This window comes from Carcharhinus amblyrhynchos, chromosome 19 (assembly GCF_965287045.1).
Source record: "Carcharhinus amblyrhynchos chromosome 19, sCarAmb.v2.hapA, whole genome shotgun sequence".
Taxonomy (NCBI): domain Eukaryota; kingdom Metazoa; phylum Chordata; class Chondrichthyes; order Carcharhiniformes; family Carcharhinidae; genus Carcharhinus; species Carcharhinus amblyrhynchos.
In genome coordinates, this window is record NC_137342.1 from 44,724,695 (window position 1) to 44,796,783 (window position 72,089).

The 72,089-nt window shown below is 44.0% G+C and overlaps 1 pseudogene; it reads left to right on the forward strand.

The window, feature by feature from the left end:
- Window positions 1-5,470: 5,470 nt before the first annotated feature.
- LOC145355629 (ferritin heavy chain B pseudogene) lies at window positions 5,471-43,021 on the forward strand (annotated as a pseudogene).
- Window positions 43,022-72,089: the final 29,068 nt, after the last annotated feature.

Here is a 72,089-nt window from a genome sequence, read left to right on the forward strand (position 1 = left end):
CAATTTTTGCGCAGCATGATCCCAAAAACAGGAACGTGATCATGACCAGATTACCTTTTTCTCGTGATGGTCACTAAGGGATAATTATCAGCTAGGATACCAGGGAGAAATTGCCTCCTCTTCGACTAGCCTCATGAGGCCTTTTACAGCCCCTCAAGAGGGAAGAAAGAGCCTTAGCTTAGTGTCATGGTTGACTGAATGAGCTATGGTTTCTTTTCTCTTTCACCGGAGAGAAGATTGTGTATTACGCTGGCATTACTGTTTGTCAAACCTCCCTCATTAAGAGACCATGGCTATCTCCAATGACAAGGAATGACACAGATTATTATTTTTTTGCCCAGGCAACATATCCCTGAGAGCGATCATTACCAGGAATACCTTCCAATCATGGCCATAGTCCTCGGTGTAGATATCCGTTGACATTTTTCTCTTGTCACAGCAACCTGCCAGCCTAGAAGGACTCCAATTGAGTGAGTCATAAAAAATCAGGAGCAAACTGTTTGGTCCAGCATTAATCTTTGGTCCAGATTAATGGGACTGTGATTTATATACACAAGATAGCAATGCCTTTGGGCACTGGGTGATATATACATCCGACTAATCTAAATTACTCAGGACAGCAGCAAAAACTTAGAATTTACAGTTTATGTTCTGACACATATTAGGAACCAGATGAGAAACTGGTACACTGTAAAATTAGTCTAGGCCCCAACTAGTTTTTATTTTGGCATTAATGTGAGCATAAGGGGTTTCGCTCGAGGTGTGATTCTATTGACCCACTAGGAAGCTTTTATTAAAACAAACTTTATTTTTAACAATACAGTTTGACCAAAACAAAAAGAATTCACATAACCTTTACCTACTGAAATACTTAAACATAACAAGATAAAATTCTTAACTGCTAGTTATCTCTACTAGTTCCAATTTTAGCAATATTCGTCATAGACATAAGCTCTTCTTCAGAATCAATTAGCAAGATTCACAGGCTTATGTGGTTGCTAGGTCTCAAGCCTTATTATCATCTCTGGGCAGAGATATAGAAAGACACCTGTCTTCTGACTCTTAGATAGCCACCTCCGGAGAGAGACCCGTTTTCACACAGCAGAACTCCAAAGGAAGAGAGAAAGAGAGAGAAAAAACACGACTTGTCTTTTGCAGAGCTCTGGAGAGAGATACCTATTCTCTAGCTGGTCCCAGACTTTAATTTCCAGAGAGAGAAAGAGAAAGTGCAAGACGTCTTTCCCTTTTTGGCTCTAACTATATCCTTGTTGCCTGGTAACAGCAGACACAACCGCAAAGTCAAAATGGACATTCCCCCCAGCTCGCTGCCAAGTTGAACAGACATGTGTTCCTGCATCCAGAGTCATTTTTACCCATGTGTCTGGCAGTGAATGCATCTATTCAATCATGTTGCGTAATTTTATGTTAAATAAATTATGTCTTTTGCTCTGTACAAGTTCAAACATGTATGCCCATCCTTAATTTCCCTTAAAAGGTTAATGGTGAGTTGCTGTCTTGAACTGCTACAGTCCCTGAGGTGTAGGCATACCCACACTGCTATTAAGGAGGATGTTAGCAAGAAATCTCTCCAGACGACTGCCAAAGGCAAGAAATGTTTTCTTTTTTGAAAGGAGGACAAGATTGTGTGACTGAGATGTGAAGGTGGATTTGGGAACTGAGGTTGTCAAAACATTGAAAGTTGCACCTCAAGTTGATAAGGTCAGAAACAAACTCATGGTAAAATGGATTTATGGAAAGAAATGTAGAATATAAAACTCTATCTACACAAAACTTTAAGAACATAGACCTATATGTCAGTATGGGCTCTACACAAGAGGAAGAATGTTGAGATCAAAGCATATTTGAAAATAAAGAGGAGATTCATGGGGTTATCAAAAATGTAATGGGCAGAGTAGATGTGTCCAGTACTTGATTGGTCATTGTGGAAGGGAATTTCTAACCAGCTAATAAGATTTCTAGACAGAATGCAGTCTTTCAGAGGACAAAAAATCAGCAGAGTTATATGATTATTGGGCAAACAAACATAACCAGTTTACAGATATGGGAATGCAGTAAGTGAATCAAAACAATTAATCATGATTTAAAATGTGCTATGCTAATATTTTAAATGTACTTTTAATATATTGTACACTTCAGTCAAGCAAAGCTACCGAAAGGCATGGTGGTAAAAGTCAATAGTTTAAAGCCAAAGATCTGAGAACAGGTTGGCCAGCAATCATCTTATTGGGTGGAGTTCCAAAGAGGGGATGTATTATGCAACATGAATGAATGGATGCATTCACTGCCCAGACACAAGGATAGATATGTTCTGGATGCAGAAACACATGCCTACTCAACTTGGCAGTGAGCTGGAGGGAGTGTCCATTTTGACTTTGTGGTAGCATCTGCTGTTACCAGGCAACAGAGGTGTAACTAGGGCCAAAAAGTGAAAGATGTCTGAATTTGAAGGACGAATAGAATATCACCATGCTCTAAAGTATCATATGGTTGGCTAAGGTACTTGACAGAGATTTATATTGTTTGACTGTTAAATGAAATTGATTTTAAGCTAATGAAAGGCAGAATTAATGATTATGAATAAGTATAACTGACCTGTATTTGACTCTGTAATACAGTTCTTTCGGAGGGGTTCTGTCCCTCTGTCCGTAGAACTATTTAACCCCTTGGAAGTCTCCAGTTGGCTGTATGTTTGTATTGTATTATTTTGTATTTTATGTAAAATAAATTTTGTTACATCTTTTGCACAGAGGTATTTGCCTTGCAAGCTTTGAAATGTCTAAGTTTAAAATTCCCCACAACAGTCACAGATACAAGATTAAATATAAATGCTTTCTCTCCCGACAGATGCTGCAGACCTGTTGATTTTTCCGGCATTCTCTGTCCTTGTATTAAATGTAAAAGGTTTGGAACAGAAATTGGGGCAAACGTTCTTTCAGCATAAAGGGCACGTGGAATCTGATTCAAGCAGAGACGTAAGATTAATTTGGAAAGGTGTTTAAAGTCAAGAAGAAGTAAGTAAGATGGAAACACGTGGGACTGAGTGACACAGCTGGCACGCCAGATGAACATCAGTGTTTGAACTGAAAAGTTTTTTTCTCTGTTGTGATTCTCGATCTTCCTGTTACTGTGAAAGAGAGAATATTGGGCCTTGTGAATGAAACTAGAAGCTGCTCCCTGAGCTTTGCCAGAAAACCTGCTCCTAAATACCAAGGTGAGCATTGTCTCGCAGAGATATAGATACCTCTGCACTAACAAAGCAGATATGAGGCTAGTGCCTGAGTGACACTGATTAACACTGCTTCAGCAACAGCTCATCAAAACGGTGGCGCAGTGGTTAGTACTGCTGCCTTACAGCGCCAGGGACCTGAGTTCAATTCCAGTCTGGGGTCACTGCCAGTGCAGAGTTTGCACCTTCTCCCCGTGCCTGCGTGGGTTCCCTCCTGGTGCTCCAGTTTTCTTCCACAGTGCAAAGATGTGCAGGTTAGGGTGATTGGCCATGATGAATTGAACCTAATGTCAGTGGGATTCGCAGGGTTAATACGTGGGGTTATGGGAGTGGGGTCTGGGTGGGATTGTGGACAGTATAGACTCGAAAAGCTTCCTTCTATATTGTAGGGATTCTTGGAAAATCCATACAACTTATATTTATATAGCACCTTTAAATGTAATGATATGCCTCAGTGCTCTTCACAGGACTTACGAAGGTCAATATCACATGGAGCCACATTAGGTCAGATGACCAAAAGCTTGAGCAGGAACTTTCCAGCTCTTCCTGTTGGTGGAACCTTCCGGCCTCACTGATGGTGATCCCCGTTCACCGTGGCAGGTTCCATGGCAGCGGATGCTGTAGAGAGCGCACAAAGCCCCGCAGACCTTGGCAGAATTGGAAGTTCTTGCCGTTGGCCATGGCAGACCACCTTCACCACCGGAGAATACGCCATGGGGGGATGGCCAGAAAATCACGCCTTTGATCAAAGCAGCAGGTTTGAAGGAGCAGCTTAAAGGAGGTAGAGAGGCGGAGAAGTGTAGGCGAGAGGGAACTCCAGAGCTTGGGACCTGAAGGCATGGCCAGCAAATGTAGCAATTGAAATTAGGGTTGCACAAGAGGCCAGAATTGGAGGAGCGCAGAGACCTCGGAGGGTCATGGGGCTGGAGGGGATCACAGAAATTGGGAGGAATGAGGCCACAGAGTGATTTGCAAACCAGGCTGAAAATTTTAAAATGAAGACTGGGGCCCAATATAGGACAGCGAGCATGGGAATGATAGGGGAATGGGGCTTGCTGCGAATTAAGATATGTACAACAGACTTTTACGTGACGTCAATTTCAGGATGTAGAGGGAAAATGGAAGATCAGTCAAGAGTACGTAGGGGAATGGATGGCATGGTGGTATTGTCACTGGACTAGTAATCCAGAGACCCAGGGTAATGCTCTGGGGTTTGAATCCCACCAAAGCAGATGGTGGAATTTGAAAATTCATAAAAACATAAGAACATAAGAAATAGGAGCAGGAATAGGCTATCTAGCCCTTTGAGCCTGCCCCACCATTCAACAAGATCATGGCTGATCTGAAGTGGATCAGTTCCACTTTCCCGCTTTCTCCCCATAACCCTTAATTCCCTTGTCTATCAGAAACCTCTCTCAGCCTATACCTAAATTCAATAAAAATCTAGAACTAAAAGTCGAATGATGACCATGGAACCAATGACGACTGTCGTAAAAACCCATCTGCTTCACTAATGTCCTTTCGGGAAGGAAATCTGCTGTCCTTTCCTGTTCTGGCCTGCATGTGGCTCCAAACCCACAGCAATGTGGTTGACTCTTAAATGCTTTCAGTGCTGGACAACAAATGCTGGCCCAACCAGTGATGCCCACATTCCATGAACAAATTAATAAAGCCAGCCCAGAGATAACAGAGACATGAGTGAGGATTTCTGCAGCAGGTAGGTTGAGATTGTTGGGGTTAATGGGGACTTCCAGGTATTGCAGCTATCTTACCCATTTCAGTCAGAATTGTCCTTTAATAAACACATTAATTGGTTTTCAATCAACATGCAACATTCCATGGAAAATACAATGATATAAACATTGCATAGTACTGGCAATTACTGTGTTACTTTATATTCGGCATAATCTGTATAATTTTTATGGAGATTTATTTTGTGATAATGCTACCTCACATATGAGACATAGTACATTGACAATAAAATTTCACACAAATTAGGGCTTGGTGAGATAACAAGTGCAAATTACAGTGACAATTATGACTTTGAATAGATATTTTCAGGAGCAGAGGCAATGGGTTGCAAAGTGGAATGGCCTGGGATCGCTTTTGTTACCTTGCTCTTTCTAATTTACATTAATGACTTAGATTCAGAGTGTCAATGCAAATTGCTCAGTTTGCGGATACCAGTAAACAGGAAGTCCAGAGTTCTTCCAGATAAATTAGATGAAATGTGTACGTGGGAGGAACAGTGTAGATGAAGTGGTTCATCGACATGTACACCGAGGCATCACAAGAATCCTGCTGCTGGTGTCAAAGGAGCTAAAAGTGAAGGTGAGGGAAGCTATCGAGATATTAGGCAGACTCGGTGTGAACTCTCCACCAACCACTAAGCATAAAGGAAGATTGTTGTTCAAAATCAGTCATCTCAACACCAGGACTTCACTGCAGGAGTTCCTCAGGATAATACCCGAGAGCCCACCATCTTCAACTGCTTCACCAAGGGAGCCCTCCATCATCAGGTCAGAAAAGTGTGGGATATTGACGGATATGGAGGCTTTGGAGGGGGGTACAGAAAAGATTTACCAGGATATTACCTGGTACGGAGGCATTGCTATGAGGAGAGGTTGGAGAAACTTGGTTTGTTCTCACTGAAACAACAGAGGCTGAGGGGCAACCTGATAAAAGTCTACAAGATTATGAGGGGCACAGACAGCGTAGATAGCCAGAAGCTTGTTCCAGGGTGGGAGAGTGAATTACTGGGGGGCATAGGTTTAAGGTGCGAGGAGTGAGGTTTAAAGGGATGTATGAGGCAAGGTTCTTACATAGACAGTGGTGTATGCCTGGAATTCGCTGCTGGGGAGGTAGTGGAAGCAGATACAATAGTGAATTTTAAGGGGCGTCTGGACAAATACATGAATAGGATGGGAATAGAGGGATATGGTCTCCGGAAGGGGAGGGGTTTTAGTTAGGCAGCATGGTCGACGCAAGCTTGGAGGGCCAAAGGGCCTGTTTCTGTGCTGTAATTTTTTTTGTCCTTTGTTCTTTGTATGATTGTATATCGGTCTGCTCCACTGCTCAGATAATGAAGCCGTCTATGCCTTCATCGGGGCAAGTCCTGGGCAACATTTAGGTCTGAGCTGACAAATGACAAGTATCATTGACATCACACAAATGCCAGGCAATGATCATCTCCAAAAGATAAATGGAATCTAACCATAGGGTGGCATGTTGGCACAGTGGTTAGCACTGCTACCTCACAGCACCAGGGGGACCCGGGTTCAATTCCAGCCTCGGGTCACTGTCTGTGTGGAGTTTGCAGGTTTTCCCAGTATGTGCGTGGGATTTGTCCGGGTGCTCCAGTTTCCTCGCACAGTCCAATGATGTGCCAATCAAGTTGATTGGCCATGTTAAATTGACTCCTTTGTCAGGGGGATTAGCAGGGTAAACAAGTGGAATTGTGGGAATAGGGCCTGAGTTGGGATTTTGGTCAGTGCAGACTTGATGGGCTGAATGGCCTCCTTCTCTACTGTATGGATTCAATGGTCTTCCATTGCCATTCACAGTATCAAACTAAGGAAAAAACAACGTAGAGTTAATATCAGGATTCTTTTCTTCATATAAAGAATGTTCAACACATCAGCATGGAACTGCAAAGATGTAAAAATAGCAGGCCCCTGAGCTCAATCCTTATGTTGCACGAGAGCTTCCCACCTTCATCTAAAACTATCACATCAGCATATCCTTTTATTACTTTCTTGTGTGTTTATCTTACTTCCTCTTAATTCCAACTCTGCTCTTCCTCTCAACAGCTCCTTTGTGGTTTTCAGTTTGACATCCTAATCACTCTCTGGATAAAGAAATTTCTCCTGCATTCCCAACTCGATTTATCAGTGATTCTCTTGACACTGTAGCCCCGAGTTTGGGTTTCCCAGTCTCCCATCCCACAAGTGAAAATATCTTCTCCACATCAAGCCTATCAAGCCCCTTCATATCTCACTGACACCTGAGCAGGGCAATGGATATAAACACCATGGAATCATTGGAGTCTGCGCATGCAGTACAATGATGTGAAAATGCTGGCGTTGGACTGGGGTAAACACAGTAAGAAGCCTCACAACACCAGGTTAAAGTCCAACAACTTTATTTGATAGTAAACTTACAAGCTTTCGGAACGTTGTTCCTTCGTCAAGTGAGTGGAAAATTATCCATTTTTTTCCACTCACCTGATGAAGGAACAGCGTTCTGAAAGCTTGTGGGTTTACTATCAAATAAACTTGTTGGGCTTTAACCTGGTGTTGTGAGACTTCTTATGATGTAGTGCAAGGCAGTTCTGTTGTTATGTAAATCCATCAGTGGCATGGTGACACAGTGGTTAGCATTACTGCCTCACAGCATCAGGGACCCCAGTTCAATTCCAGCCTTGGGTGACCATGTGTGTGGAGTCTGCACGTTCTCCTTGTCTCTGTGTGGGTTTCCCCCAGGTGTTCTAGTTTCCTCCCATAGTCCAAAGATGTGCGGGTTAGATTGATTGGCCAAGCTAAATGGCCCCTGAGTGTTAGGGATATTAGCAGGGTTAATGTGTGGGGTTATGGGGTCATGGCTTGGATGGGATTGTCGGTGGTGCAGACTCGATGGGCCAAATGGCTTCTTTCTGCACTGTAGGGATTCTATAATTCTATGATTCATATTCGGGGCACCTTAAATTAGAAGATGTTTATTCTGTGTGCTCCACAAACTGTGTATTTCTGGTGCATATTCTCACAGTGCTCACACTTGGGTCTGGCAGAGAAATATCAGCCCTGCTACACCATAAACTGAAATGTGAATATAAAGAGAACAGCAGAGGTTCAATCCAGAACCTCTCTAAAGCTGAATGCATGTACATTAACTGAGCACTGAACACAAGATGATATTCAATGGTTTGGTGCCTGTGGCTTAGGTAAATGAATCACATAATTCTATAATGGCTGCAGCACAGAAGGAGGCCATTTGGTCCTTATATCCATGCTAGCTGTCTGCAGAAGCAATTTAGCCAGTGCCAATCCACCACCCTATCTATGTAGCCCTGTGAATATTTGCTCAGCATAATCAAGGACCCCATTCACCCTGGACATATGTCAGTATTGCACTGCCTTGCCCGCCCGAGGCTCATAAGATCCCGTCTGAGGCCAACAGAGAATGTCAATCTGCGAACTGCGCCCGCCCCAATTCTGCGGTGGGTGTGCCGGTAAAATTATGGCCATACTCTCTTCCAAATTCTTCCACTGGGAAAAAAATGCAAAAGTCCAAGTGACTCAAGAACAGCTTCTTCCCTGCTGCTATCAGACTTCTGAATGGTCCGACCTCATACTAAGTTGATCTTTCTCTACGCCCTAGCTACGACTACAACACCATATTCTGCACTCTCTCCTTTCCTTCTTTATGAATGGTATATTTTGTCTGTATTGCGTGCAAGAAAAATACTAATACATGTGATAATAACAAATCAAATCAAATCAAAACATCCAATTGCTGTTTCAGAAGGCTGATTGAATCCTCCTTCACCGTACTCTCAGGCACTGCATTCCACATACTAATCACTCACTGAGTAAAAATGTTTTTCCTCATATCACTGTTTCTTTTGTCATTCGCCTTGTATTTGCGTCCTCTGATTCTCAACCCTTCTACCATAAGAACAGTTTTGCTCTGTTCTTTATTTCATTGCTCGTAGGATTTGGACGTTGTTGGCTAAGCCAGTAGTTATTGCCCATCCCTAACTGCCCTTGAGATGTTGGTGCTGAGTCATGTTCTTGAACTGCTGGTGTCCAGATGGCATAGGCACACCCATGGTGCTGTTAGGAAGGAATTGTCAGGTTTTTGACCCAGCGTTAGTAAAGGAACGGCGATATATTTCCAAGTCAGGATGGAGTGTGTGGCTTGGAGGAGAACTTGCAGGTAGTGGTGTTCCCATGTGCCTGCTGCCCTTCTCAGAGGTTGAGAGCTTGGACAGTGCTGTTGAAGAGGCCTTGGGAAGTTGCTGCAGTGCATCTTGGATGGTACACACCGTTTGCAGTAGAGAGAGTGAAACGTTAAGATGATTGAGAGTGCCAATCAAGTGGATTGCTGTCTTGGATGGTATCAAACCTCTTGGATACCATTGGAGATGTACATGCCCAGGCAAGTGTCTGGCCCCCTCATGAACACTTCTATCAAATCTCTTAACTTTTCATGTTCTGGCTAATGTTCTATTTATGTAACTGAACTCCCTCATTCTGGAATTGTTTTCATACATTATTGTCTTGTTAGACCGTTCTGAGTTTCCAGCCATAAATTTAGCTTGGTAATTTCATTTTGGGGTGTTTTTACCCACACGTACTAGTAATTGTTCAGATCACATTGCCAACTAATGGCATCTCTTTGGTAACATTCAAATAGTTAAAACTTAAGGGATTCATTTTACCCTAAAGTCCCCAGTGTGAAGGGATGGACTCAGGTTAAGTAGGTGTATTAGACCCCCCACTCTATTTTTATCTCTATTGAAGTGAGTGCAGATTATAAACAGATGGGGAGTGAAATGGGTGCTGGATGAGAACCTGCCTTGATCCTGTGGGGCAGTTCCATTTAAATGTTCCCCATTTTTCTTGAAAAAGTAAACTCAAAACCAGTAAAAGAAAGAAGTTGCATTTTGATACCACCTTTCAGAGCCTCATTGTAATGTTACCATTGTAATGTAAGAAACAAGCAAGCAATTTTTGCACAGTAAGCATGCCGCTCCAGTGGCCTAATAGACAAGGCACTGGCCTCCAAAGCCAGGGATTGTGAGTTCAAGTCCCAACTGGGGTGAAAACTTTTGTGCGACACAGTAGCACAGTGATTAGCACTGCTGCCTCACAGCGTCAAGAGCCCGGGTTCAATTCCAGCCCTGGATCACTGTCCGTGTGAAATTTGCATATTCTACCCGTGTCTGTGTGGGTTTCCTCTGGGTGCTCTGGTTTCCCCCTCACTGTTGGCCGGCACGGTAGCACAGTGGTTAGCAGTGTTACTTCATCACTCCAGGGACCTGGTTTCGATTCCCGTCTCAGGTCATTGTCTGCACGGGTTTCCTCCCACAGTCCAAAGATGTGTGGGTTATATTGATTGGCTATGTTAAAATTGTCCCTTAGTGTCCTGAGATTTGTAGGTTAGAGGGATTAGTGGGTAAAATATATGGGGATATGGGGTAGGGACTAGGTGAGTTTATGGTCGGTGCAGACTGAATGGGCCAGATGGCCTCTTTCTGCATTATAGGGTTTCTATGAATCTATGAGTCCAAAAATGCATGGAATACGTTGATTGGCCATGCTAAATTGCCTTTTTGTGTAAGGGAATTAGTGGGATAAATATGTGGAGTTCTGGGAATAGGGCCTAGGTGGGATTGTGGTTGGTGCAGACTCAATGGGCCAAATACTTTAGGGATTCTATTCTATGAAGTCACCACAAATAGAATATGATAATGATCTTTAATAATCCTGCACACTGTTGTTCAAGAGAGTAATGTCGGGCAAAACACCGGAAAGAAATTCTTCAGGAAGTGCAACAGGTTCCTTTATGTCTACCGGTTGCAGCAGTGCAGATGTTAATTTTGCAATGCATATTTCGGGGACACGGGTGAAATGAAAATTCCACTGCCGAGGAGGAACTCTTACAATCAGGAGCCTGGACCAAGAAGGAGACTTCTTGAGAGGACTGCATTCAGACTGTCAAAGCATTTCAATCAATTGTGGGGGAGAACAAAGGCCCTGAACACTTAGACCACAAGACCATAAGACATAGGGACAGAATTAGGCCACTCGGCCCATCAAATCTGCTGCTATTCAATCATGGCTGATATTTTTTCTCATCCCTATTGTCCTGTCTTTTCCCCATTATCCCTGATCCCCTTATTAATCACTTGGGGTGGGATTTTCAGGCCGTTCTTGCCTTGAAACCAGGAAATCCCGCCCGAGTTCAACAGACCTTTGTATGGTCTGCTACGATTCTGGAGGTGGTCGGACCCTGGATAATTTCCCCCTTTGTCTATTTGCTCTGAATTCACAGTGGACTTACGCTCCACAGGGAGTGAGACAAAAGTTGGATGTGAGGCTGCAGGCACTGAATCCTGATTTGTGATGCATCTTCAGCACAGCGGAAGCACATTTTAAGAAGTTACTCACGGAGCCACATTGACTGCCTAAATTCAGGATGAGCGATTTTTGCCTCATACATTTAATATCAGTGCAAAGATTCACTGATGAGGAAAAAAAAGCAATTTGACATAAACATAAAAAAAAATAGAATCCTTACCATGCAAAAGGAGGCATTTGGCCCATCAAGCCTGTACCAACCACAATCACACCCAGTCCCTATCGTCATAGCTCCATCCTGTTAGTGCCCCCTGATGCTAAGGATTGATTTAGCATGGCCAGTCAACCTAACGCGTACATCTTTGGAGTGTGGGAGGATACCGGAGGAAACCCACGCAGATACAGGGAGAATGTGCAAACTCCACGCAGACAGTGACCCAAACTGGGAATCAAACCTGGGTCCCTGCTGCTGTGAGGTAGTAGTGCTAACCACTGTGTCACTCAGTTGCCCATCAGCAAAGGCAAGGGATCCAAAGGTAGTGGTTAGCCGGGATTATTCCTAAGCATCTCCGACAGGATGAACCATAGCTCGGAAAAGTTCCCCCACATCCCCCGATTCTTTGCACTCTTCCAGAATTTACGATAGAGCCATCTCGAGATGATGAGCCATTTCCAAAGGAGCTAAATTGGGTCTCACCTGACTAATGTCAACCTTTACAATGCCTGCTTTTCAGTTCTATATGCCCAGGAGGAGGAGAAAACCTAGAGCAAATACAGAGAGCAATTAGTCAGAGGAAACCCAGATCTGTCATAAAGACGAGCAATCAATAAATGAGGTAAAAGCTGCAGTCAGGCGACTAATGTGAACAAGGCCCACATGGGGGTGGGGGGGGGGGTGGACTATAATATACCTTCACTAACTGATAAAATTAAAAAACTCTCCATATCAAATTAAACAACAACCAGCATCATACACTCAATACTGTCAGAAAGGGAAAGTGCTCCATCTTCATATTTAATAAGAAATCATAGACAGAATCCCTACAGCGCTGAAGAGGCCATTGGGCCCATCACATCTGCACTGCCCCTCTGACAAAGTATCATTACACAGGTCCTCTCCCCATCATTATCTCTGTAACCGTGGCAAATGCTTGAGTCTTTAAAACATCAGTATCCATTCCAATGGAGTCCAACTTGGCTGAATATGTGCTGTACAAATTTACTTTTTGTTTCATTCAATTTGTTTGACTTTGTGATGAAGTAATTTAACTTGGGAAACCTTGTCATTTTTCTTTTCGCATGGTGAGTTTATCACTGCATGTTTTTAATTAACAAGGCATATTGCTTTTAATACTGTGAACTCTGGTTCATGGTTAATCCATCTAACCTACACATCTTTAGACTCTAAGGGGCAATTTTAAGAATTCCCCGACTATGAATCATAGATTTATAGAATCTCTACAGTGCAGAAGGAGGCCATTTGGCACATCGATCCTGCACTGACAACAATCCCACCCAGGCCATAACCCTGTAACCCCACACATATACCCTGTTAATCCCCCGATATTAAGGGGCAATTTAGCATGTCCAATCAATCTAACCCACACATCTTTGGACTGCAGGAGGAAACCCATGCAGACATGGGGAGAATGTGCAAACACCACACAGGTAGTCAGAATTGAACCCAGGTCCCTGGTGTTGAGAGGCAGCAGTGCTAACCACTGCGCCACCGCTCCACCCTGCAGAAATCTTCAAGCTGTCACTAAATAATGCAAATATTACACCTCTTTCTGCTGACCAGTTAACTTTTAGTGTGGCTTTGGGCTGTAAACAAAGAAGTCTTAGATTACAAAAGCAGAGAGGTCTTGAGGGAGTTGTATAGAACTTCGGTGAGGCCACAGCTGGAGCTGTGCCGTTCTGGCCGCCATTTTATAGGAAGGACGTGAATGCACTGGAGGGGGTGCGGAGGAGATTCACCAGGATGTTGCCTAATTTGGAACATTTAAGTTAAGAAGAGAGATTGGGTAGACTTGGGTTGTTTTCTCTGGAGCAGAGAAGACTGAGGGGTGACCTGATTGAGATGTTCAAGACCATGAGAGCCATGGACAGGGTGGATAAAGAGCAGTTGTTTCCCCTTAATTGAAGGATCAGTTACGAGGGGACGAAAAGTTAAAAGTAAGGGGCAGGAGGTTTAGGGGGGATTTGAGGAAGAACCTTTATAACCAGAGGGTGGCGACAGTCTGGAATGCACTGCCTTGAAGGGTGATGGAGGCGGGATACTTCACATCCTTTAAAAAATACCTGGATGAGTACTTGGCACGCCACAACAAACAGGGCTATGGGCCAAGTGCTGGCAAGTGGGATTAGGTGGGCAGGTCAGGGCGTTTCATGTGTTGGTGCAGACTCGATGGGCCGAAGAGCCTCTTCTGCACTGTAGTATTCTGTGATTTTGCGATTCTGTGAAGCCATTTACCTGTCATACACCTTTGGGGTGGTTTGGGAAATGAAGCAGTCCCTGGAGTATCTGCTTAACCTGCAATGTCAGTTTTACTCACCTGTGTCTGAAATGTAACTAGATTGTTAATATGTGGCAACCAAGTTAACAATCTGCCATTCTTCTTGGTCCCAGTGCAAACGCAAACTGGGAGATTGCTTTGTGAGGAGCCTCCATTCAGCCTGCGAGCATTTTAATTAACCACGTTACTCTTAACCTGCCTTCTCTGTACTTAGTAAGAAGTCTCACAACAACATGTTAAAGTCCAACAAGTTTATTTGATAGTAAACCCACTAGCTTTCAGGGTTTGCCCCTTCGTCAGGTGAGTGGAGAGTTCTGGTCATTCTCTGTACTTACCCAGCCAATGAAGCTCAATGTAAATCTCGAGGGACAATACCGCATATTTTCACACTCAATTCTCCCAAAATAATTCTCAATTTGCACAAAAATGGGAGTAACTCCTGCTGGATTTTTAAGTGGGATTTTTAGATTGAATCTCCCACATTCTGAGCACTGCAGAGTGCCCGGGCGTGATTCACTCTGAAACTCTGTGGGTGAGGCCTATTCCCACTGGCGAGGCTGGCAGCATAGCGCTGAACAGGCCATGGCATATGTGAGGCCATGGTGCCCAGCCAGAAACTCGCAAAACAGCCTCCACCGATGTCTCCTGACCCGTGGTGGTGCCAGAGCAGTGCAGAAGGCTGGGCGAAGCTTTTAAAGTAAAGTAAAAGTAAATTAAAGTGGTGACACAGTGGTTAGCACTGCTGTCTCACACCGCCAGGATCCCGGGTTCGATTCCCGGCTTGGGTCACTGTCTGTTCTCCCCGTCTCTGCGTGGGTTTCCTCCAGGTGCTCCAGTTTCCTCCCACAATCTGAAAGACATGCTGGTTAGGTACATTGACCCAAACAGGCACCAGACTGTGGTGACTAGGGGAATTTCACAGTAACTTCATTGCAAGAACAACAACAAAGTAAGCCTTACCTATGACAAATAAATAAACTTTATTTTACTTTAAAATCACCCCAACATTGACAATTCAGACCCCAATTTCTTCCCTTTCTTTACATGTTTCGATTTGGCTCTCGCTTCTGCTTTTAGACCACAGCTGGCATCATTCTGCCATTCATACCTCCTCTAGACACATTGGTTGGTTCTTATCTCATTACCTTTGACCCCCGCGTCACCAAACTTCCTGTCATTTAATCCTTTCTGATTTTCCCCCTATTACAGACCTTCCCTTTGTTTTTTTCTGACCTTCACCCCTCTCACCTGCTCCAAACACACTGGATTGTTAACATTTTTCATTTCCCATGAATGATCATCCACCTGAAACGTCAACTCTGTTTCACTCTCCACAGATCCTGCCAGACCTGCTGAGTATTTTCTGTCTTTATAATGAATGAAGTCGTTCTTTTCTTTTCATGCAATCAAAAACTCAGGTTCTTAATAGGAAAATGGTAGCCGGGAGCAAGAAAAGAAAAGTGGAGCGACCTAAAATAAGTTCAAAATTGACTAATTTTGCAAATGTCTGTTTCAATGTACTCATTGGAGTATAGGAAGTTGAGGGGGGATCTTATTGAAACTTACAGGATCCTGCGAGGCCTGGATAGAGTGGACATGGAGAGGATGTTTCCACTAGTAGGAGAAACTAGAACCAGAGGGCACAACCTCAGGCTAAAGGGACGATCCTTTAAAACAGAGATGAGGAGGAATTTCTTCAGAGCGTGGTGAATCTGCAGAATTCTTTGCCACAGAAGGCTGTGGAGGCCAAGTTATTGAGTGTCTCTAAGACAGAGATGGATAGGTTTTTGATTGATAAGGGGATCAGGGATTATGGGGAAAAGATAGGAGAATGGGGATGAGAAAAAAATCAGCCATGATTGAATGGCGGAGCAGACTTGATAAGCCGAGCGGCCTAATTCTGCTCCTATGTCTTATGGTCTTATGATCTAATGGGTAACACGGTGGCACAGTAGTTACCACTGATGCCTCAAGTGCCAGGGATCCAGGTACAGTCCCCAGCTTGGGTCACTGTCTGTGCGGAGTCTGCACGTTCTCCTCGTTTCTGCATGGGTTTCCTCCGGCTGCTCCGGTTTCCTCCCACAGTCCAAAAGATGCGCAGGTTAGGTGCATTGGCCATGCTAAATTAACATCAGGAGGATTAGCGAGGCAAATATGTGGAGTTACGGGGATAAGGCCTGGGTGTGACTGTGGTTGGTATGGACCTGATGGGCTGAATGGCCCCTTTCTGCACTGTAGCGACTGTAATGAATCTGTACTTCTGCAGAACGGGGCCTGCCTCTCACACCAGTGTTACCAAGCACAACCAAAAAGAAAATACTACAAACTGAATTACCCAGGAGACTATTCTTCTTGCATTCATGGTTTCGTGAACAGAGCTCAGAAAGGCTGCAGCTGCACACACTTCATATCAGGCACCGGGTGCACCAGGCCAAAGCACTGCCTCGCTTGTCCGATTCCACACAACTGCCTTTCCCAGCAGGAATTTCATTCTGACAGCAAAATGCAGCTGCAAATCATTCACAGTTCCCTCCAGAATAGCAATAACATTTGTTCTTTTCATTAACAAATAAGAATTTCATCTAATTAACATCTGTCTCGTAAGCTGAAGAGGCTTAAAGTGTGTGTGCATATGTGCGTGTGTGTGTGTGTGTGAATGTGTGTGTGTGTGTGCGTGTGTGTGTGTGCGTGTGTGTGTGTGTGTAATCCTTCCCTCCCTAAAGAGGCATGAAAGACAGCGGCTAATTCTTTTTGTGCACATTTTGTGATCATTAAAAGAGAGGGGAGTTAGTGCTGTGAAACGGAACACTCGCAATTTGAGTCTCCGGGCTTCAGGATCAAGTTCTGCCATGCAAGATAGATCAGAATTAAACAAAGTAAAACAGAAAAATCCCTCTATTCCTTTCCAGCAATGTATTTTGAAGTGTCGGAGGACAAAAGCCTTCTGAACCATTTCCAATTTCCCAAACCTGACCTCTTGTGATCTCAATGAGTCAATTCATCAATTTAAGGACAATTTTGGCAGTTAGCCCTGTGTCCATTCGGAACCGGGTGGAGACAGTCCTTGCAGGACTTATCCAGTCAGAATTCAGAGCAAATTTTCGTTTCGTCAAATCTGAACTATGATTTTTAACCCAAAATCCCAAAATAAGAAGTCCAGCATGCTACTCTATCCACTTCCTTCTCACTTATCTGACCCAGGAAGTGAGATACCTGACAATTGGCCACATCTGAGTCTGAGCAGAGCTTCCAGTGGGCAATGTAACTGAAAGACATGAAAGCTAGACCCAATGGGCCCAAGTCCAGGCCTCATTGTTGCACACGTATCGCTCTCAGGAGATCCTCGGATTCTAAAACGCTCATGAGTCAGAAGGGCATCACCCTCTGTTAACAAGCATTTTGGTATGTAATTATTAACAGCATGTTTTGCATGTGCGTGTTTGATTCCCTAGTAACAGCCACCGTGTTTTTATACCCCAATCATTTCCTGAAAGGTTTGTTGTTTGGAGACATGGACATCCACTTTACATTGAACTCATGGCATCCATCTGGACCCCACATCCAACTGAACCATAGTCAGACCCATGGAGAAGGTCCAAGTTGAACAGGTTAATGGGGGTCTTCCATCCTGGAATCAATCAGCAGTTTTGACAGAGGAGAGCAGGAAGCTACTTTGCTTGATGTGGTCTGGCCAGATCTGGCAATGAACCGGCCAACGCAGTTTCCCGCCACAAAGTGCATCCCTGTACATAGGTGAGACGAGACATCTAAAAGGATAGAGGATTGGTTGTCAAATAGGAGGCAGAGAGTGGGGGTCAACGGGTGCTATTCGGATTGGCGGATGGTGACTAGTGGAGTGCCCCAGGGGTCGGTGCTGGGGCCTCAGCTTTTTACCATTTATATAGATGATCTGGAGGAGGGAACCGAGTGTAGAGTGTCGAAATTTGCTGATGACACCAAGATTGGGGGAACGGCAAATTGTGCGGAGGGTGTGGAGAGTCTGCAGAAGGATCTAGATAGGCTGGGCGAATGGGCCAGGAAATGGCAAATGGAATTTAATGTTGGCAAGTGTGAGGTGGTCCACTTTGGTAGGAAGAATGGTAGGAAGGACTATTACTTACGGGGCGAAAAACTGCAGCAGGCGACGGTGCAGAGGGACCTCTTAAAAGGACAAGGGCAGCAGATATATGGAATGCCTACAAGTTCCCCCTCCTAGCCACTCACCATCCTGACTTGAAAATATAATTGCAATTCCTTAGCAGAGGCTGGGTAAAAATCCTGGATGAGGATTCAAGAGCAGTGAGGCTGCACTTGAAATATAGTGTTCAATTCTGGTCGCTACAATACCAGAAGGATGTGGAGGTTTTGAAGAGGTACAGAGAAGGATGTTGCCTTGTATGGAGAGCATTAGCTATGAGAAGAGATTGGAAAAACTTGGTTTGTTCTCACTGGAACGATGAAGGTTGAGGGGTGATCTGATAGAAGTCTACAAGATTATGAGGGACACGCACAGAGTGGATAGTCAGAAGCTTTTTCCCAGGCTAGAAGAATCAATTACTAGGGGCATAGGTTTAAGATGCGAAGGGAAAGGTTTAAAGGAGATGTACAAGGCAAGTTTTTTACACATGTTGGTGGGTGGCTGGAACTCACTGCCAGAGAATGTAATGGAAGCAGATCCAATAGTGACTTTTAAGGGGCATCTTGACAAATACATGAATAGGATGGGAATAGAGGGATATAGTTCCTGGAAGGGTAGGGAGTTTTAGTTCAGTCAGGCAGCATGTCGGTACAGGTTTGGAGGGTCGAAGGGCCTGTTACTGTGCTGTAATTTTCCTTTGTTCTGTATTCTCTGTTCTTTGTTTGAGTACTCCCAGAGTAAGTACTGGAACAGTAGAGATGCTCCCATTACCAATGATGGACAGTAGCTTTCTTGTCAGCAACATAGCTTTGCCTGCCTGCATGGTTGTCTGGTGGTTAACACTGCTGTCCAACAGCTTCAGGAACCTGGGTTCGATTCCGGGCTTAGGTGACTGTGTGGAGTTTGAACATTTTCCCGTGTCTGTGTGGGTTTCCTCTGGGTGCTCCGATTTCCTCCCACAGTCCAAAGATGTGTAGATTAGGTGGATTGGCCACGCTAAATTGCCCCTTAAGTATTTCAAGATGTGTAGGTTAGACGGATTAGCCATGGTAAATGTGAAGGGTTACGGGGGTAGGGCAGGGTATGGGTCTGAGTAGGATACTCTGCCAGAAAGCCGGTAAAGATGTGATGGGCCAAATGGCCTCTTCTACACTGTAGGGATTCTAAAAGACCCCTCATTAGGACAAAGAAAACCTGTCTTCAAAATATACTGGATGATGGTATAATTAAATCATAAAGTACTGATATGCTGGAGGGGATTTAAAGACAGGTTGGTGACAGCTGAGGGGAGAGGGAAGGGAGCCTTCGCGCAATCCTCCCACGTTCTTGCTCGTCGTCCAATTAGATACCACCCTGACACCATTATCGATTTTATGACTTTGGAAAATGTATCTACTGATTGTGATGACTTGGTTTTCCACCATTATTGCACTAATTCTTTCAGAAAGACATGATAGATTTGTTAGATCTGTGCCTTTGTAAAATACTTCAACACCATCCGGTCCTAGAAAACTGATGAAGTAACTCCTTTGGGACAACATTTCAGCCATCAAATTGGTACACTTCTGTGATTAACAGTTAAGGTGTTCCAAGAATATTAACTCATGAACATTACTCATATTCAGTTTGCAGACTGGATGAAGAGTGAGGTGATTATCATGTTGTAAAAGTTAGCGATCTATACATGACATTTGCCACAGGTTTACCTACCTCTATGTCAACCTACCTTATATTAAGTTGATCTTTTTCTCCACCCTAGCTATGACTCTAACACTACATTCTTCATTCTTCCGTTTCCTTCTCTGTTAACAGTATGCTTTGTCTGTAGAGCGCACAAGAAACAATACTTTTCATTGAAAGCTAATACATGTGACAATAATAAATCAAATCAAATCAAAATCAAAACTGCATTGCTCAGAGGGTTAAAGGGAATCAGTTCTCCTGAAGGCGGGTCTGGCTCACAATCTCCAGGACAAGGAGACAGGTCCCAAATCCCACCCTGACCAGACCAAGGAAATGAATCCATGCTGTTGACACTAATCCATTCCAACTACCTGTTTCCCAAGGAATCTGAGTTGCGATGGCAACATCAACTTTTCCATGCATGTTTTAGTTATACAATAGTGATGGTAGAGGCTCCAATGTCTTTCTATCAACATGGCTGACCAGGAATCTTTCCCTGGCCTGCGTATGTTGAGAGGATTTATAGGTTGATTCGCAACTGTTTTGCGGTCTTACGAACACATACCTTCCTTGGCCATCTAATCCGCGAGTGGGACTCGAACCCTGAGCTTCTGTCTCAGAGGTAGGGAAACTGCACCTCAATGCAAATGTGTTCTACTAAATACTTTATGAATTCAGATTAGTGACTGGTGCAAGGCAAACTTTAAAAACTTGATCTTAATTTTCTACTCTCCTTAGTGAAGGAGGTCACATTGGTCCTTCCCTGTCTATCAACAGTGAATTAGAATGTAAGGACTAATGACTCCAATAATGCAAAGCTTTTGTTCTTTGGGCAGGGGGGTTTTAGTTCAGATGGATAGCATGGTCAGTGCTTGGAGGGCCGAAGGGTCTGTTCCTGCGCTATAACTTTCTTTGTTTTTTCAGAAGTGGAAAAGCGCTCTGTTCAACAACAATATGCTTACTAATCTTGGCAGGGGCAGCATAGGAGCAGGGTGACCAGCACTGCTGCCTCACAGCGCCAGAAACCCAGGTTCAATTCTAGCTTTGGGTGACTGCCTGTGTGGGGTCTGCATGTTCTCTCCATGTCTGCATGGGTTTCCTTGTGGTGCTCTGGTTTCCTCCCAAAGCCCAAACATGTGGATTTGCCATGCTAAATTTCCCCTTAGTGTCCCAAGATGTATAGGTTAGGGAATTAGTGGGGTAAATGTGTGAGGTTACGGGGATAGAGTGGGGGTGATGCTGGGTAGGATGCTCTGTTGGAGGGCCGGTACAGACTCGATGGGTTAAATGGCCTCCTTTTGCACTGTAGGGATTCTATGATTCTAAAACACAAGAATTTTTCACCCACTAGCGAATATGCAGTATAATAAAATCCTCATCCTCTTTTGCAAGTTCCTCCATGGCTTCACACCTCTTTAACCCTGTGATCTCCTCCAGCCCCATAGCTGTATGAAAGGGAAAACATTTTTGACAAACCTACTGGAATTTTTTGAGAACATAAAAGATAAGAATGAACCAGTGGTTGTGATGTATTCAGATTTTCAGAAAATGTTTGATAAAGTCCCACATAAGAGATTAAATTAAAGCACATAGAATGGGGGGGGTAATGTATTGGCATGCACTGAGAATTAGTTAGCAGACAGGAAACAGAGAATATAGTATAGATTCCATACAGTGCAAAGGAGGCTCTTTGACCCATTGAGTATGCACCAACACTCTGACAAAGCATCCCACCCAAGCCCTATCCCTGTAACTTCATATATTTACTCCATTAATCCCCCTAACCTACACACCTTGAGACACTAAGGGGCAATTTAGCATGGCCAATCAACCTAACCTGCACATCTTTGGACTATGAGAAGAAACCGGAGCGCCTGAAGGAAACTCATGCAAACATGGGGAGAATGTGCAAACTCTACACAGTCACTCGAGGCCGGGTTTGAAATTGGGTCCCTGACGCTATGAGGCAGTAGAGCTAATCACTGTGCCACCCTGGCGCTGTGAGGCAGCACAGGCTAGGAGTACAAATAAACTGATCTATTTCTGGAGTGAGGTTCCACAGGGATTAATGTTTGAGCATCAGCTATTCACAATATTCATCAATGATTTGGATGATGGAACCAAAATGCAAATTTGCTGATGATACAAAACTTGGTGGGAATCTACTTGGATGAGGGGGATGCTCAGAGGCCTCAAAGTGATTTTGACAAGTTGAGTGAGTGGGAAAATACATGATAGATGAAGTATAATGGGATAAATGTCAAGTTATCCATTTCAGCAGGAAGAACAGGATGGTGGTGTATTATTTAAATGGTGATTGCATACAAAACCTGGTCCTAGCCTTTAATAAAATGAAGGACAGCTAGCTCCTTATTTGCACATTACCATTCCATGGAATGACATGGAGTTCACACAGAATGTTGCATCGTAACTTTCCAAGGAATGGTTGGAGAAATGGTCCTTATCTACCCTGCCCTTAGTACATCATTACAAATGATATAAAAATATCCTTGGAACCACGGCAATATTCAACCATTCTTCCACAGCACCTTATAAAAATGCATGCAGTAAATAGATAGCTGGAAGTAAGGAAAAGAAAACAAAGAATCATTTTGAGCTTTGTAGAGAACTAGTCAATTATTAATAAAGCCTCACGAAACGAGACCTTGAAAATCAAATCTTGTTAAAATGAAAATTAGCACATAACGTTAGATTAAGGTCAACTTTCAATACGCCAAGTTGCAATTTAATGAGCATCAGAATCATCACCTCGCAATTAAAAGAAATAAATTAATTTTCAGCACCCATTACCTTCTGCATGGGGAGGGGGAGGTGCAGATGCAATGGCATTTGAGGAACACATCTATAAATATGCAATAGTTCAATACTGCACAAGTACTTCTAGAAGTCATAATACTTTGCAGAATAAGAACATTTATTGACAGTATGTCGATCATTACATTTTGCTTATGGCAAGAAAATGTTTATTTATTTTCATCTACGCTTAATAACTTATTCAAAATTGAACATTACAATTGCAGACAAGTGCAGGAGAATTTAGTTCCAACAAATCCAACCCTTCGTAAAATTAAAATGCACTAGTTTTACTGATTGATATTCCACAGCATGACATAATTAAGAACTAATTTTCCCTGAAACTTCAGTCAAAAGGTCACTTGCTTTGAAATGGTTGTCATGATGTGTCTATCTCTGGTTACACAGCCATTATTGAGTATTAAATGGACCTAGTGCCCTGCAGCAGCAAGAGGTTTGTATGTGTAATTGTCTGGGAAACTGAATGATGAATTGGACTACTGGAGGGCAAGGCTCAAAACTGATGCCATGAATTACGTTGGCCATGGAATTCCCAACCTGGGGAGTAAACACACTGTGAAATAGATAAAACATCAGGTTGGTCAACAACAGAATGAAAAAAAGATATGACTTATTTTATGCTGGTACTTATTCAAGTTTGGGCTAGGAGGCACCAATGTCCATGAGGTGGTTCCATTTGCAATATTAAACCCAATCCGCTGGTAAAAAGAAAGGGAGTCTAGTAGATATTTAATGCCTTTCACAACCTCAAAGGACACCCCAAAATGCTCCTTGGCCAATGAGATACTTTTGAAGTTCAGTCACTGTTGCAATATAGAATTCATGCACAATATAAAGTCCTATAAAAAGTCATGTGATAATAACCAATCTCATTTGCAATATGGATTGAGGAATGAATATTGTCCAGGACAGCTATCCTGCTCTCTCTAAAACCAGGGCCATGTAAACATTAACATTCGCAGAAGACATAGAAGGCCTTGATGTGAGATCTCATTAGAAACACAGACCGTTCAATGGGGCGTCTGTTTAGATGTTGCGTCCAAGTCTCCAGAATAGGACTTGAATTCACAGATTTCTGACCCAGAGGTAAGAGTCATACCCATGGACCATGGCTGAGACCTAATGGACTCAGAATTATGTGGTCTGTGAAAGTGGTGAAGGTTTCTTTAGCCAACTGCTGAATTTCCAATCTCTGTAGAGATGGAGTGGAATTTAATGATAACCCCATGGGGGAGGGGTGGGGGGTGTGGGGAGGGGTGGATTTAACCCTATCACCTTCTCACCTCCACCCCTGTTAAGTCAATGTTGGGAAGGCCTATTGAAGGCCTTCCTGCCCAACTTCCTGTCCAATGCTAATTAAGGCCCTTAAGTGGGCAATTAATGCTTGTATCACACAATGCAAGTGGGCACATGAGCTCCAGTAGTGTTTGCAGTGTAGGAATAAAGTTTGGGAACCTCAACCAATATTTCCCTCTGTGACCTTGGAAAACTTTAAGCTAATCATAAGCCATTCTATCTGCTGTTGATGAGATTATCAAACGCAACACAGATCAGAGTTTTGAATTAGAACCAAACATGGAATAATAGAATCCCTACAATGCAGAAGGAGGCCAGTCGGCCCATCAAGTCTGCACCGACCACAATCCCACCCAGGCTCCATTCCTGTAACTCCTCATATTTACTCTGTTAATACCCTGACACTGGGGTCAATTTAGCATGGCCAATCAACCTGCATAAGTTCCAGACTGCTTCAAGTATTGCTTCTATCTAGTATGCCCATCCTCCTCTGGGGCAGAGTGAGGGAATGGGTGAGGAGGAAGAAGCAGTGACTACACATAACCATAGAGTGTCAGAAGATATGGCTGATTTCCAAATTGGGAAAATACATCCCATCAATCATTTGCTATGCTAAATATTGATTGAATCTGGCCAGTACAATCCACCTACATTGCTATTCAGTACAGTCAACTCTTTATACTGGCATTCCAGTATAAGGTAGTTAGAATTAAATTGGCCATTCCAAGGTTCTACTTTTAATGTCTTTGCCAAGATCAATTATAAACATTGAACAGTAAAGCCCCAGAATTGAACCCTAAAGTGCTCTACTATCCAATTATAGCTACTATCATTGATCACTGCCCTTTGTTTCTTGTTATTTGGGCAATTTATTATCCAATTTAGTTCCTTCTTTGTCCAGAAGATTTCAGTTCAGTTACAAACCTCTTGTGGTGTCTTCTGGAAGCCAAGATATATAACAAGATATCTAACAAGACATATAACACACCCCAACTTTCCAAAACCTCCAATAAATTTGTTCAGTATGATCTGTCTTTCATAAAGTCCTGTTGGCTTGGAATTATTGCCTTTACGCTTGTAAAAAGCTCTTGAATTACTTCCTTTAGAATAGGCTACATTGTTTCTCTTACTCTGGATGTCATGCTGCAGACCTATAATTCTCAGATTGTGTTTCTGACCTTTTGTTAGGAAAATGGAAAGTTAGCTACTTTCCAATCTTCTGAATCGTGTTCTGCCTTTAACGAGTTGCAACTGGCCTTTAACTTAGAGATTTGTAAGCTCCAGTTGCCCTCAGAGTTACCATAATGTCTTACCACAAAGATTTTTTTTCCAGTTTTAACCCAGATACACACATATATATGTTAAAACACATGTTTAGATTGCCCTTCTTGTGACCTCTTTGTTGCTTTGTTCCTTTACTCATTCCGTCAGTTAACCTTTACTCTGGAGCCAAGTGAATATGAAAGAGTTTTACCATTAGGAGGCTAATGGATGGGGAGTTGGGAAGTCTATTATGGAATAACACTATAATAATGTGGGTAGCATGGTGGCACAGTGGTTAGCACTGCTGCCTCACAGCACCAGGGATCTGGGTTCCATTCCCGGCTCAGATCACTGTCTGTGTGGAGTTTCCATATTGTTCCCGTGTTTGTGTGGGTTTCTTCCGGGTGCTCCAGTTTTCTCCCACAGTCTGAAAGACATGTTGGTTAAGCGCATTGGCCACACTAAATTCTCCCTCAGTATACCTGAACAGGTGCCGGAGTGTGGCGAATAGGGGATTTTCACAAAAGCTTCTTTGTAGTGTTAATGTAAGCTTACTTGTGACACTAATAAATTAGTACAAATAAATCATACATCGACTGTTCAGATTTAATGGGCATGTCTCCAAATGTCATAGGAACTAAACACAGCATCTGTGTAGAGAGAAACAAAATTGAATATTTGGGCGACACGGTAGCACAGTGGTTAGCACTGCTGCTTCACAGCCCCAGGGTCCTGGGTTCGATTCCTGGCTCGGGTCACTGTCTGTGTGGAGTTTGCACATTCTCCTCGTGTCTGCATGGGTTTCCTCTGGGTACCCCGCTTTCCTCCCAAAGATGTACGGGTTAGGTTGATTGGCCATGCTAAGAAATTGCCCCTTAGTGTCCAGGAATGTGTAGGTTAGAGGGGATTAGTGAGTATAATATGTAGGGATATGGGGGTAGGGCCTGGGTGGGATTGTGTTCAGTGCAGACTCGATGGGCCGAAGGGCCTCTTTCTGCACTGTAGGGTTCTATGATCTATGAGTTTGTATGACCCTTCTACACAAGAAATAGAAGCAGGAGTAGGCCATGAGGCTCTTCTGGCCCGCCCTGCCACTCAACACAATCATGGCTGATCTATACAGCCCTCAACTCCTTTTCAGTGCCATTTCCCCATATTTCCCTATTCCTCAATCTATCAAATATTTATCCACCTCCACTTTAAATACTTCTAATGATCCAGCTTCAACCATTGTTTGGGGTAAAGAATTCTAGAGATTCACCACCCTCTCTGAGAAGAAATTTCGATGCATATCAGTTTTAAATGACTGGTCTTGTAACTTGTTTGAGACTCTCCCACCAGTGAGAACTTCTCATAATCTACCCTGTCAAACCTCCTCGGGATCTTGTATTCAGAATGGAAGAGGGAAAGAAATGTATTGAATTGTTTGGTTGGAGAGAGAGGTAGGGCAGAATGGAGGGTCAGGAGCTAAGGAGAGACTGACAAAAATGTCATGGATGTAAGACAAAGATAATGGTGCCATCAAGGACTGAGGAAGTGTTAATAGTGGCATGAAGGTAAGCTAGCAGAATGCATTAATAGGAGAACATAGGGAGAACATAGGGGACATCCTGAGAGATTCTCTCAGGGAGAGTTGAGTTTACAGCTGAGTGTCCCATCTTGCCGTTCCTTCATGTAGAAGATGAACTGTCATTTTGGACTATCCTCGGTGATCTTCAAGGACTCCTGAGGATGGAAAATATTTTCCCTGTCAGTCCATCCAGCTAATTGCCAGGGTTACATAGAAACATAGAAGATAGGAGCAGGAGGACGCCCTTTAAACCTGCTCCAGCATTCATCATGATCATGGGGGTGGCACGGTGGCACAGTGGTTAGCACTGCTGCTTCATAGCCCTAGGGACGCGTGGTGGATTCCTGGCTTGGGCCACTGTCTGTTTGGAGTTTGCGCATTCTCCCCATGTCTGCGTGGGTTTCCTCCAGATGCTCCAGTTTCCTCCCACAGTCCAGAGATGTGAGGTTTGATGGATTGGCCATGTTAAGTTGCTCCTTAGTGCCAGGGGTGCTAGCTAGACTAAATGCATGGGGCTATGGGGACAGGGTCTGGGTGTGATCGTGGTTGGTGCAGACCTGATGGGCCAAATGGCCTCCTTCTGCACTGCAGGAATTCTATGATTCTATGATAAGTCAATGCTCAGTTACAGCACAACTGAAAAACAAGGGACACATGGTTATATGGGGGAAGGGTGAAGGTTGCATGCCATGTGAACTGTGTTTTTCTCTCCATTCGTGCTGCTAGATATGCTGAGTTTATCCAGCATTTTTTTGTTTTATTTCAGATTTCCAGCATGCACAGTATTTTGCTTTCAATGAAACAAAGTTTACTAGTTTTATATCTCAATGTTGGATCTTGCTTTGTGCAGATCGGAAGTTGAGTTTCCTTCATGGTGGCAGTGTCTACACTTCAAAAGTACCTGAGTGGTTCCAAAGCCCTTTGGAGCGAACTGGAAGGGACAATATAAATGCAAGTGAGTCCTTTTCTTTTTTAGTTCAATTCAGTGGGTCCTGATTTCCACTCTTCCCTTACAATATATGTAAGGGAATAGTTCCCTCTGACACGTTTAATAATGATATATAATACTGCTGCACTCTATCGCCAGTATGTTAATATACTGATGCTTCGATATCACTTTACAGCTGAAACACCGGGTGTTAGTTAACAGTCAATGTTTTATTTAAAAAGGTTAAAGCGAGTCGATAAGAGCTTGAAATATCATTTAAAAAAATACAGCAGAATGAGAATTAAGCCAGGCCTAGATGAAATGGACAAGAAATAGATTAGAAGGAAATTGCACAGGCTCCCATTATTATAGTTAATGCAAGACAGCGGTGACAGATCTGGTGTGTACAACTCTCCCCTGTGTCAGCCAAGCAGAAAAGCTGGTGGTATCAAGCCAATTAAGTTTCAAATGAAATTGAGAGACAAGGGATCTGAAGGGGGAAGCTGGCTAGTCCCAAGCTTTTCCCCCCACTCCCTTCTTTTGTGTAGTCTCTGTGGTTTCAGAAATGATAAGCTCTGGTTTGCTGTCCCATATTGAAGCAGGCGGCTGGAAAGGTTAGGAGCAGAATAAAGAACTGAGCAGAGAAAAGCCCCAAAGATCTAACAAGGCCTCTGTTGTAATGACTCCTGGAAACTCTAGATTATTATTCTGATGTGAGCCTGTGTTCATTCCAAATCTTCCCGTCTTGATTTAAATCCTCTTTTTGTTAAAGAAGAAGGGACAATGAGTACTCTCAGCTATGAGGAACTGGCATGAATTTTAAACATCAAAGTAGGAGAGAGACTGAAAGCATTTTTGAGGCGATTTGATTTATTCAGCACCTATAGCTTGATAGACCTCCTCAATAGTAACTATGCAGCCATAGATTCCTCCAACCTTCATAAATTCCCCATGATCAGAGTCGTCTACTAATAAAATAAAGAAACAATCATTTATAGGATGCTTGTTATTTTAAATATAATATATATTTTTAACAACTTTTTATTCATTCATGGGACATGGTGTCGCTGCTTGGTCAGCATTTATTGCCATCCTTCATTACCCTTGGAGGGCAGTTGAGAGTCAACCACATTGCTGAGCTCTGGAGTCACACATGGGCCAGACCAGATAAGGGCACCAGATGCCCCCCCTCCCCCCGACATCTTCATCCGTCGCAGCTTCCAGCTTCTCTGCTGTTTGACCATTCACACCCTTTACTTTCTCTATGGGCAGCTATCAGCAGTCCTTTTCCCCTGATTTCTATGGCTATGATTCATCTTTCATTCCCTCCCCCTACAGTATAAATATCTCCCATTTTCTATGTCTTTTAGCTTTGATAAAGGGTCATCTGGACTCAAAACGTCAGCCCTTTTGTCTCCTTACAGATGCTGCCAGACCTGCTGAGATTTTCCAGCATTTTCAGATTCCCAGCATCCGCAGTAATTTGCTTTTATTGAGGACAGCAGATTTCTTTCCCTACTGGACATTTGTGAACCAGATGGGTTTTTACGACAATGGATTTTCTGCTGAATTCAAATTTCACTATTTGTCATGGTGGAATTTGAACCTGGTTCCCCAAATTTTGCCCTGAGTCTCTGCATTACTGGCCCAGTGACAATACCTCTATGCCACTGACTCACCACAACTATCTATCAGAATGGGCGGTATGGTGGTTAGCATTGCTGCCTCACTGCGCCCAGGGCTTAGGTTCAATTCCGGCCTCGAGTGACTGTCAAGTGTGGAGTTTGCATATTCTTCCCATGTCTGCGTGGGTTTCCTTCGGGTGCTCCGGTTTCCTCCCACAGTCCAAAAATGTGTGGGTTAGGTTGATTGGTCATGCAAAATTTCCCCTTAGTGTTCAGGGTATTAGCAGGATAAATGTGTGGGGTTATGGGGTAGGGGTCTGGGGTAGGATTGTTGTCAGTGCAGGTTTGATGGGCCGAATGGCCTCCCTTTGCACTGTAGGGATTCTATGATTCAAGATTCTTTGATGAAATTATGAGTGAGTTTTTTTCCTGACTGACTGCTCAATCTCTGATAATGAGTTAACAGTAAGAGTCTCAGTTTTTGTCTGCAAGTCACCAGGCTGCTGATAATGCATCCCCATCAGAGATACCAACAAAGTGGGTGCTGAAGATTCATCTGATGAAGGAGCAGCACTCCAAAAGTTCGCAATACCAAATATACCTGTTGGACTTTAACCTGTTGTGAGGCTACTTATTGTGCCCACCCCAGTCCAATGCTGGCATCTCCGCATCATTATCAACTGAGTTAGTGATTGGAGGTAAGGAGTTGCCTCGCAGACAAATAGAGAACCACAAAAGTAGTAGTGGTTCCAGTGAATTGCCCCTTTTAAAGAGGAGCTTTCTGAAGTCTGTTCATGGAGGGGATTGCCTGGATCAATATTCTTTTTTTCTGTTTATTTATTAGTCACAAGTAAGGCTTACATTATCACTGCAATGAAGTTACTGTGAAATTCCCCTAGTCATCACTGTCTGGCCCCTGTACAGGTCAATGCACCTAGCATCTTTCAGAATGTGGGAGGAACCCCACACAGACATGGGGAGAATGTGCAAACTCCACACTGACAGTGACCCAAGCCAGGAATTGAACCCGGGTTCCTGGCGCCGTGAGGCAGCAGTGCTAACCGCTGTGTCACCAATACTCCTTGAAGAGAATTGTTGCTTCAATGTAAGATTGAAAGGAACGTGACAACTGAAAGGCAGCAGGGCATCATGGGAAAATTAAGAGAGTCAAATCTCTGGAATTTAATCATGGCTAAGTTGGGAGATCATGAACTAGATCAAAACTTTTGCTTCGAGGATGAGAAGGAGGTAAGTTTGATTGCACTGTGGTGTTAAACGTGAACCACAATTCTCTTGATCTGAGGTGTTGGACAAGCAGCCAAGGTAACGTTGGATTTTTTTGCACCAGCACTTCAAGTCAAAAATACCCCAATGTGCATGAAAGTTCATAACAGGTGAACTATAAATGGACTCTGGAAGGAGAAAACTTGATGAGAGAAATGACCTTTTCTCATTTCATGCCTCTTGAGGTGCATCTCAAAATTATAAGATTTGGTGGAATAGGTATACAGGACCGCATTTGGAGTATTGGTGTATAAGATGTTGAGAGGTATTGATTGGGTGGATTCTCAGAGTCTTTTTCCCAGGGCTGAAATGGCTGTCATAAAAGGACATGGGTTTAAGGTGCTGGGGAGTAGGTACAGAGGAGATGTCAGGGGTAAGTTTTTCACTCAGAGGGTGGTGGGAGTGTGGAATTGGCTGCCGTTGGTGGTGGTGGAGGCAAATTCGATAGGATCTTTTAAGAGATTTCTGGATGAGTACATGGGGCTTAATAGGATTGAGGGTTATAGGTAAGCCTAGTAGGTAGAGATATGATTGGCGCAACTTGTGGGCTGAAGGGTCTGTTTGTGCTGTAGTTTTTCTATGTTCTATGTTCTCTTGCATGCAGTTCTGATCACCACACTACCAGAAGGACGAGGATGTTTTGGAGAGAACGCAAAGAAGGTTCACCAGGATGTTGTCTGGTCTTGAGGGTGTTGGCTATGAGGAGAAGTTGAATAAAATGGGATTGTTTTCACTGGAAAGACGGAGGTTGAGGGGAGACCTGATAGAGGTCTACAAAATTATGAGAGGCATAGACAGGGTGGATAGAAGGAGGCTTTTTCCCAGTGTGGAAGTGTCGATTGCAAGGAGGCACAGGTTCAAGGTGAGAGTGGGAGGTAGGAGGCGGCTGGATGGGTACATGAATAGGGTTGAAATAGAAGGATATGGGCCGAGTAATGGAAGAAGGTTTTTTTAGTTTATTTAGGACATCATGATAGGCACGGACTTGGAGGGCCGAAGGGCTTGTTCCTGTACGGTACTTTTCTTTGTTCTTTGTTTTTATGTTCTTATCCTTCCCAAAGAACTTCCTTTGTTGTAAATGAGTTGTCCCTTCTCATTCAGTTCCCATTCAGAGAAGCTCTGTGAGTTAATTAACTGCATAACTTGTCCATGTAGCTTTGCTGAAGTAATAATGTCCCGTCCTCTTCATTTGTCCAGTCGTACCCACGTCCCTGGGGTAAACGCCAGCAAGGTACCAGCAGGCAAATAGTGACATTATTGCAATCCAATTAGAGATAGGAAACAGATGGGTTGATAACGGCACTGATTTATCATCAACAGTAACCATGGCAATTCCTAGAAAGAGATTAAAATAAGGACTGTAGAACAATGTAAGTCACTGCGTACTGAGGTCATAGTGCTGTGCTGTGAGCAAAAATTCAGCTTTAATATGTGGCTCATTATTAACTAGTTTTGGGATCGCTTGCTGCTTATATAATTCACTTAGATTGTCAGGCACATCTATATGGATGAATCAAAACGTTAATGATTTCACAGATATCTAATTTATCAGGCCTTAATTGGCAATAGCAGGTCATCTAACAACATCTGCCATTACTTAGCGATGCCTTTGGATGTTTAGCACTTCAAATTTATTGAGTGACAAGTTGCTGAAAATGCCAGCAAGCAACCTCACAAACAGGGCAAGTAATTGTGCCTTTCTTTCACCAATCAGGTTCAAAGATAATAAAATTAGCAGCACATGGGCTGGGAAGGATATATAAATTAGAGTGGGTGAATTAGAATGTTAAATCCGGTCTGAAAGAGAAATAGAGGGGGCAGATTTTCCCATTCCACCTGCCACGGGAAGCGTAGTGGGCGAGGGGCAGACCATGGAAAGGTCCATTGACCTCGAGCAGGATTTTCCAGTTTTGGGACAAGAAAATCCCTCCCAAAGACATGGAAAAAAGATTGGGTTAAGAGATGAGACAGAAAGGAAAAAGATTATATAAGTTTACATTTGACTTTTTTTAATATCATGAACAACTAACATCTGAAAGAATGAGACTCCACACTTGTAAAAGTTCACTTGAGGTACCAAAGGGCAGTAAAGGACGCTTAGCATGTCATTAAAACAAAACCTAAATCGGAATGGATAAAGCTTAACTTCTCTAAAGTGTATTTATTAGTGTCACAATTAGGTTTATATTAAAAATGCAATGAAGTTACTGTGAAATGGTGCAGCAAATTCAGGTGAGGGTCAAATGTACAGTTAAACCAAAATATCCAATAGTTGCAATTTAAATTACACCTCACTGCCTGACTCGTTATTGATGTAAGTATTGAATACTGTGAGTTGCTGTTTTTGCACGATAGACGTTATATGGTGATATGGTAGCACAATGGTTAGTCCCCGTGTTGCCATACTCTGATGCCTCTTTGGGTACACTGAGCGAGAATTTAGCATGGCCAATGCGCTAACCAGCACGTCTTTGGAGTGTGGGGGAAAACCGGAGCTCCCAGAGGAAACCCATACAGACATGGGGAGAATGCGCAGACACCGCACAGGCAGAGACCCAAGCGGGAATTGAACCTGGGTCTCTGGTGCTGTAAGGCAGCAGTGCAAACCATTGTGCTACCATGTCACCCATATATTATCTATCATGGAAAAACAGCAACTCAAGGTATTCAAAACATATAGCAACAGCGAGTCAGGTGGTGAGGTGTAGTTCAAACTGCAATTATTGGATATTTTAGTTTAACTGCATATTTGGCCCTCACCTGAATTTTGCTGTACCATTTTTGCATAAATAATGGAGAATGCCATCAGCCTCATCATTATTTGACAGAAAAATCTGGGCCAGAACGTCTCTTGCTGGTGATGGGTAATCCTGTAATATTTGAACACAGTCCAGTGATGCACTTTGGAGAGCTGTCATCTTTCTGGAAATATCATATCCAAAACCAGCAGGACAAAGAAAAACTAATGTAATCCAATTAAAGTGAGTGCCCACAGGGACTGGATGGCACACAGTGGGTTATTAGACTGGCATTTTAATTCCCAGAACTGGGTTTGAATCCAGCTCAGACTGGGAAAATGAGTTTCTTCTGTCAGATCACTGAATGGGCCTGACACAACATTAACCTCTGCGAGGTTAGTGAGCACACGTTGCTACATTAATCAGGAGAAAGCACAGTAGCAGCTCAAAGCACCCACAGGATGGCTGATATGGCATTATTTATTTATTTGTTGTCACAAGTAGGCTTATATTAATACTGCAATGAAGTTACTGTGAAAATCCCCTCATTGCCACAGTCCGACGCCTGTTCGGGTACACTGAGGGTGAATTTAGCATGGCCAATGCACCTAACCAGGACGTCTTTTGGGCTGTGGGAGGAAACCGGAGTACCCAGAGGAAACCCATGCGGCCACGAGGAGGACGTACAGACTACGCACAGACAGTGACCCAAGCCGGGAGTCAAACCGAGATCACGGAAGCTGTGAGGCAGCAGTGCTAACCACTGTGCCAAAGTGCCGTCCCATCATTGTGAAGTGGAGTGAGACAATTACTGGAGGAAGGTTTACCCTCTACCTGTTTGTACCGGATGTGACTGGGTGTTCTTGACATGGAAGTAAAAAAGTGTTGTTGGTCTCAGAGCTAAAATGTCTCCCCCGTTTTGAGCAGCATGGGGGCACAGTGGTTAGCACCTCTGCCTTGCAGCACCAGGGACCCGGGTTCGATTCTGGCCTTGGGTGACTGTGGAGTTTGCACTTTCTCCCCATGTCAGCACAGATTCCCGCTGGGTGAATCATTGAATCCCTACAGTGTAGAAGGAGACCATTGAGTCTTTACTGACAACCATCCCACCCAAGCCTATCCCCATAACCCCCTGCTAATCGTCCTGACACTAAGGGACAATTTAGCGTGGCCAATCAAGCTAACCCGCACATCTTTGGAGTGTGGGAGGAAACTGGAGTACCTGGAGGAAACCCACGCAGACATGGAGAGGATGTGTAAACACCACACAGAAGGTGATTCGAGGTTGAATTTGAACCTGGGTCCCTGGTGCTGTGAGGCAGATGTGCTAATCACTGTGCCATCATACCGCCTCGGGTGCACCACTTTCCAACAGTCTAAAGATGTGCAGGTTAGGTAGATAGGCCATGCTAAATTACCGCTTAGCCTCCCAAGATGTATATGTTAGGGGGGGTTTAGCAGGGTAAATACATGGGGGTATGTGAAGTGGATCTGAGTAAGATGCACGGTTGGAGAGTTGGTGCGAACACAGTGGGCCGAATGGCCTCTTTCTGCACTGTAGGAATTCTCTGCTTAATGGGCATCATATCAACCTAACCATTTTCAAGATACATGTAACTTAGACATTGTAGTGCTAAGTACCAGTATTCTAGAACGGAAAATAAAATATTAGATGGATTCATGTGATATTGAGGACTCGGAAATAGAATGCTTTCAGCACCATCAGTGAATCCCTTTAAAATCAATACACAATCAACACCACAGAAACACTTGCTTCAACAAAATGACCATTCATCAGAATTTAAGGATATAAATAAATACAAAATGCTGGGAGACTGAAGTGGACACAAGCAGCAAAAGTGTTGGTTAATATGTTATCTTGCATGTGTACTCTAAACTGACATTCAGCAATGACTTGTAAGTAGCCCCTGATGATGCCCTGCCAACTGAGTGCAAATGTAAAGCAGGAAATTAAGGCTACAGCCAAAACCTTTTACATTTTAAATTTCAGCGGACACAAATTGGATGAGTTATTGAGCGTTAATGAAGAGGGAAAGAGGTGCTCGGTGCTATATCCGCTTGTTCCTATGAGTGAGCGTGGTCTTTTTTCCTCTCTCTTAAATAGCACTCAGGATCAACAACATCCTCAGTACAAAATTCTCAGCAATTGAGCCCTTGGATGTGGAAATGTACAGATTCCCATGAGAAAAGTTGAAGGCTGTAAACAACTTGCATTTATAAAGCACCTTTGCCGTGGTAAAATAGTCCACTGCGCTGCTCAGCGACATTATCAAACTGTTTTGGCACCGAGATATTAGGACAGGTGACCAAAAGTTTGATCAAGGAGATAGACTCTCAGGGACAATTTAACAGGGGTGCAGCATGGTGCCACAGTGGTTAGCACTGCTGCCCCACAGCGCCAGGGACCCGGATTCGATTCCCAGCTTTGAATGACTGTGCGGAATTTGCACGTTGTACCCGTTTCTGCCTGGGTTTCCTCTGGGTGCCCCAGTTTCCTCCTTCAGTCCAAAGATGTGCAGGTTAGATGAATTGGCCTTGTGTGGGATTTTCCAGGTCTGGGGAGAGCGCAGCCAGAAAATCCCACCTATAGTTCCTGGAGTCCAGCACCAAGTAAATTTTGGCGGAAGGATGCGGCCCAGGGGGCAGGCAGAGAGGGAAAGGGAGAGGCCGATAGTGGAGGAAGTATCCACAGAGCCAGACTTTATGGGGCTGGGATTGGGGGGGGTGGTGTGGGGAGGAATAGGGGCTGCTGCTTTTCGATGTTGAAAAAAGCGTGTTGATGGATATGCCCACTTCCCACCTGAAACTTGAGCAGGGTGACTTCCTGGGCTTCCGCTATGCAGTAAGAAGTCTCACAACACCAGGTTCAAGTCCAATAAGTTTATTTGATAATAAACCCGCAAGCTTTCGGAACGCTGTTCCTTCATCAGGTGAGTGACAAAGGAACTCACCTGACGAAGGAACTCACTTGATAAAGGAACAGCGTTCCGAAAGCTTGTGGGTTTACTATCAAATAAACTTATTGGACTTTAACCAGGTGTTGTGAGACTTCATACTGTGTTTACCCCAGTCCAACGCTGACATCTCCACATCATCCACCATGCCCCAGAACTCTTCCCAATTGTCTTTAGGAATCATCAAGTGGACGCTTAAGGGACTCAACTGTGGCAAGTTTGGGGAGGGTGGGGGTAGATGATGGTGGGGGGGAGGACTGTCTAGGCTTTACCTGTCCCACCATGAAATTGATGAGAGGTCAGGGCAGGTGAGAGACCAAAAAGAAGGCGATCTGAAGAATTTTACGATCTACCAACCCGTCACTGGGCAATCATTAAATTTGGACTCAAGCTTCACAATCCCAGTACACAAAATTGTTACATAATAGTCCTCTCACAACTCTGAAACACTGAACTCTACATTCCCTCATTGTACCTCAAAGATACAAGTGACAACACAATAACAACATGGACCTCCCTCAAAAATGTGCTTAACTGAACTGATATTTTCCAATCATTTTCTGGATGTGGTTCATAGAACCATAGAATCAGTGCAGAAGGAGGCCATTTGGCCCTTTGAGTCTGCACCGACCACAATCCCAACCAAGCCCTATCCCCATAATCCAATGCATTTACCCTAGCTAGTCCCCCTGCCACTAAGAGAAATGGTGCCAGCTACAGTGGTAGAGGTGGATTCGATAGGGCCTTTTAAGAGACTTTTAGATAAGTACATGGAACTTAGTAAGATAGAGGGTTATAGGCAAGCCTAGTAATCTCTAAGGTAGGGACATGTTCGGCATGAGTGGGCTGAAGGCCTGTATTGTGCTTTAGTTTTTCTATGTTTCTATGTTCTAATTCAGCATGGCCAATCTGCCTAACCTGCACATTTTTGGACTGTGGGAGGAAACTGGTGGAAACCAATGCAGACATGGGGCGAATGTGCAGACTTCACACAGTTTTTTATTTATCGTGTAATTCTGTAGTTGAGAGGTATATTACCCTAATGGGCTCTTTCGATCATCATATATCCAAATTATTCCCCGTATCCAAATCATTCCCCGTATGTTCCAACTCTTCCAAATTCCATCAATCTTATTATCTATGGAAATACCTCTCCCTCAAGTCCACTTACAGACTACATCCCATATGCCCATGAGAATCTATTTTAACTGGTGAGCTGCTCCTGTTCGGGGCTGGTTAGCCCAGTTGGTGAGGTGGCTAGTGTGTAGTTCAGGATGATGCCAATGATGTCGGTTCAAGTGCTGTCCCAGCTGAGGTAGATTTACACCTGCCTTCTCCTACATGCCCGTGCTGGATATGGAATAGTGTTTCCTCAAGCGATATAACCCATTGTCACTGGACAGAATGGTCTTTTATGGACAATGACTAATTACTGAACTCCCTGTGCTGATCCTGCAGACAGCCTAGGCCTGGGTACTTGGATGGTGAGAACTGTTGTTCCCACATCAACCAACAATCAAAACAGCTGGTGTTCCTCAGAAAGAAACTACAATGATATAAAATGTGATTCTCCAAATGTCTTTGTACTGCTACAGCTGAAGTCTTTTTGCTGTGTATGTAGTCTATATCTTAAGTCCTATCATACTGAAAATCTGCATGACAATAAAGTAAATGAAATCTGTGAGAAAGAAAGAATCCAGTTTAATTGTGTACTGCAGGAAGTGGTCAGGAGTATTTTGCTCTGTGGATCCCTAGACACTCATCACTTCTCCGCTTCACCGTTTCATCATGCTCTCTTCCTGTACATCGTTCCACACAGTGCCTTTTGTACTGAAGAAAAGCTAGATCTTGCTTTGAATTGCTCATTACGAACAATGAAGCAAAGTTCAGGCAAGGTCAAACACTCTGACAGCAATTCTCATGCACTTCATAAAATAACCTGAGCCCCAACAATGTATTACAGACTCAGCATGCAGTCTCTGAGAGGTAGAGTGGTCGGGGGGTTGTGGGGGGGTGGTGGGGGGGTGGGGGGGGTGGTGATGTTCACCATGCAGTCTCTGAGGGGGTGAGGAGGCTCACTATGTGCATAAGAACATAAGAAATAGGAGCAGGAGTAGGCCATCTAGCCCCTCGAACCTGCCCCGCCATTCAATAAGATCATGGCTGATCTGAAGTGGATCAGTTCCACTTACCCGCCTGCTCCCCATAACCCTTAATTCCCTGATCAATCAAAAATCTACCTGCCTGTGACTTAAACATATTCAACGAGGTAGCCTCCACCACTTCAATGGGCAGATAATTCAGAGATTCACTATCCTCTGAGAGAAGAAGCTCCTCTTCAACTCTGTTCTAAAATGACCTCCCTTATTTTGAGGCTGTGCCCTCTAGTTCTGGTTTTCTTCCTAAATGGAAAGAATCTCTCTACCTCTATCCTATCTGGCCCCTTCATTATCAGATATGTCTCTATGAGATCACCCTTCAGCCTTCTAAACTCCAACCAGTACAGGCCCAATCTAGAACATAGAACATAGAACATAGAACACTACAGCACAAACAGGCCCTTCGGCCCACAAGTTGCGCCGATCACATCACCTACCAACCTACAGACCTATCTATAACCCTCAATCTCATTAAACCCCATATACTCATCCAGAAGTCTTTTAAAATACCCCAGCGAGTTCGCCTCCACCACCACTGACGGCAGCCGATTCCATTCACTCACCACCCTCTGAGTGAAAAACTTACCCCTAACATCACTTCTGAACCTCCCTCCCCGCACCTTAAATCTGTGTCCTCTCGTAGCGACCATTTCAAACCGGGGAAATAGCCTCTGAGAGTCCACCCTATCTATTCCTCTCAACATTTTGTAAACTTCTATCAGGTCGCCTCTCAACCTTCGTCTCTCCAGGGAAAAGAGTCCCAGCTCCCTCAACCTAACTTCATAAGGCATGCCTCCCAGTCCAGGCAACATCCTTGTAAATCTCCTCTGCACCCTTTCAATAGCTTCTACATCTTTCCTATAGTGAGGCGACCAGAACTGCGCACAATACTCCAAATGAGGCCTGACAAGGGTCTTATAAAGTTCCAGCATTACCTCCCGACTCCTAAACTCAATCCCTCGATTAATGAAGGCCAGTACACCATACGCCTTCTTGACCACCTCCTCCACCTGCGAGGCCGATTTAAGAGTCCTGTGGACCCGGACCCCAAGATCCTTCTGCTCCTCAACACTACTCAGACTTCTGCCCTTGATAGTGTACTCGTTCATCCCGTTGGTTCTGCCAAAATGGACGACTACACATTTATCCGCGTTGAAGTCCATCTGCCACTTCTCCGCCCAGTCCTGCATCCTATCTATGTCCTGCTGCAACTTTTGCCATCCTTCCAGATCATCCACAACACCACCGACCTTCGTGTCATCAGCGAACTTACTTACCCATCCCTCCACTTCCTCATCCAGGTCATTTATGAAAATGACAAACAACAAGGGTCCCAGAACAGATCCTTGAGGCACTCCTCTACTCAATCTCTCCTCACAAGCTAACACCCTCATCAACCTGGTGAACCTTCTCTGTACTCCCTCCAAGGCTAATATATCCTTTTGCAGGCCAATATATCCTTTCGCAATGTAGTCCTTTCACGATATAGTCTTTGAGGGTCAGAGGGAGGTTCACCATGCAGTCTCTGAGGGGCAGGGGGGGAACCACCTGCTACTCTGTTCATGGATCCAATACTGAGCGGTGCAGCATGATGTGGTTTAAGGGGCTTCATGGGCTCAGGAAGCAGAAGGAGTGGCAGATGATCCAAGCCTCATTCCCATTGCTGATTTGCTGGTGCTGACAGAAAGAAGCAGCTTGCAAAGTTGGCAGAGGAGCTAGACGGCAACCTAACCGAACCTTTATCCCTTCCTTTGCACAGATTGTTGCACTTTAGCAGTGAGGTGCAGAGAAAGTAAAAAAGTAACCATCATTCACAACCTCTCACGACATGTCAGTCGTGGATCTGCTCTTTGAAATGAAGTCACAACTGTAATGCAAAAAAGATGGAAGCCAATTTGCACACAGTGAACTCTCGCCAGGGACAATGCAATAAATAACCAGATTAGTTCTTTTAGTGACCTTGGGTTGAGTGGAAGAGAAGGGCATAGCAAATAGGAGGGAGGATGCACCATCAATGTTAGGAAGGAGAACGCAAGTGATTAATTTCTTAGCTTTCATCTCTTTATGAGATACTTGAGCATTGCTGTGAGACTGAAGCCAAAAGGCAGGATTTGGGCTTTACAATGACTGCAATGAGACCCATGCAGTTGGCCTTTGAGTATGAGCTCCCTGATTGAGGTAATGATTGCCTACCCAATCACCTGTGTGTATATATTGAGACTTACACCTGATTCTGACTTTGTACCTGAAGCACTCTGAGGAGTAGGGTTGAGTTTGTAAGGAAAGGGAATCTGGCGAAGGGACATCAACCTCTGAGGAGTTATTCAGGTTTATTTTCGATTTTGGAATTCATTGCCGACTGACAGGAACAAGATCTCTTCCTGCATCAAATGACCTTTCCACATTGAACTTCTATTTGAATAATAGCTAGCACATGTTTAAGATTGAGAAGTCATGATTGCAATCCCGCTAATATTTCTTCTGATCTTTGTCCAACTTGGGAACCTGGGGGCGACTTAATGCACATGCGTTACTGAGGCTTATTGTGGGAGTATTTGCCTTTAGCAGACTCTTACTAATGCAAGATTTATCACCCACCTCATGTTGCCCCAGTGAGAAAAGTTCACATTCTTCCTGGATTATAAAAATGGAAACCTTGTTTACTTGGCTCGTTGAGGACAAGTCTGGCACGTTGGTACAGAAGCTCAGTGAGGAAGAGTATATCTTAACCTAAGATGTAATGAGCTGTCTAGACTGGGTCAGTGGCTGCTTCTTTAGTTTACATTTCTTGTTTGCCAATAGATGGTGATGTAGTGAAGTGGGACTCTATGGAACTCCATGTACCCATGTTTCGGAATTTTACAACACTTCTAAGGACAATTAACTTGAAATGTTTGTTTTTTTTGGTTAAAGTATCAGCACTTGTTACGTACTCAATTGCTGTCATTTCAGTTCACATATTACTAACGCCTCTTCCTTTAATTGCCATGTTTTAGGTTTTGAACTTAGCCCATGGGTGAATGATGAAAATCAGCTTTTACTACTGGCCAAGAGCCACAATTTAATCTTGGCAAGCTCTGTGCATTTAAAAAATAATGTTTGAATTTTGAATGTTTAGAATGGGCATTATAGCATTTCATTGGGGCTATCGGTTCGGTCATGAAGACCTAAAAATTAATCCTTTCAATAATGCATCAAAAGGAATGAATGTGAAAGGGGCTATACGCCATGGCTTGGATGCAACTCCCGCTGTACCATGTCTCCTGCCTGGCTGATATAGTCAGCCAATTAAATAGCGATTTACTTTGGCAGGACTGTAATACCAACTTTTAAAGATGCACCATAGAAAACATTCATCCTGGTTATATCACAGCTTAGGGTGGCTCCGCAAGCAACTACAAAAGGCCGTGAAAGTAGCCCAATCCATCACACAAACCAGCTCCCATCCATTGACTCTGATAACACTTCCTGCTGCCTCAGCAAAGCAGTCAGCATAATTAAGGACCCCATGTACCCCGGACATTCTCTCTTCCACCTTCTTCCTTTGGGAAAAAGCTACAAAAGTCTGAGGTCACATACCAACCGACTCAAGAACAGCTTCTTCCCTGCTGCTGTCAGACTTTTGAATGGACTTACCTGGCATTAAGTTGATCTTTCTCTACATCCTAGCTATGACTGTAGCACTACATTTTGCACTCTCTCATTTCCTTCTCAATGAACGGTATGTTTTGTCTGTATAGCATGCAAGAAACAATACTTTTCACTGTATGTTATTACATGTGATAAAAATAAATCAAATCAGTATGCACTTAAAGTGAGATTGGGAAAGTTCAAAGGAGATGTGAAAAGCAAATTTTTTACATAGAGAGTGGTAGGTTTCTGAAACGCACCACCAGGGATGGTGGGCAGATATGCTAGGGGTGTTTAAGGGCCTTTTAGATAAGCCCGTGAATATGCAAGGAATAGAGGAATACAGACCAAGGGTAGGCAGAAGGGATTAGTTTAATTTGGCTTCACTTTCAGCCCAACATCATGGGCCAAAGGGCCTGTTCTAGTTCTGTACTGTTCTATGTTCTATGTTCTATTCTGCTGTGGGGAGGGAGGGAAGGAGTAATATCAGCTTGTTGTTGTGTGACTCTTATCCTCAGTGAGATGGCTTCCAAATCCACCAGAACTACCACAAGGACTGTGAGGATGCTGTTAACAAGCAGATCAACCTGGAGCTCTATTCCTCCAATGTTTACCTCTCTGTGTTCTCTTTCGTTGACTGGGATGATGTTGCCCTGCATCACTTTTGCTGACTACTTCAAGGAGCAGTTACATGAGGAACGGGAACATGCTGAGAAACTGATGGAATTCCAGATTAAACATGGAGGCAGACTCATCCTGAAGGATGTCAAGAAGGCAGAGCAGGACGAGTGGAGCAATGGCCTGGAGATGATGCGGAGAGTTCTGCAGATAGAGAAGAATGTGAAACAGAGTCTGCTGGATCTACACAAACTCTCTTCTGGGAACACTGACCCTCATCTTTGTGACTTCCTGGAGACTCACTACTTGGATGAACAAGTGAAGATGATCAAGAAGCTTGGAGATCACATCACCAAACTGAAGAGACTGGGAGCCCCTGAGAATGGCATGGGAGAGAACTTGTTTGATAGGCTCGCCCTGGGGGTAAGTGACTGAATTGTGTGTAGGGGATAAAGCTGACTGTGTAATTGAGATCTTTGGGCCAGCCATGCTTTGTTGGAATGAACAAACCATAAATAAAACTGTCCGTAATGGAAAAAAAAATGTTTACATGGATAATTGGAGCACATTCTGGGGAAGGTGGGACCTGTACAAACAGGATGGTTTGCATCTGAACCAGGGGGGCGCCAATATCCTGGGAGAGAAATTTGAAATTTGCTATGGTTCTTCGGGGTGGGGAGGCGGGGGAAGGGTTTAAACTAATTTGTCAGGGGGATGGGAAAATGAGTTGTAGTCCAAAAGCCAGTGTTGAGGGTAGTGAGGTTCTGAGGAAGATACCAAAATCGCAGGAGTGTACTGGCAGACAGGATGGTGGGTTGAAGTGTGTCTACTTTAATGCAAGGAGCATCCGGAATAAGGTAGGTGAACTTTGGATTGTTACTTGGGACTACATTGTTGTGACCTTTACGGTGACATGGTTAGAACAGGGACAGGAATGGTTGTTGACAGTTCCGGGGTATAGATGTTTCAATGAGAGTAGGGAAGTTAGTAAAAGAGATGGGAGAGCAGCATTGTTAAGCAGGGATAGTTTAACGGCTGCTGAAAGGCATTTCAAGGGGGATCTGCCTACTGAGGTAATATGGGCTGAAGTTGGAAATAGGAAAGGAATGGTCACGTTGTTAGGAGTTTTCTATAGGGGGCCCCCAAATATAATAGAGATGTGGAGGAGGAAATGGCAAAGCAGATTATGGATAGGTGTGAAGGCCACAGGGTAGTTATCATGGGTGACTTTAACTTGCCAAATATTGATTGGAACCTTTATAGGTCGAGTAGTTCGGATGGGGCAGTTTTTGTACAGTGTGTGCAGAGGGGTTTTTGACACAGTATGTGGATAAGCCGACAAGAGGTGGGGCCACATTGGACTTGGTACTGGGTAATGAACTGAGCCAAGTGTTAGATTTGTTTGTGGGAGAGCACTTTGGAGATAGTGACTACAATTTGGTGTCTTTCATTATTGCAATGGAGAGGGATAGGGTCACACAGCAGGGCAAGTTTTATAATTGGGGCAGGGATAATTATGATGCGATTAGGCAAGAATTAGGGAGCATAAGATGGGAACAGAAACTGTCAGGCCAAGGCACAAATGAAAAGTCGAGCTTGTTCAAGGAACAAATACTGCGTGTTCTTGATAGGTATGTCCCTGTCAGGCAGGGAGGAAATGGCCGAGTGAGGGAACAATGGTTCACAAAGGAGGTTGAATGTCTTGTCAAGAGGAAAAAGGAAGTGTATGTAAGGATGAGGAAACAAGGTTCAGTTGGGTCGCTTGAGGGTTACAATTTAGCTAGGAATGAGTTAACATAAAGGGCTTAGGAGAGCTAGGAGGGGCATGAGAAGTCCTTGGTGGGTTGGATCAAGGAAAACTCCAAGGCTTTTTACTCTTATGTGACCAGAGTGAGGTTAGGGCCAGTCAAGGATAGTAGTGGGAACTTGTGCATGGAGTCAGAAGAGGTAGGTGAGGCATTGAATGAATACTTTTCTTCAGTGTTAACTAAGGAGGGGGGGGGGGCATGTTTTTGAGGATGAGAGTGTGATACAGGCTGATAGGTTGGAGGAGGTAGATGTTCTGAGGGAAAATGTATTAGTTATTTTGAAAAACCTGAGGGTCAATAAGTCCTCTGGGCCAGATGGAATACATCCTAGAATACTTTGGGAGGCAAGGGATGAGATCGCGGAGTCTTTAGCTTTGATCTTTGGGTCCTCACTGTCCACAGGGATTGTGCCAGATGACTGGAGGGTGGCGAATGTTGTTCCTCTCTTCAAGAAAGGGAATAGGAATGACCCTGGTAATTATAGGCCAGTTAGTCTTACTTCGGTGGTCTGTAAGTTAGTGGAAAAGGTCCTGAGGGATAGGATTTATGGCTATTTGGAAAGATGCAGTTTAATCTAGGATAGTCAGCATGGTTTCGTGAGGGCTAAGTCTTGCCTCACAAATTTGATTGAATTCTTTGAGGAGGTAACTAAGTGTGTAGACGAAGGTAGAGCAGTTGATGTCATATACATGGATTTTAGTAAGGCATTTGATAAGTTTCCTCATGGTAGGCTCATGAAGAAAGTAAGGAGGTGTGGGATAGAAGGAAATTTGGCCAATTGGATAAGTAACTGGCTGTCTCACAGAAGTCATAATGTGGAGATGCCGGTGTTGGACTGGGGTAAACACGGTAAGAAGCCTGACAACACCAGGTTTAAGTCCAACCGATTTATTTTCTATCAAATAAATCGGTTGGACTTAAACCTGGTGTTGTCAGACTTCTTACTGTCTCATAGAAGACAGAGGGTGGTGGCGTAGGGAAAATTTTCAGACTGGGGGCCTGTTACCAGTGGTGTACCACAGGGATCAGTGCTGGGTTCTCTGCTTTTTGTGAATTTTATCAAAAACTTGGAAGGGAGGCTGAAAGATAGGTTAGTAAATTTGCTGATGACACCAAGATTGGTGGAGTAGTGGATGAGGTGGAGGGCTCTTGTAGGCTGCAAAGAGACATTGATAGGATGCAGAGCTGGGCCAAAAAGTGGCAGATGGAGTTTAACACTGATAAGTGTGAGGTGATACATTTTGGTAGGACAAACTTGAATGTGGATTACAGGGTCAGCGACAGGGTTCTAAGGAATGTGGAGGAACAGAGAGATCTCGGGATTCCTATCCACAGATCTCTGAAGGTTGCCACTCAAGTGGATGGAGCCATGAAGAAGGTTGATAGTGTGTTAGCGTTTATTAACAGGGGATTTGAGTTTAAGAATTGTGGGGTTTTGCTGGAACTATACAGGACCTTGGTGAGACCACATTTGGAATATTGTGTGCGGTTCTGGTCACCTCACTATAAGAAGAATGTGGAAGCATTGACAAGAGTACAGAGGAGATTTACCAGGATGCTACCTAATTTGGAGGGTAGGTCTTCTGAGGAAAGATTGGGGGAGCTTGGGCTTATTTCTTTAGAGTGGAGGAGGATGAGAGATGACTTAATAGAAGTTTATAAAATGATGAAAGGGATAGATAGAGTGGATATTCAAAGACTATTTCTTCGGGTGAATGTAGCTGTCACTAGGGGGCAGAACTATAAGGTTCATGGTGGGAGATATAGGAGGGATGTCCGAGGTAGATTCTTTACTCAGAGAGTGGTTGGGGTGTGGAATGGACTGCCTGCTGTGATAGTGGATTCGGACACTTTAGGAACTTCAAGCGGTTATTAGATAGGAACATGGAGCACACCAGTGTGACAGGGAGTGGGATAGCTTGATCTTGGGTTCAGACACAGCTTGGTATAACATCGAGGGCTGAAGGCCTGTACTGTGCTGAACTGTTCTATGTTCTGTGTTCTATCATGGCCTATAAGAATTTCTTGGTAGGAAACAGCAAGAATAAGCCAGATCCAGTCAAGACAGCCTGCTGCATGTGCTGTTAAAACAAAGGCCTAGTCTGCATCCCCCCCACCCCCTGCACCTCCAGCTGAAAAGTTGGTTGGGAACCATGAAGCCAGCTGCCCTCTAGCCATTTTACACTTGGTTATTGGCTTAGGGTCAGACCCTCTGAGGAGGCGATGGCCTGGTGGTATTATCACTAGGCTATAAATCCAGAAACTCAGTTAATGTTCTGGAGTTCAAATTCTGCCAAAGCAGCCGGCGGATTCAACAAAATATATCTGGAATTAAGAATCTGCCGATGACAGTGAAACCATTGTCAATTGTCAGAAAAACCCATCTGTTTCACAAATGTCCTTTGGGGAAGGGACTCTGCCATCTGGCCTACATGTGACTCCAGAGACACAGCAATGCGGTAACTGCCCTCGGGCAACTAGGGATGGGTAATAAATACTGGCCAGCAAGTGATGCCCATGTCCCACAAATGAATAAAAAATTCTGCTTGAGAGAGCTGTTGGCCATTTCAATTGGCTCTGTCATCCCAGTAACACTTGGTTCAAATGGCAACCGTTGCCAGGACTACTGAATAAAAGATGGTTGGGAAGGCTGGACCAAAGATAAGTCGGGATATCATCAGGACTAGGCAGACAGGGCCCAGCAGGAGGGACTGGGAGGGGCCGGGGAGGTGGAAACTGGGTTTCAAAGGCCAGACAGGGAGGGTCGAAGGGGAAGTATGACCTTGGGGTTCCTCTGATGGCCATAGGTAACCTGCAAAGGGAGTTTCCCCTACCACCTCCCAACCAACCTGCCCAGTAAAGGCAGGTTGCCCCTTGGTGCAGACCTCCCAGGGTTATGGGTCAGATAGTGGTGGAGACCACTGATGAGCAGGCTGTTCAAAGCCTCCACTGCCTCACCCCCAGCCCCGTAAAATGAGACACTGGTGTGTGGAAAGGTGGTGGGCCAACCACACACTATATTTTACAAGCGCTCCGTCTTTGAACGTGTGGGTGGAGCGCCGCAAAATCCAGCCCATTGATTTGATTATTTTCCCTTTGTTGATATATATGTATAGTAGTCTTAAGCGAACAAATTGCATAATGTGATTTTAAATATGCTACTCACCCTCATTCCATCCATTCCAGATAAGTGGATGTGATTTATTTAGACTTTCAGAAGGCTTTTGCCAAGGTTTCACACAGTGGATTGTTATGTAAGGTTAAAGTGTCTGGGATTGCAGGTCGTGTCTTGAGATGGACAGAAAGCTGGTTAGCAGCTAGGAAGCAAATATTTGGAATCAATGTGCCTTTTTCTGTCAGTGACTAGTGCGGTTTCACAGGGAACTGTGCTATGCCCCCAGCTGTTTGCATTATATATTAATAATTTGGAAGGGGGAGCCAAATGTATTATCTCCAAATTTGCAGATGATTCAAAGCTGGGTGGGAGGGTGAGCTGTGAGAAGGATGCAGAGACACTTTGGTGTGATTTGGAAAAGTTAAGTGAGCTGCCATCTGCATGGCAGATGCAGTATAATATCGATAAATATGAGGTTACCACTTTGGTGGCAAAAATTGTAAGGCAAGTTATTATTTGAATGGGTGTATATTGAGAGAGATGAATTTTCAGTGAAGCCTTAGTCTTCTCGTACATCAGTTGCTGAAAGTAAGCGCATAGCGACAGGCAATAATGAAGGCAATCGGCCTTCATAGCAAGAGAATTTGAGTCTCGGAATAGGGATGTTTTACTGCAATTACACAGGGTGTTGGTGAGGCCACACCTGGAGTGTTGGTGCACTTTTGGTGTTCTTAGCTGAGGAAGGATGTCCTTGCCATAGAGGGAGTGCAGTGAAGAGTTATCAGGCTGATTCTTGGGATGGCAGATCTGTCATATGAGGAGAGCCTAAGTCAATTGGGATTATCTTTATTGGAGTTTGGAATAGTCATAGAATCTCATAGAAAAGTATGAAATTCTAATAGGATTAGACAGGGTAGATTCATAAAGAATGTTCCTGATGGGGAGGTCATCCAGAACTTGGGGTCATAGTTTGAGGATAAAGGGTAAATCTTTTAGGACTCATGTGAGGAGAAATTTCTTCACCCAGAGGATGATGAATATGCAGAATTCACTATCACAGGAAGTAGTTGAGGCCAAAACATTGCGTGATTTCAAGAAAAAATTGGATAAAGATCTTGGGGCTAAAGGGATCAAGGGATATTGGGGAAAGGTGGGATCAGGATATTTAATTTGATGATCAAAACGAATGGCGGAGCAGGCTCAAAGAGCCAAATAGCCTACTGCTGCTTCTGCTTCTATGTTTCTCTGTTTATAAGTAAGAAGTCTCACAACACCAGGTTAAAGTCCAACGGGTTTATTTGGAATCACGGGTTTTGGGAGCGCTACTCCTTCATCATTCACCTGATGATTCCAGGTGAGCTCATGGATTCCAAATAAAATCAGTTGGACTTTAACGTGGTGTAGTGAGACTTCTTACAGTGCCCACCCCAGTCCAAAGCCGTCATCGCCACATGTCCATGTTTTTATGTCCATTTCCTGTGGCTAAATGCCAGATATACTTCTGGCGTTGTACACAGGATGGAAATATCAGAGCTCTTATACCAACATTTTTTTCCTCTTCTCCTGAAATTCGGAATAATTAATTCACCTCACAAATGCTGCATATTAGTTTCCACACACAAGCGTACCACATTCAGGTCGGGAGGTCAGTTGTGGGTGGAAACAGCAGGGTGTGCAGAGAGGAGGCGGAGGAAGAGGAGGTGTGTTTTGAATTAAATGTAAAATGCAATAATTAAATGGAGCTGTGTTACTGATATTAAGAGTTCTGGCTCAGAGTATAATGAAACACGACAATTCTCTTCCAAACTTCAAGCAATTGCACAGACTGTGCTGTGACCGTCCTGACTACGATAATCTTCAGGGGATAGTGCTCAGCATATGTGTGACTCTATTCCTGCTTAGCAAAGGAGAAAACGTGACACGTCCTGACAACTCTTTCCTGAAATCATGAGGCGTCATTTTTTTTGGCCTGGAGAAATTAATTCTTAATGTAACCAGACAACTTGCACCATCTGGAATTGACATCAATGTCCAAAACCACTGAGAAAGTGACACAACTCTACAGCTTAATCTTTTCCAGAGAAAGTTGGCCTCTTGGCTTTGCATTATGTCAGACAAATACCCAAAGGAAATTTGATTGTTGAACCCCACCCATTATTAAATGAGCCAAGAGAACTGTCAGAAAGTAGTTGTCTTGTCGTGGGTGTAGAGGAGGCTTAAATAAGGCAATGAGTCAAGGACTCAATGTATGTACCTAAGACCAGGGTTTTGAGGTTGAGGATGAATGGACAGGCAACTGTTAGAATCATAGAATCCCTACAGTACAGAGGAATGTCATTCAGTCCATTGAGTCTGCACTGACCACAATCCCACCCAGGCACTATTGCCATAACCCCACATATTTATCCTGCTAATCCCCCCGATACTCGGTCAATTTAGCAAGGCCAATCAACTTAACCCACATATTTTTAGACTGTGGGAGGAAACCGGAGCTCCTGGAGGAAACCCACACAGACACATAGAGAATGTGCAAACTCCACATAGACAGCCACCCGAGGTCAGAACTGAACCTGGGCCCCTGGCGCTGTGAGGCAGCAGTGCTGTTCATTACTTTTATACTTTACCGCAGAGTTCCTATGAGCTTGAGCACTGGAATTTCGAGACATTAGAGAGTCAAAACAGTGTGGCACTCTCCACAGGGCATCTGTGTCAACATGGTAAGCAATGGTGTCACTCCTTGACCAATATGAGTAAAGAACTCTCACTGAGACACAAAATAGGTTTGTGGAATTCAATGTCATAATGCCAAAAGATGGGAAACCCTAAAATGTCAGCTAAACTGCTTCTGGTCATACTGCGGGGTAACATGATAGCAAGGCATGAATGTGGGAGTGCCATTTGATTTGATTTGATTTGACCTGATTTATTATTGTCACATGTATTAGCATACAGTGAAAAGTATTGTTTCTTGCACACTATAAAGACAAAACACACCATTCATAGAGAAGGAAACGAGAGAGTGCAGAATGTAGTGTTATACTTATAGCTAGGGTGTAGAGAAAGATCAACTTAACGCAAGGTAAATCCATTCAAAAGTCTGACAGCAGCAGAGAAGAAGTTGTTCTTGAGTTGGTTGATACGTGATCTCAGGCTTTGGTATCTTTTTCCCGAAGGAAGCTAGAAGAAAGCATATCTGGGGTCCTTAAATATGCTGGCTGCTTTGCTGAAGCAGCGGGAAGTGTAGACAGAGTCAATGGATGGGACGCTGGTTTGCGCGATGGATTGGGCTACGTTCAGTAGTTCTTTGCAACCTTGGGCAGACCATGAGAGGTACTAAGCAGTGACACTTCCAGAAAGGATACGTTGCGCATCTGCAAAAGTTGGTTAGAGTCGTAGCTGAAATGCCAAATTTTCTTAGTCACTTATGCATCAGAAGCTGGCAAAATGGGCTGAATCATGATGTCAGACTGTCTCCAGCACTGATTTTGGTGCATGACCTGTAAACTTGGATCCCGCACGTCCTGTTGATATCTTGTTTCAGTCACACCCTGCATGAGGAACCACCCTCCAGGGTTATTTAATGGGATGCCCACGAGAATTCACATGAAGTGCTTTTGACTTTTTGGGAGCATTGGATTTGGCGTGTCAGAAGTTTGCAATTTTGGATTCACAAGGAGTGGCCTGCACTTTGAATAGGAAGCCAGAGGGATTTGATTGCCTGTCAGGAAGTTGCCTGCTTTCACTAATGGGGGGGCTTTTGTTGCAGGCACTCTAGCTTGCCACAGCAGACAAAGCAAGCAATGGTTAAAAGCATTCTCATCAACTTTGAATTGAAATGTTTGGTTAATTATTTTAGAAGGGGCTAGATCCCAATATTAAATTGCTTTGTTTTGAGAGAATGAACATTAATCAGACTATTTTGATTACATACTAATCAAAAGTTACTAAAAATTAACATCTCTAAATCCTATGCTCAGTCAGGTCATGAAGATATGCTTGGAAATAATTTGGGTGATGGTAAAGTTATGCTTTCATAATATAACAACAGACAATTCTGGAAAATCTCTGCAGATCTGGCAGCTGCCGTGGAGACAAAGAATGAAGGAGAATATAGCACAGGAACAGGCCCTTCGGCCCTCCAATCCTGTGCCAATTTGATGCCCTAACTAAACTAAAAGAAAAACCCTTCTGCTGGTTCGTATCCTTTATTCCCTCCTTATTCAAAGGGAATAATTACAAAGGAACATGAATGAAGCCCAATCCATCACATAAACCAGCCTTCCATCCATTGACTCTGTCTACGCTTCCCGTTGCCATGGCAAAGCAGCCAGCATAATCAAGGACCCCACGCACCCCGGACATTCTCTCTTCCACTTTCTTCCGTCTGGAAAAAGAGACAAAAGTCTGACTCAAGAATAGCTCCTTCTCTGCTGCCATCATATTTTTGAATGGGCCTACCTCACACTAAGTTCATCCTTCTCTACACGTTAGCTATGACTGTAATGCAATATTCTGCACTCTCTCTGTGAACGGTATGCTTTGTCTGTAAAGCGCACAAGAAACAATACTTTTCATTATATACTAATACATGTGACAATAATAAATCAAATCATGTACTCATCCAGATGTCTCTTAAATGTTCCTAATGTGCCCCAGTGCAGGCTCGAGGGGCTAAATTGCCTCTTTCTGCACTGTAGGAATTCTATGATTCATTGTTGGGAGCACCTTAAATTCAAAGAGGTTTAATCTGTGTGCTTCAGGATCAGTGCATTTCTGGTGCATGTTCTCACAGTGTTCACACTTGTGTCTGGCAGAGAAATATCAGCCCTGCGACACCATAAATTGAAACGTGAATATAAAGAGCACAGCAGAGGTTCAATCCGGAACCTCTCTAATGCTGAATGCATATACATTAACTGAGCACTGAACACAAGATGATATTCAATGGTTTGGTGCCTGTCACACAGGAGCATGAATCATATAATCCTATAATGGCTACAGCACAGAAGGAGGCCATTCCAGACTTGTACCCGTGCTAGCTGCCTGCAGGAACAACTTGGCCAGTGCCAATCTACCACTCCATCCCTGTAGCCCTGTGAATATTTGCTGTGCTGATGATAAAGGCAGCCAGCATAATCAAGGACACCATGCATTTTGGGCATTCTCTCTTTCATCTTCTTCCTTTGGGAAAAGATACAAAAGTCTGAGGATATATAGCAACCGACTCAAGAACAGCTTCTTCCCTGCTGCTGTCAGACTTTTGAATGGACTACCTTGCACTAAGTTGATCTTTCTCTACACCCTAGCTATTCTGCACTCTCTCCTTTCCTTCTCTATGAATGGTATGCTTTGCCTGTAAAGCAGGCAACAAACAATGGCGAATGGGATGCTGGCCTTCATAGCGAGGGGGATTGAATATAAAAGTAGGGAGGTCTTGCTGCAGCTGTATAGGGCACTGGTGAGGCCGCAGCTGGAGTACTGTGTGCAGTTTTGGGCGCCGCACCTGCGCAAGGATATTTTGGCCCTGGAGACAGTGCAGAGGAGGTTTACTAGGCTGATACCGGAGTTGAGGGGATTGAGCTATGAGGAGAGGCTGAATAAACTAGGCTTGTACTCGTTAGAGTTTAGAAGAATGAGGGGAGATCTCATTGAGACGTATAAGATGATGAATGGGATGGATAGGATAGAGGTGGAGAGACTCTTCCCGCTCAAAAAAGACAGTAGGACTAGGGGGCACAGCCTCAAGATAAAGGGGAGGCGGTTTAGAACGGAGCTGAGGAGGAACTTCTTCACTCAAAGGGTGGTGAATCTCTGGAATTCTCTGCCCGTTGAAGTGGTGGAGGCTGCCTTGCTAAATATTTTTAAGAAGCGGGTTGATGGGTTCTTGATAAGAGAGGGGATTAAGGGTTATGGGGAGAGGGCGGGAAAGTGGAACTGAGCCACGACAGATCAGCCATGATCTTATTGAATGGCGGGGCAGGCTCGAAGGGCTAGATGGCCTACTCCTGCTCCTATTTCTTATGTTCTTATGTTCTTAAACAATACTTTTCACTGTATACTATTACACGTGCCAATAATAAATCAAATCAGATCATGTACCCATCTAGGTGACTCTTAAACATCGCTAATGTGCCTGTTTCCACCAACTCCTCCAGCAGCGCGTTCCAGACACCCAGCAGTCTCTGTGTGAAATACTTCACTCTCACATCTCCCTTAAACTTTCTTCCTTTAACCTTGAACTTGTGCCCTCTTGTAATTGCTTCCACCCTGAGAGAAAGCCTCTGACTGTCCACCCTGTCTCTGCCTCTCATAACTTTGTAGACCTCTATCAGGTCTCCACTCAGGCTCTGTCTTTCCAGTGAAAACAATCCTTGTTTATCCAACCTCTCTTCATACACCCTTGAGACCAGGCAACATCCTGGTGAACTTTCTTTGGAGTCAGAAATAGAGTTATCATTTCACATCCAATATTACTTCTTCAGAACTGAGGGCAGGTAGAAATGTGATGGGCTTTATACTGTTGGTAAAGGGGGGATGGTCAAGTGGGGCTAAAAAGAAGTGCCAAAACCCAGCTGCCTGTTTACTTTTGTAAGTTTCTAAGGTCCTGCCAACAGTTAATTCCACCCACAGGCTTCCCAGTGACAAGCAGTCAGTTCAACAGGAAACCCCTATTGACAATTGTCCCCATCAACAAGTGGTGCACCACATTCCACTGCCATAAAGCACACCACAGAGGAGAAAGAAAATCCTGTTCAAGGTCAGGGATAGGTTAGAGCAGGGAAGAGATTAAATGTCAAAGACTTAATGGAATACAAAGCAAAGGAAGTGGTAATGACAGTGTTAATGACACAAAGCATTGGCCCAGAGTAGTTTTAAGTCTATTTATTTGGGTCACAAGTAGGTTTACATTACCACTGCAATGAAGTTACCATGAAAACCCCCGAGTTGCCACACTCCGGTGCCTGTTTGGGTACACTAAGAGAGAATTTAGCACGGCCAATGCACCTAGCCAGCACTTCTTTCGGCCTATGGGAGAAAACTGGAACACCTGGAGGAAACCCACGCAGACACGGAGAGGATGTGCAGACTCTGCACAAACAGTGACTCAAGCTGGAAATTGAACCTGGGTCCCTGGTGCTGTGAGGCAGCAGTGCTAACTACTGTGTCATCATGCCACCAGGTGTAGATGTTAATAGCAGAACAAAGGTCCACACTGTCTGAAAGGAGAAGCATGAGAACGAGACGCCGACCGGCACTTGGGAGAAGAAAATTCAAAATGGAGGACAGAATTCACGGAGTGATGTTGTTGAACCCAATGTTGAGGCTGGAAGGTCGTAAAGTGCTTAAGATGAGGTGCTGCTCCCCCAGCTTGCCTTGTGTGGTCACTGGAACATGGCAGCAGGCTGAGGACAGAAAATGTGAGCACGAGAGAGCAAATTGATGAATTGAAATGGCAGCGACAGGAAGTTTAGGGTTACAGACTGAGTGAAGGTGTTCCACAAAATGGTTACCCAGGCTGCGATTGGTCTCCATACTGTAGAGGAGACCCCATTGTGAGCAGCGAACGCAGTTGGCCAAACTGAAAGAAGAATAAGTGAAATGTTGCTTCACTTAGAAGGAGTGTCTGAGGCCTATTTCAGGGAGGAGGTAAAGGGACAAGTGTCTTACTGTGATTGTTTGGAAAGGTGTCATGGTAGATAGGAGATGAGATGTTGGGGATGATAGAGGAGTGGACCAGTGAGTTGTGGATGTTAATGGTCCCTTTGGAATGCTGACCAAGGAGGGGGAGAGGAAGATATATTTTATGGTGGTAACATGCTGGAGTTGATGGAAATGGCAGAGGGTTATCCTTTAAATTTGGAAGCTGGTGGGGTCCAAAGTGAGGATAGGGGGAATAATAATCCTGGGATGGAGAGGAAGGGGAAATAGATCATGGTTCAAGCCCTCTCAACCACAGTCAGGGAGGAATTCTCAGCTGAGGGAAAAAGTAAGACATGTCAGAACATAGAACATAGAACATAGAACATTACAGCGCGGAACAGGCCCTTCGGCCCACAATGTTGTACCATCATGGAATGTAGCATCCCCAGAACAGTGACAGGGGCAGAGAAAATGAATGGTATGAGGAGGACTAAGCGAGGTAATGGAGTTGTTGGGCCTGTAATAAATATTAGTAGACAGTCTGTCCCCAAAAATGAAGCTGAGAAGCCAGGGAAGGTAAGGGCAGTGTTGGAGATAGATTACGTCAAGGTGCGAGAACGTGTAAATTGGAAAGAAAACTGATGTATTTTTCCACTTCTAGATGAGAGTGTGAACTGGCACAGTTACAGTCATCAACTTACTGGAAAGTGGGAAACAAACTGAGTAGGACTGGGCCAAGGATGTTCCATATACTTCATGAAAAAATGGGCATAACTAGTGGCCTTGTGGGTACCCATAATTACACCTTTTATTTGGAAGAAGTGAGACATGCTAAAGGAGAAATTGTTCGACGAGAGAGCAAAAATAAGTTCAGGTGGTGGAGGAGATGCAGGGGTGGGGTGTTGGGATGGGGATTGTTCGGGTCTCTGTTCGAAGAGGAAGTAGTGAGTCCTCAGACCATCCTGGTGGGGGATGGAGATGTAGGCTGATTAGACAGTCCTATTGAAGAAGTTAAAGCCCAGAAAGTGGAAATCGATGAAATAATGGAGGGTGTCAGAAGGGTCACAAATATAGGTGGGAAGAGACTGGGTGAGAAGAGAATAATTAGAGTCAAATAGGAAAAATTAAGTTCAGTGGGGCAAGAACAGGGTGAAGTGACGTGTCCACCAGGATAATCCTGTTTGTGGATTTTGGGAAGGAGTTAGAAGTGGGCTATGCAGGGTTAGGGACTATGAGTTTGGAAGCTATGAAGCTATCTGAGGAAATGAGGTTAGTGACAGTCCTGGAAACAATTGCTTGATGTTTGGTGGTGGGTCCTAGGCCAGGCGGAGGTAGGAAGAAGTGTCTGAGAGTTGGTGCTCAACCTCCACAGGGTAGAGGTCAGTATAACAGACAACAACATCACTTGTCGGCAGAATTGATAACAAAGTCAGCTGAGAGAAGTTTGGAGGGAGATAGGATAGAGTTGGCGAGGAAATTAGGACAGTTGATGTCATGTCAACAGTGAAAAGATCAAGAGCGAGTAAGAAGCCAGAGGGAGGACTCCAGGTAGAGAAGGAATAATGGAAGGCAGGTGGAAGTGTTTATTGAGCAGGGGGAGGATTCTTACACAAAGGAATGAGCACAGTGACGAAGGCAGCAGAGGTGGCATGGTGGCACAGTGGTTAGCACTGCTGCCCCACAGGACCTGTGTTCAATTCCCGGCTTGGGTCACTGTTCTCTATGAAGTTTGCACATTCTCCCCATGTCTGCGTGGTTTTCCTCTGGGTGCTTCAGTTTCCTCCCATACTCCAAAGATGTGCAGGTTAAGTTGACTGGCCATGCTAAATTGCCAATTGTGTCAGGGGGACTAGCTAGGGTAAATACATGGGGTTACAGGGATAGGGGCTGGGTGAGATTATTGTTAGTGTGGACTCGATGGGCTGAACGATCTCCTTCTGCACTGTAGGGATTCTATGGAGTTTTCTTCTATCTAAGAAGAGTCCAATGTCATGCCAATCTTGGAATTCATTAAGATAAATCTGATAAAAGGCTTGTGAAAGTGAGAGTGATGGGTTCAGAAAGAAAAAGAGAAGGAGGAAGGATCTGGAGGGACATTGGTACCAATAAGTAGTTGGAGCTTGTTGCTGTCTTTATTTAATCCAATTAGTCTTTCATTGGTTTACCTTGATGACACTAATCAAGATTTGTTTGGTCTGATCGGTTTGCTACACCCACTCTAAGAAGAAATAAAATAAAGTAACTAGAAGAGCTAAAAAAAACCCTGCAGCCTATGTGTTGCTATGGTAATGATGGGTTAGATCATTAGACAGTGCTGACAATGGAAATGAATAGTTTTGAACATTCAGTGTGTAATATTGTCTCCACAGTTCTTCACCTTGATACATTTCCACATTTCTCAGCTTTTGCCATTTCCTGAAAAGTCAAGGAATTCCAAGGCAAAGTCTTAGGAACAGGGCTAGGCCTTCGAGCCTCTATGCTACTCAGTTAGATAACCATCTATCTGGGCCCTGTGGTGGACCTCCATCAGACTGAGGCCCCTGACTCTCAGTACGGACAGCTGTGGTCACTGGCTCACGAGGAGCAGAAGAAGACTCTGATCAGGGGCCTGGGGAGGTAGCAGAGGATGATGGTGCTGACGAGTGCTCTACACCTTCATTCTCCTCAGTTACCTCCATAGGCCTGGGTTGACCTGTTAGGTGAGGCAGGTGGGGCTGGCCCCTGGCACACAGCAGTTGTCTATTTGGGCTAACGTTGTGATGATCCTGTTCAGGGTCACACAGCTCCTCATGTATTCCACGGATCTCGGCGCTTATACTTTGAGCAGGCTAATCCAGGCTTACACCCTTCGCTGCATTCTCCCCAAGTATTGCTGAACATATCTCTCCACAACACTGGCCAATCTCTCATGGTCACAACTTGTGCAGTTGAGACTCCAAGACAATGTAGAGGTCATGATGGCTATGGACTCTTCCATTTGCACTCCAAGATCTCCCACTACCTCAAGGGGATTTTGCCAGATTTCCATACACCTGTTCCTGATTTTGTATATACTGTGCTCAAGAAGCTGACTCCAGGGGCTCAATGTTCCTGCCTACTGGAGCATCACTGAGACTTTCCATCCTTCTCCGAGGGGGAATGTGCACTGGTTTCTCTTTGCCCTTTTGTTATGCAACTGTAACATGAATTCATAGCACACAGAGAGATAATGTTCCTCCTTCTGCACTGTAGGGATTCTATGGAGTTTTCTTCTATCTAAGAAGAGTCCAATGCGTCTGTGCAGAGTCAACTACAATGATGTGTAAGTGGTATCACACGTAGGTCAGGATGGCAGGTTTCTTTTCCAAAAGGAACTGGCAGCGAGTCAGAGAGTTAGGCTGAGCTGGCAGCCTATTCCCCTGTCCTTCTTGAAATCTGTAAGACTATGATTGTTTCAACCCTGTTTGTCACTGTGTATAACTTGATAGCCACCTTTGTTTAATTTTGACATGTACCCAGATCCTTTAACCAAAAGCATTCAGCCCAAGTCAGCAGCCGATATTATTTTATGATTTCTTTAGTTCATGAATTTTGCTTTAATTGGCAGGTCAATTATTGGTTCACAATTTTCTCTGAACTTCATAGTTGGTGGCTTTCATTCCGACTTACCAATTTGTTCAAACTACATTAGGAATTACAGCTGAATTGGTAGGCAATGTACCATTCAGGTGCAAGTGTGAAATTCAAAAATGCAAGTTACATTGTTTTTTTAAACTTGGCCCATCGAGTCTGCACCGACAACAATCCAACAGGGGCTCTATCCTATAACCCCATTTATTCACCCTACTAATCTCCCTGACACTAAGGGGCAATTTAGCATGGCCAATCACCCTAACCTGCACATCTTTGGAGTGTGGGAGGAAACCCGAGCACCCCAGAGAAAGCCCACACAGACAGGAAGAGAACATGCAAACTCCATGCAGACAGTCACCCAAGGTTTTAATTGAACCCAGGTCCCTGGCATTATGAGGTAGCAGTGCTAACCACTCTCAATAGTTTGGAGGCCATCATTAGACTTTTAATTCTAGATTTTTTTGATTGAATTCAAATTTCACCATCTGCCATGGTGGGATTAGAGCCTGGATCACCAGAGATTACTAGCCCAGTGGCAGTACCACAATGCCAATACGTCCTCTGTTTTGTCTTATGTTGTAAGTTATTAGATCCCCCATGGCATTGCTCATCAGAGTTCCGGAGATTTTCTAACAGGATGTCAGTACAACCTTTGGCTGTCAAATTATAGCCTTGTCTTTTTCTGGCTGCAAAATCCAATTGTTTAACAAATATAAACTTGAGCCAATAATTTTTATTTGCTCTTTGGGTAGGGAATGTTGCAAATTGCAAAATGCTTGTAAATGTCAGGCTGCATTTCAGAAGCCACCGCGTTTCTTTTTTGTTAAAGATTGCTTGCATTAGTGAAGGTTGACATCTGACTTGAGCTATGCATATCTCATCATTTTCCATCTCAATCAAAAATTCGGAAGTACTCCCTTTGGGTTTGCCTTTTCCTTCAGGTGCATCCAAAATGTAGCGTTCAGAAAGATTATTGAAGCTAGTACACAATGAAGAGATTTGATTTGATGCCGAAAATATCTCCGAGTAATTAAACTTACATTTAAACTCATAACCATTATAATGCACTACACCAATCTATACAAGCTCTGCTTCCACGTTAAGATTTTCAAGGACAAATGGTACTTGCAATGTGCAATTAGTGTCATTCGTCAATTTATTAGACCTGGATTCAAAACAAGGGCAAAGCTAATTCAGGCAAAGCACAGTGAATTTTAAAATGGGGCTGCAAAACTACATATCAGCATAAGGACAATGCACTAATAGTATGCGTTGATATACAGTATACAGATCATTGGCACAGTGGTCAGCACTGCTGCTTCACAGCACCAGGACCCAGGTTTGATGTCCAGCTTTGGTCACTGCCTGTGTGGAGTCTGCACGTTCTCCCCGTGTCTGCGTGGGTTTCCTCCGGGTGTTCATATTTCCTCCCACAATCCGAAAGACGTGCTAATCAATGAACTTTAAAAAACTTTAAAATTTTAAGTACGGCCCCACTGGCCTCAATGAAGATTTCAGTGATGCACCACATCCTCCGTAGATGAAGACACACTGCGAAGAGGCAGTAAACTTCTGGCTGGTATTTCATTCTGTATCAACAATCTTTTCCAGCTAATTGTGCTGACCATGTATTTTAATAGTGCTGATACATGAGCTGGTGTGGCAGTTATTGCATACTCTACACTGCAATCGACAATTCACAAGTGAAATAATGTTGTTGTTACTTAAGCTCAAAAGTTTTCAGATTGGTTTGTATGGGATGAGCGATGTCTAAATTAGGCTCTTAATGGTGCAATACATCTCCACTTGATTGGAGGAAGGTGGAAGAAGATTGCAAGGACAAACAGCTTTCCAGTCGTAATAGATTCTCCTGATAATCAGGTGACAGCAAACCGGGAGAGACTGTGGACTTAAGGGAGGCAGCACAGAAATTACAAAATGAACTAATTTAATATGGAGTCTCACAACACCAGGTTAAAGCCCAACAGGTTTATTTGGTAGAATGGGCTTTTGGAGCACAGTTCCTTCATCAAGTGAGTGCCTGATGAAGCTCTGAAAGATCGTGCTGCCAAATAAACCTGTTGGTCTTTAACTTGGTTTTGTGAGATTACATACTGTGCCTGTCCCAGTCCAACACCGGCAATTCCACATCATAATTTAATATGCAAAGAACAGAGGATATGGACCAAGGGCAGGCAGAAGGGATTAGTTTAATTTGGCCTCATGCTCGGCACAACATCGTGGGCTGAAGGGCCTGTTCCTGTGCTGTACTGTTCAATGATCTATATTCTAACTAAATGGGATGATAAAATGATGGTGATGGTAATGCGGTTGACTATTATTTATGTGAGAATATGCAAATTCAGATGAGGGCAAGGTGAGGTGTGGTCTGAATTGTGCCACTCTGCTGTTGATTTTTGCAAAAATGGCATTTTGCCATCTGCCTCACTGTTGAACATAATGAAGTTGCTGTATTTTTGCACGGGATACAAGCTAAATCTGCCACAGGTATCTCAGGCTTGTAATTAATAGAGCAAGCACAATTTAGCAATATGATAATTGCTAATGATTACCAATCAGCCTCTCTGGCACTGAAAATTAAGGATTACAAGCGTGGAGTCTCATTCCTTTCAGGTTTTGAATGCTTAAGGGAAATCTTAAAAGTGTCTAATTTCAAAGTTTAAAAATGATTTCTTTTTAATTTTCCTTTCTGTCTATATTTATTTATTTCTCTTAACCCACTTTCTTTCTCTCTAATTCTCTTTTTGTACCTGTTTGACATACAGTTCATCCACTTTAATTCATCTACTTTCTCAATCAGTCCTATGTTTATTTCCCAGCCATTAACTCTCATTTATTGAGGACTTACTCTTTGATTGACCTATTCATTTAGATACCAAGTATCTTGTTTCCCTTGCTGTGTCAGTATCGTCTCACTCTATCAGCAAATGTTGAGGCTTGATTGTAAAGATTAGAGAAACGGGAACCATTCAAGATTTCAAAGGTGTGCAGGTTAGGTTGATTGGCCATGCAAATTTTCTCATTTGTGTCAGGGGAACTAGCAGGGTAAATATGTAGTGTTGTGGGAATAGGACCTGGACGGGATCATTGTCAGTGAAGGCTTGATAGGCTGAATGGCCATCACCTGCACAGTATTGATTCTGTGATTCTATAATTCTAAGACATTTCTGAAGTGATCTGATGGAGGTTTATAGAATCCCTACAGTGCAGAAGGAAGCCATTTGGCCCATTGAGTGTGCACCAACAACAATCCCACCCAGGTCCTATCCCCATAATCCCATGTATTTACTCAGCTAGTCCGCAGGACAATAAGGGGCAATTTAGCATTGCCTATCCACCCAACCCGCATTCCTTTGGAGTGTGGGAGGAAACCAGAGCATCCGGAGGAATCCCACACAGACACGGGGAGAACGTGCAAACTCCACATAGACAGTGACCCAAGGCTGGAATTGAACCTAGGTCACTGCTAACTGTACCACTGTCAATGGGGTTTCCCATTATTTACACTCTCTGCTGCTGGGGAACCCTCAGCGGAATGAGAGATCCCGCCAGTGGGAATGTTGGAAAATCCCACCCTTAACGATTCTTCAGGAGTAATTTACTGGCTGTGAGGGGCTCTAGAATAAGTGTGAGGATTTGAAGAGACACTGTATAAATGCCAGCTTGTTCTTTACCTTTGGAAATTATGCGTGTCTCTATTATGTTTCGACAGGCATCATCAAAATGACATTTTTTTCTGTTTGCAGTTGGGAACGGTTAATTCCCCGGCTGAAGCGAAACAGTGGCTAAAGCAGCACTGAAGCAAATACAGGTTTAATTTAAATACAAGCTCATTATTTAACTATTGAAGTGGTGGTTAAGATTTGTCAGTTAATGCTTCACTGCTCTCATCTCCATGCCTGTCTTTAGATGCAGACTCTCAATAACTGTTGCAATACCCCCAGCCTAAAGGTCCATTCGTCCACCAAGATCGATATTTTCGGAGCATTGCTCTGCCTCCTTCACAGCGCACAGAAGCAGCTAAGATATTGATACATCTCCGCTCTCAGCCGTCTGCGCTCCAAGACATAATCAACCTTCATAATTATCTTATTATACATGTGTTGTGTGCATCTGCTGCTAGCTTCCTGTTTAATGGCAGGAGTACTCTTACTGTGAAACTTAGATTTCATGGCCATTTCATTTTACTCGACTGATTCTAACAGAGAAAGTCTCCCCTCAAGCTTGTTCCAAGTCCACGTCCAAAAGATGTGCTGGTTAGGTGCATTGGCTGCGCTAAATTCTCCCTCAGTGTGCCCAAGTAGGCACCACAGTGTGGTGACTAGGGGATTTACACGGTAAAACTTCATTGCAGTAAACCTACTTGTGACACTAATGAATAAACTTTAAACTCTATGTCTGTTGTCTGCCATCTGATCCAAATGTTTATTCAGTTCAAATCCAAAATCCAACTGAATCCAATTCAAGGTCCCCACAAGGGAGAGAAGCAAGATCCAAGCTGACATGATGAGGCATTGCATCCAACCTTAGGCTTGATGCTTGATCTTAGCCAAAAGGCCGAGGTTTCTGAACATGTTCTATAAAAAAATCTTCCCGGCTACATCTCAAGGAGAAAACATGAACTTTCATCAACTCTTTAACATGTGTTACTTTTTACAAACTTATTTCAATGGATCATAAAATCCCGATAGTGCAGAAGGAGGGCACTTGGCCCTATGAGTTTGCACCGACCACAATCTCACCCAGGTCCTAGCCCTGTCAGCCCATGTATTTACCCTGCTAATGCCCCAACACTAGGGGGTAGGGCGGCACAGTGGCACAGTGGTTAGCACTGCTGCCTCACAGCACCAGGAGCCTGGGTTCGATTCCCAGCTTGAGTCACTGTCTGTCTGGAGTTTGCATATTCTCCCCATGCCTGCATGGGTTTCCTCCGGGTGAACCGGTTTCCTCCCACAGTACAAAGATGTGCGTGTTAGGTTGATTGGCCATACTAAATTGCTCCTTAGTGTCAGGGGGATTAGCAGGGTAAATATGTGGGGTTACAGGGATAGGGCCTGAGTGGGATTGTTGTTGGTGCATGCTTGATGGGCCAAATGGCCTCCTTCTGCACTGCAGGTACCCTGTGATTTAGCAAGGCCAATCCACCTAACTCGCACATCTTTGGACTGTGGGAGGAAACCAGAGCACCTGAAGCAAATCCATGAAAACACAGGGTGAACGTATGAACTCCATACAGACAGTTAGCCAAGGCTGGAATTGAACCTGTGTCCCTGGCATTGTGAGATAGCAGTGTTAATCACTGTGCCAACATGCCACCCTGTTTTAATCCTTTCACATTTCGGGATACCACTTTATTATCTATCGCTGCTTGAAAAATAGTACGGTGGAAAATAGAATTGGGGTTGGAGGGGAGGGCAGTAATTATGCACTCTCCCTTCTGGCTGTTTACAGTTTCTCCCTGTGGATTTTTTTGGCAAGAAAGGGTCAGCTAAGAATCTGTTGTAATATAATGCAGCCCTCACCACTGCTTGGGAAATATAGCTGCACTGAATGGATCAGTTTTATCCAGCATTTCTTTTTTCTTCCCATCAGCTCAAGTAAGCACATACCCCAGAGATCGCCTCAGAGAGATAAAAAGAACAACATTAAAAAAAAAGCACAAGGAAACAAACTTTCTTTCTCCTCTGTGGGAAAACTTGACATAATTAACAGGTAAGTCAATTGTAGAACTTGTAACGAGGGGATCAAAGTGTGTCAGCCACTCCCCTCATGTTTGAACATTGTTAGATTCTAATATGCTTTTCCAAATGGATTGTGTGTAACATGGGACAATTCTGTATTTTGTTGCCGGATTTTTTTATCTTGCACTCATCAAGGCAAATGCAAGAACACCAAATTTCAAACCATTGCAACAATTTGTACTGCAGGAGAAAAGGGTGTTTAAAACTGCTGCCTCATAGCGTCAGGGACCCGGGTTCAATTCTGGCCTTGGGTTTCTGTCTGTGGAGTTTGCACATTCTCCCTGTGGACTTCTTCCGGGTGCTCCGTTTTCCTCCTACATGGATTGGCCATGCTAATTTGTCCCTTAGTGGCCCAAGATGTTGTTCGAGTGTAAATATGTGATGTTATGGGGATAATTCTGTGGGCAGGCCTGGGTAAGATGCTCTTCATGACAAACAACAACGCATTATCGCTGAGCAGAAGCTGATAGCCAAGTTCCACACACGAGGACAGCCTCAATTGGAATCTCGGGTTCATGTCACACTATCTGTAACTCCCACAACTTGTCTGGGCTTGCAAAATCTCACTAACTGTCCTGGCTGGAGACAATTCACATCTCTTTAACCTGTGCTTAACCCTCTCTCCACTCACATTGTCTGCACCTTTAAGACTTGATTACCTGCAAATACTAGCATTCCAACCATTATCTTGTAAATTGAATTTGAGTCTTTATATGCCCTGTTTGTGAACACAACTTCCATTCACCTGATGAAGGGGCAATGCTCCAAAAGCTTGTGGCTTGTGCTGCCAAATAAACCCGTTGGACTTTAACTTGTTGTGAGACTGACTGTGCTTACCCCAATCCAATGTCGGCATCTCCAAAAGATGCTCTGTCAGAGAGTTGGTGCAGACTCGATGAACCAAATGGACTCCTCCTGCACTGAAGGGATTCTATGATTCTATAAACGTAGGGTGAAATCCTTTTCTCCTGTACTATAGATTGTTGTGATGTTTTGACATATGGTATTCTTGCATTTGTCCTGAGCCCTCCACAAGGCAAAAAGTCTTGACAATATCTCCCTCTTTTCAGCAAGATTCAAGTTCCGTATTAACAAGCGACTGATAAGTAGATTTAAAATGAGGCTGGGAAATGAGAGATATGTCTTGTAAAATTCTGTTCCTGAGATATAACCAGGTTCATCCTGAGTGTAGACTGGGGAATCTGGCTAGAATGGAAAGAGTAATCACTGAGGTACTAAACAAAGAGGCTTCAAAGAATGTGTATCACCAGAAAGCCTGGACAAGGGCTCATGTGTAAGATCATAGAACAAAGTTAAGTCACTGAAAAAATGGAATAAGCACAAGTATTATATGCTGACCTGCATGTTCAAGTCTCTGATCTGCAATGGAAGTAGAACTTAGCAAAATTTATTCAGATCCTTGTGGGACATAGGTCAGGTTCATTATTTTCAAAATCAGGCAGGATATTGTGAATCACTAGAAGGTGCTAAATCAGATCACCAACAATCTGTCCTGGTCTCCACGCTGATGCTGATAAGTAAGCCCATCAACGCCTCTACTTTTACATGAGGCTAAGGAAATTCATCATGTCCATTACAACTCCCATATCTGCCTGAGAGTTTTTCTGAGAGATTCTGCCCAACTTGCTCCCTTATTCAAAACCTTCCTCATTCTTTTTAAAACTTGTGCACGTGGTATTTGAACCCTTCATTGTAATACACAATGTGCCTGCATCAATGTTACTGATTCCCTTCAAAACTTCAAGTAGGACATCTTCCCCAGCACTCCACACCCATCGACACAACCAGTGTAGAGAGGGACCTCTTTAATTTGCTCTCAGCTCCTGGGCCTGAATTTTCTGTCCGTTGTGTACGCATGCCCTCAGCAAGCCTGGAAGCGAGCGTGAAATACATTTCCGGCCATGGTGTGTATGGGAAGGTGATGTCACGTTGGCTGGCCAGTTAACAAGCAGCCAGTGTGAAACGCACACTGGGAAAGACTGATCAGTGTTAGGGAGGGCAGAAAATGGGGAGATGCCAATGCAAAGAGAGGGGATGGTTGGTGAATCTGATGTATTCCCTCAGGGGCACAGCCATTGTAGAGCTGTTTCAGCACGCTACTAACCTGTGTAAAAAAAAATCAATTGCGATGAAGGAGTTATGCATTGAGGAGCTATGAGTATCTCTATCTCAGCAACACATTCAAACATAAACTTCCGTCCCCAGAAAATTTTATTTAAGACTTCCCGCCCTGGATCAAGATCGCAGCTAAAATATAAAAGTCGCTGGGAAAACCAGCCTACCTGCCAAACGTAAAAGCAACTGGCCATGTAAAATTGTATCCATTGGGCCCCTTAATGGGTCCGATTGCGTGCTTGGTTGTCAGCGGGCGCAATTCTGACTCTCGTGCAATTCGTTGGAGTGGCACGGTGGCACAATGGTTAACACTGCTGCCTTACAGTGTCAGGGACCCAGGTTCGATTCCTGGTTTGGGTCACTGTCTGTACAGAGTCTGGACATTAAAGTTAAGTTTATTTATTCGTCACAAGTCAGCTTACATGAACACTGCAATGAAGTTACTGTGAAAATCCCACATTCCGTCGCCTGTTCAGGTACACTGAGGGAGAATTTAGCATGGCCAATGAGCCTAACCTGCATATCTTTGGAGTGTGGGATCAAACCGGAGTACCCGAAGGAAACCCACGCAGACATGGGGAAAACATGCAAAATGTCTCCGTGTGTTTCCTCCGAGTGCTCCAGTTTCCTCCCAATGTCTGAAAGGCATGCATCAGCCATGCTAAATGCTCCCTCTCTGTGGCAGCTGGGGGATTTTCACAGTACCCTCATTGCAGTGTTAATGTAAGCTTACTTGTGATCCTAATAAATCAACTCAATCTTTAAAACGTAAACTTAAAAATGTTGCGTGAGTGTACGGTGAGCTTGGGATTGGCGTCAGGCAGCTTCTTGCGCAATATCACGTGCTTCTGGTTAGCCGTGCACCAGCTCAAGCAACGGAAAATTCTGGCCTTGGTTCCTGAACAATTACAGCTTGCGAAGACAGTATGAATGTTGAAATACTTTGCAGCCTAGCAAAGCACGGCATTATACACCAGCACAATAGGCATCATATTTTTTGACACAGTAATACATTTGATAATAGGGACAGACATTCACATATTGAACTTCTGTGGCAATTTCTTTCCTTGTAGAATGGGTATTGGCTCCATCACTATCTTCTACCTCTGGCACTTGGTTTGAGTGCAGCCTGAGATAATGAGACAAAAGTTGCCTTTCACTTGACAGCTGTAAAGGTCCATTGTGAAGCTACTTTCAGAAGTCCCGATACAGCTCCTGGTGGGCGTGGGTCCACAGCACTCCTCCATGGCCAGTTCTGCACTAATTGGATGCCTTACTCAAAGAACTAGAAGGATAGCCTGTGTGGGAGATAGAAAGGTTTCAGTGGTGCAATGCAAGCAAGTGTGCTCCACTGCTGAGACCATGAGACCCATATGTAACCTACGACTTAGCTGAACACGGAGTGTTTGATATTGGCTTAGATGCAAAAAAAATGAATAATTGTTCTAGTCCCAGAAATCGTGGAATAGTATAATTGAGATAGCAGCCATTTGGCCCATCATGGCATTTGAATGAACTATCCAGTTCCCATTCCCCATTTCCCCTTTCTAATCAAATTTCCACCACCATTTTGAAAGTTGTTACTGAAGTTGCTTGCACACCCCCTCCCCCCTCTCTCTCTCTCTCTTTCTCTCTCCCCGTCCCCCTCAACCCCCTTACAGGCAAAATCTTTCACATCGTCAGAACTTGCTGAATACAAAGAAAAACTCATCTCTGCTCTCGGTTATTTACTAGTTCTCTTAGATCCATATCAGGTTGGTAATCATCCTGCAAGTGGAAACTATTCCTAATCCATTTTATTAAAACACGTAGGGTGGGATCTTCTGACTGTGCTTGCCCCAAGGCTGCAAATTTCCTCCCGAGGTCAATGGACCATCGTGTGGTCCGTCACTGCCCACTGCGATTCCCATGGTGGGCAGGCAGGATGGGAAAAGTCCACCACTGAACTCTTTGAACATCTCTATTAAATCACCCCTTACACTTCATCGCTCCAAGGAGAACAATCCCAGCTTCTTTGGTCCTGCCGCATAAGACCCTCAATCCCATTTACCCTCTAGTGAGCCTCAGCTGCACCCTGCATCTCAGATGAACATACAGTACACACTGAACAAATATGTGCTCTGAAAGTTTATCAGCTAGGTAATGAATGCTGATCGTCTTTCTGGGCAATGAGAAGATGGAGCCAGCAAGTATCTCCTTTTATGTCGCAGCTTGGGTTTCAGCAGAGAGTTCACAGAATTGTTTGCAACGTGTAGATGGGCTTTGCATACTCAGGAACTAAGAATTGGTACAAGGAAAGGCTAGCTTCACTATTTTGGTTGCAAGCTGTGTAAGATTTCCCCTGTAGTGATGTGAATCTGTGCAGTTGTAGGTCAGAGAGTTTATTACATTTGGAACATCTAGACGTTAGTCAGGACCTCACTGCAGAGGTGAGTCCTGATTCCGGCAGAATCAGTAACAGCTTTCAAAATGGTGGTTGGTATTTGCTTAAGAAGGAGAAATGGGGAGTGGGAATTAGACAGCTCTTTCAAAGAGCTAGCACCGCCACAACGGGCCAAATGGCTGCTTTCTCTATTACGTTATTCCACGATTTCAGGGGATAGAAGTTCAGGGCCTCAATGCCGAGATTCTGGAGTCACCTTTGTGTGGCATCACCATGACGACGGTTCAGAAAGGGCGAGTGAAAAACAGATCCTTGTCTAAGTCTGATGGGCAAGCCGCTGGCAAGGCGGTGCTAATATGGCTACAGCAGCTCTGTGTTAAAGGAATCAATGGCCAGGAACCAAATCAGCTGTAGTTAACTTCATAAATAAGCTGATAGCCGATGAAGTTCACATCTTGGGCTGGATTTTCCCCTTGGAGGTGGGGAGCGGAAGGTGGGTTCATAGGAACATAGAAAATAAGAGCAGGAGGAAGCCATTCAGTGCTTCAAACCTGCTCCACCATTCATCACGATCATGGCTGATTGTCCAACTCAACAGCCTAACCCTGCTTTCTCCCGTAACCTTTGATCCCATTCTCCCAATATCTTCTGATCCCCTTTGCCTCAAGTACTACATCTAGCTGTTTCTTGAAAACATTCAATGTTTTGGTCTCAGCTAATTTCTGTGGTAGCGAATTCCAGAGGCTGACCACTCTCTGGGTGGAGACATTTGTCCTCATCTCTACCCTGTTTCCTCAGACTCTGAGCCTTGGTTCTGGACACCTCTGCCATCAGGTTCAGCTCCATGTTGTGAATCCAGTTCCAGCAACAGCTCGCTGGGAAATGGGATTTTCCAAGGAATGGGGCCTTAATGACCTGAGAGACTAATTGTTGCCCAATTAATGGCTGGTGGGAGAGGAACGGAACTGGAATTCTAGGAAAGCTAATCAAATTCGGCCCACATTAGCAGCCAGTGTCATGGCGGTCATTTGCAAATTACTGTTTCGGGAGCATGTTCATATTTTCCATATTTCAGAGGCTGATGGGAGCCCGTGAACTTGAGACAGGGCGGGCTGGTGACATACATTTACAATCAGTAAACTCTTACGTAATGGGGTTGGACCCTGGTGCCAAGCGTCATGTCAAACTGCATTTTGTCACATAAGCTTACAGCCAACCCCGACCCTGTTTCCACTAAGCTGATCCGATTCCCAACAGCTGCTGAACAGCTCCCTGGGAGATCCCCGGTGTGGGAGAATTGTTTTATGAGGAGCAGATTGGGACTCTACTCATTGGAGTTTAGGAGATTGAGAGGGAATCTCATTGGAATATATAGGATTCTTAGGGGGCTTGGCTGGGTAAATGCTCAGAGGATGTTTCCCATCGTGGGAGAGTCTGGGACCAGAGGACATAGTCTCAGAATAAAGGGGTTCCAATTTGAGACTCAGATGTGGAATAATTTCTTCTCTCAGGGAGTTGTGATTCTTTGGAACTCCTTGCTGCAGAGAGCTGTCAGGGCAGATCCCTTGTGTATGCTTAAGGTTGAGATAGATTTTTGATCAATAAGGGAAGCAAGGGTTAGAGGGAAAGGCAGGAAAGTGGACATGAGGAAAATCAGATCAGCCATGATTGAATAGTGGAGCAGGTCTATTTCTGTTCCTATTTCTTATGGTCTTGTGAACTCTAGTTGCCTCACAGACAGTTGAGACAGGTTCTTGTTAGGCCCATGACAATACAAATTGCTTAAAGGAAAGGGTGAGTGTTAAAGTCCACTTAATCCTTTACCCATATAGGAGGGAAATAAAATGAGTCGAGCCTTGGAGAACATGTCAAACCTCAAGAAAAGTTTTTATTCCACATGCATGGGGGAAAGGTAAGATCTCAGGCCTGAAATCCCAGGTTCCCGCGAGTTCTCTCTGCCCATAGTAGATTCAAAGAGGCTATTATAGTTTTCTGAGTCGCAAAGTTTTACATTACGATATTAATTCCTCAAGTTGGAAACAAGATGGTTTTTGTAATCTCATCATGCAAACACTTTATTCAGTATATCCCTGCCAATCATTTTTCCGGACATCTCCTGTTTACCTGATTACAATGACAAAGCGTTATGTTTGCCCAACCAATTTATAGTGATGTGTTAATCACACGCCCCCCCCATCCCCACCCCCTCTGCTAGGTAATTATGTTTCCCAGAAGACTATGGCCTCCCTAGACTATATAGAACCTGGTTGTCTCAATGCCGGTTCTCCCATTGTTGTGATAACTGGGAAAGGTCTCCTGCGCATTACTATTGTTAGAAGTTGATAGCATGCGTCAATTGTTATCTGTCGTCAGAGCAGGCATTGTCTGCATTAACCCTTTTCTCTCCTCTGGTGAGGCCTGGCTCTGTGGGCTTGCCCTATGTAACTCTGCCTGCATTATACTGAAATCAAACAAAATGTGAACGGACACATAATTAAAATATAAAAGACACGATCCCCGATATTGCTCTGCAACAGCCCACAAAGAAATGGCAGACGGCTGAAACAGTGACTGGATCTCCAACTGTGCTGCTCCAGCCAGCATAATCAAGGACCCCATGCACCCCGGACATTCTCTCTTCCACCTTCTTCCGTCGGGAAAAAGATACAAAAGTCTGAAGTCACATACCAACCGACTCAAAAACAGCTTCTTCCCTGCTGCTGCCAGGCTTTTGAATGGACCTACCTTGCACTCATGTGATCTTTCTCTACACCCTAGCTATGACTGTAACACTACATTCTGCACTGTCTCCTTTCCTTTTCTATGAACAGTATGCTTTTTTTCTGTATAGCGCAAAAAATAATACTTTTCACTGTAAGTTAATACATGTGACAACAATAAATCAAATCAAGTCAAATCAAATCTCTTCTGTCCTGGTTCAGTTGTCAGGTTAAAATTGCCCACTCCTATGGGGAAGATTAAAAGTCCTTCAATTTTTCTTCTGGTCTTATCATTTGGATACAATGGTTGGAATTCTCTGGCCATT